This window comes from Schistocerca nitens, chromosome 4 (genome assembly GCF_023898315.1).
Source record: "Schistocerca nitens isolate TAMUIC-IGC-003100 chromosome 4, iqSchNite1.1, whole genome shotgun sequence".
Taxonomy (NCBI): domain Eukaryota; kingdom Metazoa; phylum Arthropoda; class Insecta; order Orthoptera; family Acrididae; genus Schistocerca; species Schistocerca nitens.
Genome location: NC_064617.1, coordinates 489,974,962 through 490,047,050, shown reverse-complemented (window position 1 = coordinate 490,047,050; position 72,089 = coordinate 489,974,962). Strand labels below are relative to the sequence as shown.

At 42.9% G+C, this 72,089-nt stretch overlaps 1 protein-coding gene across 2 annotated transcripts; it reads right to left on the bottom strand.

Moving 5' to 3' along the window:
* Window positions 1-35,852: 35,852 nt before the first annotated feature.
* LOC126251735 (uncharacterized) lies at window positions 35,853-54,497 on the bottom strand. Of its 2 annotated transcripts, XM_049952341.1 has the most exons (4): window positions 54,056-54,497; window positions 51,565-52,969; window positions 51,051-51,125; window positions 35,853-38,610 (listed from the first exon to the last, which is right to left on the bottom strand). In XM_049952341.1, exons 1-4 carry the CDS (start codon window positions 54,119-54,121, stop codon window positions 37,907-37,909), a joined length of 2,250 nt encoding a protein of 749 aa, XP_049808298.1. In that variant the 5' UTR covers window positions 54,122-54,497; the 3' UTR covers window positions 35,853-37,906. The 2 variants fall into 2 exon arrangements, with proteins under 2 accessions (XP_049808298.1, XP_049808299.1); XM_049952342.1 differs by lacking the exon at window positions 51,051-51,125 and having other exon boundaries at window positions 35,855-38,610.
* Between the last annotated feature and the right edge of the window lie 17,592 nt (window positions 54,498-72,089).

The following is a 72,089-nucleotide window of genomic DNA, read 5'->3' as shown; positions in this document are numbered from 1 at the left end:
ATTCCTACCGGAGTGATCAACCATACGGAAACAGTAATCGGTATCATCAAGACAGAAATTATTCATACAATAATAGAAATTCTTACTACAGAAATAACCAGGGTAGTAGATACAACAATAATTTCAGAAGTGACAGTCGAAATTACACAAGAAGTAGTCAAGCAGACAGACACGAAAACAGAAATTTTAATAACAGACACAACCAAGAATTTGCATCTAACAGACAGGAAGGACCTAATTGGCATCCTCCGCGTGACAGAAATTCAGAGAGACAGGTGGAAATAGTAGAAATTGATCCGCAAAATGACGCGAATAATCAAAGACGTGACGCAAACAATCGACAATGACTTGCAGCTTCGGCTTCTGGCAGCAATATAGACGGTTCAGAAAGTAATGACACTACGACTTTACACTACGTACGGCTGGAAGACATGAGAGACATTTTGCTAGACGAGAAGGAAAATAATGTAGACGCATTTTTACATCCTGTTATTGAAGTGTGTGTGGGTAAGAATAAGTTCACTGCAGTTTTAGATTCTGGGAGCCCATTGAACGTCATTAGTGAATCAGTTTTTCGTATATGTGAAAGAACTATTGCCTGTCCTGTGTTACCTATTTCTAAAACTACAATTCGAGGAGCGATTTCTGGAAAAAGTGTGGAAGTTAAACAACAGACCAACCTAAATTTCATTTGTCAAAGATACGAAATTTCTGCTAATTTTATTATTGTTCCATTACTCAGTACACAGATTATATTAGATATGGAGTTTCTTAACACACACAAGGCAATTTTGAACTTTAAAGAAGGAAGTGTGAATTTGACTGTTGCCGGAATGCCGAAATGTTTGAAATTTTTCGAGTGTTTAGCAAGATCTGAATCAGATACAAAATGTTTAAGGTTTCTTACTTCTGATGTTTTCGTTGAGCATTATGACGACAGTGTGTTTATTCATGACAATGACAATAGATACAGAGACGCGATGGAGGATATAATTAATAGCGAAGAATTAATTAATGAAAAGGTTAAGAAAGCTGAAGTGCCAGATGACGTTGCAAGAGAAGAGCTGCACCACATTTTGACTTCACATGCTACAGTGTTTAGTCATCACACAGGAACTATACAAGGCTTACAATATTTATTTAAAGTAAAAGAACACACACCATTTCGAGGAAAAACGTACGCTATTCCTTTGGCTTACAGAGACAAGGTTAAGAATGAACTTCAATACATGTTAGATTAGGGCATTATTGAGCCAGCAGTCAGTCCTTATACCAGCCCATTACATGTCGTTCTTAAAAAGGATGGATCAATTCGTTTGGTTCTGGATTCCAGACAGATAAATAATATTATTATTCCTGAAACTGACCGTCCACAAAATTTAGATGAACTTCTTCAACATTTCCATGGAATTAAAGTTTTATCCACGATTGATATGCGCGCAAGTTTTTGGCAAATAGAACTCCACCCTGATTGTAGAAAATACACTGCCTTTTTAGCCTTTGGTAACTGTTACCAGTTTCGGAAATTACCGTTTGGACTTACTGTATCTTCTGCAGCATTCATTCGTAGTTTAAATGAAATTTTACCTGTTTATCTTTGTGACAATATTACTTCATATGTTGACGATATTCTTATTGCTAAACGTTCTTGGAGTGACCACAACAAAATTTTGGATTCATTATTACGTATTTTTGCAAGAGTTAGCATTACGGTGAACTTGGAAAAATCTGAATTTGGTCGTTCTCAGGTGAAATTTCTCGGTCACATTATTCCTACAGAAGGTATTCTTCCTGATCCAGAAAAACTAGACGCTATTCGTAATTATGCTGTTCCTACCACAAAACGTGATGTTCGTAGTTTCCTTGGTGTCTGTAATTTTCTTAGACGCTTTGTTAGATTGGACAATTTGGCGCCCGCATCTCGTGGTCGTGCGGTAGCGTTCTCGCTTCCCACGCCCGGGTTCCCGGGTTCGATTCCCGGCGGGGTCAGGGATTTTCTCTGCCTCGTGATGGCTGGGTGTTGTGTGCTGTCCTTAGGTTAGTTAGGTTTAAGTAGTTCTAAGTTCTAGGGGACTTATGACCACAGCAGTTGAGTCCCATAGTGCTCAGAGCCATTTGAACCATTTTTTTTGACAATTTGGCCACACCTCGTTTATGTGAACTATCTGGAAAGAAATCTAATTGGTGTTGGGATGAGGAAGCTCAGTCAGAATTTGAACAACTCCGTGATGCTTTAGTTGCTGCTCCACTTCTTTCACATCCGGATTTATCTAAAGATTTTTGTTTGGCGACGGACTCATCATACAAAGGCCTAGGGGCACATTTATTTCAAGAGATAGAAGAAAACGGCGTTGTATTACAGAAGACTATTGCATTTGGAAGTCGTGTTCTCTCTAAATCCGAAAAGAATTATTCGATTACGGAACTTGAAGCTTTGGCTGTTGTTTGGGCTTTCACAAAATTTCGGACATTTTTGTTTGGCAGACATACTAAGGTTTACACCGATCATCGAGCTCTGGAATTTCTTATGTCAACAAAATTAACTCATGGAAGATTGTCACGATGGGCGCTGTACCTACAGGAATTTGATTTTAGTATTGTTTACATACAGGGATCTTCAAATATTGTTGCTGATGCTTTATCACGTGCACCTATGGGTTTGAAACAAAGTGCTGAAGAGGACTGCAAAGAAAACCATTATTGTTTGATGTACATTCAAGGTGTTGCGTTTGAGAACTTTATTTCGTCTTCGCTCCAGGACATCGCTAAGGAGCAAAATAAGGATCCAATCTGGAAGGACATTAAGGAGAAGTGGAGGAGAAAGGAAAGCGTAGCGATTAGACAGTATTATCTAGTTCGCAATGATATTCTTTCTAAACGAAAATCGGTCGACAACTCTGTTTGGTTAGTTTGTATTCCTGATGAGTGGCTCAATAAATTGATTTGGTACACACATTTTAGTTATGCGCACTTTGGTCCCAGAAAATGCTTTCATAAATTGCGAGAAAATTGCTACTTCAGTAATATGGAAAAACGAATTCGATCTGTTCTTGCCAAATGCAAATTATGTCAAAAGGCTAAGCCGCCTACTGTTTCTCACAGAGCACCGTTGTTTCCTATCATTCCAGCGAAATTAAAGGACATGGCTGCAGTCGATTTGTTCGGTCCAGTGGTTCGTTCTACTAATGGTTTTGCGTACATTTTAGTAGCAGTGGAATTGACATCAAAATATGTGTGTTTTACGTAAAGCAACAGCTCGTTCAGTATCTAACGCTTTCATCAAACATTTTCTTAAAGAAGTTGGTCATGTTGATAAGGTTATATCAGATAATGGATCACAGTTTCGCTCTAAAATTTGGCTTCGTACTCTACGGCGTCGTAAGATTAAACCAATTTTCATTTCACTTTTTCACCCTCAATCTAATGCTTCAGAGAGATGGATGAAGGAAATCAATAAATTGTGTCGTCTTTATTGTCATCAGAATCACAGAACTTGGGATCAGTATCTTCATATTTTTCAAAACATTCTGAATGAACTTCCTAATGACTCAACTTCTTTACCGCCTCTATTGATATTAAAAAACAAAGTACCGTCAAATCGCATTTCTGAAATTGTTCCTTTTCCGCCTACACGGAAACTGCGGCATTCTGAAGTTGTCAACCTGGCTCTACGAAATATTGCATCTGCGGCTGCTAGAAGAGAGAAATCAGCTAAACATCCTGGTCGTTTAAAAACTTTGTCAGTTGGTCAAAAGGTATTAATTAAGTCTCACCGTTTGTCTCACAAAGGAAAGGGCTTGTGTCGCAAATTTTTTCTGCTTTATAACGGTCCATATAGGATTCGCAAAATTATACATGATAACACTGTTGAAGTAGAAACTCTTAAATCTCGGCGCTCTAAAGGAATACATCACATATCTAACGTTAAAATTTTTGTGGAATGACATACCTTTGAGAAACCAACAGTTATACGTAAACATGCGGAGAGTACAAGGATACCGCGCCGTGTTCCGGCGGCGGCACAGACTCAAAGCAACAGTCAAGTCTGCGCGGCGCACAAGGCTGTCGTTGACCGCAAACAATCACCTCCTACGTCACGCGCCTACAGCTGATCGAGCGCTCAGTGCGAATGCACTGACAGACGTAAACAAATACACAGTCTAATTTCTCCTCATAAATTCAGTATAAAGCTATAGTGACTTGATGAATTATGTTATTAACGTTCAGTACTTTTCAGGATACGGTTGTATAAAGTATTTGAGAACTTCAGGTAAATTCTGTGCGTGTCCGACGTTAAGACGACTTGCTATCGAGAAAATTTCAGGAAGAATGTAATTTCGAAGAAAAAAAGTAATAAACTAAAAAGGGTAACTATTAATTGAGTTTCTTTTTCAGGTAACATATTTCCACTTAGGTACGTACTTTAGACGTAATTTGCTGCTCGCGATTACGTGATTCATACTTTGTGCTAAATTTCATGTTCTATGAATTTATTTGTGGAGCGACGTGCTTGTGTACATTTGCTGATTTTGACAATTATTGATTAATGAACAGGGTTGTTACTTATGTATATTATGCATCGCTTGGCTGCACTGATTTTTCACTGATGTCATATTTTTTATTATGTGCCTGCTGTGCTTATTTATTTAAATTGTAATTGTCAACTGATTAATTGTGCTGACTGTGGTTATGTATGTAAGTTATACTTTGTGATTTATCTGCTTGCGCCTTCATGTTTACTTATTAAGATGACACACGAACATTTATTTGCTTATGCTGATATGATGATAATGACCTGTTTATTATGTGAGATATATATTTGCTGCTTTGCGTATGGATTGCATATTTACACATTTCTGTTTTGTTGTCATAACTACTCTTTAATTTCGTATATAGAATTGCTGATATACGGTGTACGAACATGGAGTTTGGGTCACACCATGGTATTAATTGCAGATTGTTTGCTTGGCAGAGCCTAGTTGTAGGGATTGTGCTGCATCCACTTGTTGACATTCTGTTCTCTACTTGTATATTTACTCGCTATTGCATGTTTTGCTTACGCTCAGTGCCTTATATTTTTAAGATAAGAAAATGAACTGCTATAATTCGACGAACGACATTAGTACAAGAAACTTCATTGAAGTCACATGAGCTGGAGGTTTTATGGAATCTGTATAAATTTATGCTAATAGGAAGGAAGCTAACGACATGACATACCAACACTAGGTTTAGACCATTGACAGTTATTACACTGCATTCTTCGTGAGCAATTGAAATAGGAAGTGACACTTGACACAAGAAATACTCCACATGTTTGCTTCTGTTTTGCTATGATTCTTGAAGTGGTGTACACACTGTGAAATATTACGATCATTAACATTCCGTACTCGTACTTACTTACTGAAAGTTATTCGAACTAAAGGCTGTTAGAAGTCATGTATGCATTTCTTTTATTTAATGATGGACAAGGTAACCAAAATGTATTTTATGAGGCATAATGAGTAGAAGATTTAGGTCAGATGGATTACACAGAGGTTGTGTGTGGACACTGTGTCTTCGGATTGTATGGGATGCTGAATTGAAGTTTGCACTAGGATTTTATCTGTACTTGTTCGAGGAGACTGACTAGAGGAAAGAGTTGTTATGGAAGTGAAATGATATTGGTGCTGAGGTTTATATGTATCGACGTATTGAAGAGGTATTATAGAGGTATTGAGATTATGTGAAGTTGATGATTATTGGAGTTTTCGTGGACAAGAGGTAAGGTAAATGATATTGATGATAAGGTTTATATGTATCGACGTATTGAAGAGGTATTACTGATGATATTGATGATAAGGTTTATATGTATCGACGTAAGAGGTATTATTGAAGTATTGAGATTATGTGATGCTGATGATTATTGGAGTTTTGGTGGATAAGAGGTAAAGTAAGTGAGGAGCATATTTTCTTTGTTGGTTTATATGGAACAAGGAGGATGAAGATGGCAGACTAGAACACTCAAGTAGAAGGAAGATTGTCTACACACACTTTGTTAAATCACTAAGCAGTATAAACTTCTTTTTGGAGAGAGGAAGTAATTGCATATCTTGGCACACTGTTGTTCAGCAACCGTACATTTTGATCTGGCTTCGCAAACATTGGTCTTGACATGATGACTATGACGTTGACTAACTATTATTGACTGTTATACATTGCTGCCACTACTACTTGATACACATGATGAACATAAAATTTTGACAGAATTGCATTTACACAGTTAACACTATTCAATTACACAGTAGCACTTAATGTGGATAAAAGATGAGTGAGTGTTTTTTGTGTGTTTTCCTTTCCCTATCCCAAATTGGTACCAACCTATCTCCTAAATATTATTTTTCTTGTTTGTTGTGGCTTGCACTGACACCCATAAACATTATAGGTTTACTGTTATTTGTGTACTGTAATAGTTAATATGACAATTACCTGATATCATTTGTGTGTTTATTATGATTTGTATGTTTAGTGTAAGAGCATTGATAATAATTTTGTTAAAGCAATTGTGTGTGCATTCGAACTATTGTTCATGACTGAACTGTCTCAGTAGTGATGGTGAATATTATGGACTGTTACCTGCACTTGTTCAACATAATGGGTGCCACTTGGAAATGTTTAATTTGTGCTAATGAACTTTGATTAACTGACTGATTAGTGATAGTGAATATTATGGACTGTTACCTGCACTTTTTCTACATGATTGATGCCACTAGGACATGTTTAATTACTGCTGATGAACTGTGTGATTAGTGATAGTGAATATTATGGACTGTTACTTGCACTTTTTCTACATGATTGGTGCCACTAGGACATGTTTAATTTCTGCTGATGAACAGTGTGATTAGTGATAGTGAATATTATGGACTGCGGTCAGCACCTGCTTAACAATGCTGGGTGCAATTGATGGAACTGCTTCTATTGAAATGATGTCACTTGTTGCTGTCTGCACCTGCTGGGTGCCACTGATGGAACTGATTCTACTGAGATGATGTCACTTGTTGCTGTCTGCACCTGCTCAACATTGCTGGGTGCCACTGATGGACTGCTTCTACTGAAATGATGTCACTTATTGTTGTCTGCACCTGCTCAACATTGCTCGGTGCCACTGATGGACTGCTTCTACTGAAATGATGTCACTTGTTGCTGTCTGCACCTGCTCAACATTGCTGAGAGCCACTGATGGAATTGTTTCTACTGAAAAGATGTCACCTGTTGATGTCTGCACTTGCTCAACATTACTGGGTGCCACTGATGGACTGCTTCTGTTGAAAAGATGTCACTTGTTGATGTCTGCACTTGTTCAACAATGCTGGGTGCCACTGGTGGACTGCTTCTACTGAAATGATGTCACTTGTTGCTGTCTGCACCTGCTGGGTGCCACTGATGGAACTGATTCTACTGAGATGATGTCACTTGTTGCTGTCTGCACCTGCTCAACATTGCTCGGTGCCACTGATGGACTGCTTCTACTGAAATGATGTCACTTATTGGTGTCTGCACCTGTTCAACATTACTGGGTGCCACTGATGGACTGCTTCTACTGAGATGATAGTCACTTGTTGCTGTCTGCACCTGCTCAACATTGCTGGGTGCCACTGGTGGACTGCTTCTACTGAAATGATGTCACTTGTTGCTGTCTGCACCTGCTGGGTGCCACTGATGGAACTGATTCTACTGAGATGATGTCACTTGTTGCTGTCTGCACCTGCTCAACATTGCTGGGTGCCACTGATGGACTGCATCTACTGAAATGATGTCACTTATTGGTGTCTGCACCTGTTCAACATTACTGGGTGCCACTGATGGACTGCTTCTACTGAGATGATAGTCACTTGTTGCTGTCTGCACCTGCTTAACATTGCTAGGTGCCACTGATGGACTGCTTCTACTGAAAAGATGTCACTTGTTGCTGTCTGCACCTGCTCAACATTGCTGGGTGCCACTAATGGAACTGCTTCTATTGAAATAATGTCACTTGTTGGTGTCTGCACCTGTTCAACATTACTGGGTGCCACTGATGGGACTGCTTCTACTGAGATGATGTCACTTGTTGGTGTTTGCACCTGTTGACCATTGCTGGGTGCTACTGATGGAACTATCAACTACTTGTTTTTTTTTTAATCATAGAAAGAATTTTATGTGAACATTTGCATAAACTGATTTTTTGTGTATTGTGTTAACTATTATGTAAAGTCACATGTATGAAAGAATTTGTATTGCTTACTGTATTCTATATATTAACTTATTGAAAGGTCAGTGCAAAGCCAAAATTTTATCTAGTTATGTGATATTTACGCATTAATATTATCTTTTATTTTTGTCTGTATTTCTTTTTGGACGAATTTGGTGGTATTTTCACCACCAATGCTGGCAAAAATACCATCAAATTCTGGCCCGTGGAGGAAGGGCATATGAAAGGTGGCTACACTGAGCCACAGCGCCAGAGATCGCGCTAGAGAGTGTTGTTCCGCCGCCTCCACTGGCAGTGTTTATTGAGAACTGGTAGTAGTCAGTGCTTGTTGAGAACTCGTAGTACTCAGTGGTTATTGAGGGGTAGCGGAGGAGAGTGCTCGCTGAGATGTCGTAGTGAAAAGTGTTTGTTCCATGTTTTATGCAGTTGTTTGATGGATAGACAGCAGATGTTATTCGAATGGAGATATTGTAATGATCAGAGTGCTTTTCGTCAATATATATGAAGGTAAAATATTCCATGCTTTCTTTTTATTATTTCAGTGTCTTAAATAATGCGTCATTACAGGTTCAGTCAACAAAGCATCTGGCTCGTGTTCTTGTATTAGAGTGTAATTCTGGTTTTCTTGCAATTACAGTATTTCTATTTTTTTTATTACTTCAGTATAAATGATATTTAAAATTTCTTGTCTTACTGAAGAAGAGCCGTGCCAGATGTGTACGTTGAATCACACTTCCACACACAGAACAGATATACTTGTGCTTTGTTGGGTTCGTAGGTTTTATAGTTGCTGGAGACTTAATTATTTGATTGTATTAACGGAAATTTTCATTTAATTCTTTGTTGTTGTTCTAAGCAGTCAGATTGCGTAATAATACTAGTCAGGGCCAACCGTTTACGACACTTCGTAATCGGACAAACAGCTACGAAAAAAGTAAATTTATTTGCATTTTAAATAATTAAGCCCCCATGCAAACTACAATAAAACCCGACAAACGCCCCTTGAAAAATCACATTTAGAGCTCGCCGTTTTGGAATAATCAAATGGCTCTGAGCACTATGGGACTTAACAGCTATGGTCATCAGTCCCCTAGAACTTAGAACTACTTAAACCTAACTAACCTAAGGACATCACACAACACCCAGTCATCACGAGGCAGAGAAAATCCCTGACCCCGCCGGGAATCGAACCCGGGACCCCGTACTCGGGAAGCGAGAACGCTACCGCGAGACCACGAGCTGCGGACTTTTTGGAATATACTGGCACGGTGCACTGTTGAGCACGGTCCGATTTCGTGTGCTGTATTACTCAGATCCCTGTAAAGTTTTCGTTGCTGTGTTGATAAATAAAACTGAAAAGTGTCCTAGCAGTGTTAGCCAAATCGGATATTTACCTCGTTGCGGGCTGTCATCAAGTTTACACGTGTTTTGGTAGTATCGACGAAAATCTGTTTTGTGTAGAAATGCATCAGAGAATTTGTGTCTGCAGGTCGTGACGTAGTGGTTTGCGTCCCTAACTCTCGATCAGTTGGAAGATTTCCTTCACTCGAGGACGGGGTATGTGTCTGTGTGTGTGTGCGTTTAGTCTTAATCATTTCGTCTCATCTTCGTCGACACACAAGCCACAAGCCGCGCCACGGATTGCGCGGACCCTCCCGTCGGAGGTTCGAGACCTCCCTCGGGCATGGGTGTGAGTGTTGTTATTAGCATAAGTTAGTTTAAGTAATGTGTACTTCTAGCGACCGATGACCTCAGCAGTTTGCTCCCTTAGGAACTCAAACACATTTGAACATTGTTTGAACACGAGTCGCAGAAGTGCATCAAGCTAGAGATTTGTACCAAGCTGCCGATGGAACGCAAACGGAGTCTGCCGGCCAGTAGTGCCATACGATCACTTCAGAGAATTTGTATGAAATTTTGATATCAGAATGGAATAAAGAGCAGCAAAGTTGTAGAAATGTTAAATATTGTCCCTGATGAGTCTGCTACGACTAAGACAAAGCATTACGGGTGGTGTAAACGTTGCGAAGATGTTGAATATGGCGGGCGTCCTCGATGCTCTAGCACACTATCTACCGATAAAAACGTCGGATAAGCGAAAATCACGATTATGAAGAATCGCCGAATCACAATCAGAGATGTCTTTGATGGTGTTGGGAAATTAACTGGCTCGTACCATCAATTTTTTCCGACGTTTTGGGTATAAAACGTGTGGCAGTATAATTTATCCCAAAACAGTCGAATTTCGGACAAAAACATCGGCGAATGCAGGTTGCTCAGAAGTCAGATGAAATCAAAAATGACGCAAAACAATTGAAACGTATGTTAACTGGCCATGAAACATAAATTTACAGATGTGAGATCGAAACTAACCCTGAGTGAAAGCATTCTGGACCGCCAAGATAGAAAAAAGCTCGACAGCTGTTGCCAGACGTGAAGGTTTGCTCACTGCAATCTTTGATTTTAACGGCGTATTGCGCCACGAGCTCTTACCGCAAGGTCGGACGATCAAGAAAGACTTCTATTTGAAATTCTCCCCGGATCTGCTGCCGGATCCTAAAATCAACTTGATTCAATATTTTGGCTATCCGGTTGTCCGCCATCTTCAGGAGACCGCTGCTGCTGAAAACTGATGCCAAGACGAGACTTTCAAGACTTATTATGCCGTGAAAGCCTACGATGTCACAAGAATGTTACTAACAAGTGCAACTACCTTTGGAAAAAAAAAAAAAAACGCCGGATTTGTGGTGAAACACTTGATGGCTTTTGCCACACGTTAACACACCTGCCCACACTTAGTGGCCTGGTCGTGAATTTTTGGCCAAAACCAGTACTGTAATGATGCCCTAGCCTCCATATTCGGCAGACATCTCTCCCAAAACCAAAGATAAATTAAAAACGCATCGCCGAGACAGCTATAAGCAGTTAGACAGCTAAAAGCAGTTGCAAAGATCGAATTCCGGAAGTGCTTCGGGAATTGGAAAAACTGCAGGCATAAGTGTGTAACGTGTCATGGAGGCTACTTCGAAGGGGATAACATTGATGTAACGATCAAAAAAAACTTTCAAAAAAATTTCCGCTATTCTCTAAACACAGTTTGCATTTTGCGGGTATGAACACAATCGTTAAGCAGCAGTATGAAATGGGACGAGCGCAAAAATCAGATTAAGGGAAGAGAGTGGATGTTTGGGTTTTTGACCCGCCAGGGTAGCCGAGAGCGCTAACGCGCTGCTTCCTGGACTCAGGTAGGCGCGTCGGCCCCGGATCGAATCCGCCCAGCGGATTAACGACGAGGGCCGATGTGCCAGCCAGCCTGGATGTGGTTTTTAGTCGGTTTTCCACATCCCGCTAGGTGAATGCCAGGCTGGTCTTCTGTTCCGCCTCAGTTACACGGCTCCCAGACATCAGAACACTTTCGCACTATTCCATGGATTACACTCGACGGCATCCGGCCACCCCTTACACATTAACACGCCAAATCCGATTAACGATGGCTGACCCTGAGTAACTGCGGGACAAGGCTCAAGCGACAGAATAGATAGAGAGTGGATGATTTGGTTTTGATGGGATGGTACTGCATAGGATATCGCATACAACACACTAGAGCGACCCGTCCTCGAACATTGTTCCACTGTTTGAGTGGACATACATGACAGACATCTAATGAATCGTTACAGGTCGGCAACAGAAATGGTCCCTAAACTTACATGGGAATCAGTGGAGGAAAGAGTTCTCGAGAAACCGTGTTCTGTAAATTTAGAATACTTGTATTTGAAGAATTGTGTGCTACCATTATCCTACCACATCCTAGGCGAGTGTTCATCAGAGACGACAGTATAGTCAGGAGTGTGATAGGACCGCTCTCATAATCCATATACGAGGGGCGTTCAGTAAGTAATGCAAAACATTTTTTCCTCGGCCAATTTAGGTTTAAAAGATGTGTAATTTGTTGTGGGACCTAGCGGAATACTCGTGCTTCAGCCTGTATGGTTTCCACAAGTCCCGACAGGAGGAGCGCAATACGCACCCATCAAAATGGCGTCTGCAACGTAGGTGGGTTCGAAGCAGAGAGCTGTCGGTGAGTTTCTTTTGGCGGAAAGCCAGAGTATCGCAGATATTCATAGGCGCATGGAGACTGTCTACGGAGAGCTAGCAGTGAACAAATGCACGGTGAGATGTTGGGACAGGTGTCTGTCATCATCGCAACAAGGTCGCGCCAATCTGTCTAACCTCCCGAGTGCCAGCCGGTCGCACACAGCTGTGGCTCCTGCAGTGTTAGACTTCAGTGTGTTCGTCGCCACAAAATTGCAAAACGAACTTCTTCTCCATGGCAACGCAAGGTCCCACACAAGTCTGCGCACCCGGGGGAGCCCACAAAACTTCATTGGACTCTTCTTCCTCATATACTCTGAAGCCCGGATCTCGCATCTTCCGACTTCACTTTGTGTGACCTAACGAGGAATGTAGTCCGCGGGAAGCAGTACGTGAATGATGCGGAGATCATTCGTGCAGTCACACGCCGGCCAGTAGACTGACGCCATACAGTCATTCAGGCCCTCCCACTAACGTGTCGTAACACCTGACAGCTGGGAATTTCGAGGATGGCATGGTGTTGAACACACATTCCTACGTTACGTAAAACAGCAATTCTCCTGCGGTGGCCGGGAATCGAACGCGGATCAACCGCTTGGGAAGCAATCATGCTGACCGTTACACCATCGTCGCATTCAACAGAGATTATGTTGAAACGTAGGGTTTTGTAGTCCAAAGAGTTGAGAATTATGTGGCGTATTGGGATGCTGGATAAAAACAGCCTGCTTTCAGAAAAAAATGTGTTGCATTATTTACTGGAAGCCCCTCGTACATAAATGATCTGACGGGCAGGGTGAGCACGAATCAGCAGCTGTTTGCTGATGACGTCGTGCTGAGCGGGTAGTTGTCGTCTTTGATCACTGTAGGAGCATAAAAGATGACTTCGAAAAAATTTGCCGGCCGCACTGGCCGAGCGGTTCTAGGCGCTACAATCTGGAACCGCGCGACCGCTACGGTAGCAGGTTCGAATCCTGCCTCGGGCATGGATGTGTGTGAGGTCCTTAGGTTAGTTAAGTGTAAGTAGTTCTAAGTTCTAGGGGACTGATGACTTCAAACACATGTTAAGTCCATAGTGCTAAGAGCCTTTTTTTTTAAAAAAAAAAAAAATTTCTTGTTGGCCTGATGATGGTAGAAAGAGTAAGTGAAAACAGATGAGTAGGAGAAACAATTCCGTAATGTTCCAACACTGCATTAATAGTGTGGTGCTTGATACAGTCATATCGACTAAATATCTACGCGTACCGTTGCAAAGAAGTGACAAAGCGAAAAAATGAAAATGCCGAGCCCTTTACGAACAGTACGGAAGAAAACTTGGGAAGGGTGAGAGCGAGTTTGGAAATACATAGAATAATGGGTCACCAGCGGAGATGCAATAGCGCAAACGCTAGAGAAAGAAGCTGGAAAAGTGAAAAAACGAGGACTAAAAAGGAATGAATCACACAGAATGTATTAGATAAAATAGATGAGCGGAGACAATGGAAAAATCACTCTTCAGAAGAAAGACAACGACAATATAGAATAATGAACAACGAAATGAGGAGGACTACTGGCAGAGCAAGATCAGATAGGATGAAAAAGCAATGTGAGAAAACAGAACAGTTAGAAAAGTAAGAAAACTAGATGAAATTTACAGTGTTTCAAAGTGTATAACAACGAAAAACCCGTGATAAATTAGCAACAAAGAACGCTAAGCAAACGGGAAAAGGTAACAATGAATACTGGAGGAAAGAAGATCTATGAGTATATCAGTGTTTCCCAACCTGGGTTTAATTACCGCCTGAGGGGTAAAATGAAATTTTCTGAGGGGTAAAAACAAAAATGGAACGATGTGTCGTTTTACAACTATCAAAAAATAACACTAAATTTCTATATAAAACAAATACGTGATCTATGCTAACAATGTAGTACGTTCTAAGACGATTTATGGACGTCACTCCATCTAGAGCAGTGGTTCCCAGCCTTTCTTAAACCCTTACCCTGGAGTGCAATCGGATATTTTATAGTACCCGTACCCTCCAACCACCCTCCTTACCATCACCAACTTCAGCGTCTGTAGAATGAACAATTTTATTTTTAACGTTGTGAAATATGAATGATATTTAGTTTTGTGAGTGTTTTATCAAGCTACGAACTATGTGAATAACCTGTAATCTCCAGCGCTTAGTGTCACGCATTAATGTTAGTAATTGAGAAAAGTAATTATTGAGAAAATGTAATTATCGATAACTCATGTAACCAATATTATCATTTAAAAATAATTACTTTTCCTCAATAATTACTTTTCTCAATTACCAACATTGATGCGTGACACTAAGCGCTGGCGATTACAGGTTATTCACATTGTCCATTCACTACATATATGATTTAAGCTTTCTACCATATGTCGACGACGGGAAAAGTCAGACATACACGTAACAAACAGTAAATATTTGATCAAAATGTGTTCTCCAGATTCTAGATAGTTCCTGCAAAAGACCAGAAATTGCGTCATTACTCGCTTCGAAACAGATAAATGAACATTTTACAGCATGGAACAACAGTAACTACTTGAGGTTACTGTAGCACTCTACAAATTATTGTTATTATCATATTGGTCAGACAAAAAACGTTAACGGTCTGAAGTCATCCAGTTTCTGTCAGTGCAGAAATAAGAAGTCCAGCCAAGTCATTTACAAACTGTAAGTATAGGCCATACACATTAAATTAGTCAATTTTAAATTAGGATGCGCAGTGCTGGTAAAGCAGTTCCGCTAGGGAGAGGACCAGTGCAGGGGAATAAATGTTTATAACAAGAATCCACGCTGACTTTGGATAATCAGCTTTCTGACCTGAGAAGGAGTTGAAGGTAGCACTCGTAGCACTCGCGGTACGGCTGGAATTGTTTCAACATTCATTCCAAAACATACACACACACAAATAAGAGCGCGCACACCCTCACAAGCTGCCAGAGCACAGCACATGGAAAAGAAATGTGTCATTCAAGATTTATACACGCGAAAGTAGATTTTTTACTATGATAGCAATGAAAATAAAAATAAGAAAGTGAATGTATTTGGCGCGTGATTTATGAGGTACAGTGATTGAGAACAACTCACATACAAAAAAGATTGTTTAACATAAGCAGTGCCAATTGTGTCATTGAATCACTATTTCGTAGCTTGATAAAACACTCACAGAAACTGAATATCATTCATCTTTCACAACTTTAAAAATAAAATTGTTCATTCTAAAGACGCTAAAATTGGTGATGGTAAGGAGGGTGGTTGGAGGGGCAGGTAATAAAAAATATCTGATTGCACTCGAGGGTAAGGGGTTTGTGAAAGGTTGGGAGCCACTGATCTAGATGGAGTGACGTCCATAAATCATCTTAGAACGTACTACGTTGTTAACATAGATCACGTATTTGCTTTCTATAGAAATTTAGTGTTATTTTTTGCTAGTTGTAAAACGACAGATCGTTCCATTGATGCTTTATGTTTACAAGTAAATTATATCTTAGGTAGTCAGAGATATTGTGTGTTATGTAGATGCGCGATCTTAATGTTGTTTATTTCTTTTGTTTAGTACTGAGATAATAGGAAAAGAAAAGGGCTCAAAACAACACGATAAAAAAACTAGACGTCATTAAGATCGCTCATATACAAAATGCACAATATTCCTGACAAAAGACTTCCCTGACTACCTAAGTTACAATTTACTTGTAAACATAAAGGATCACTGGAATGATCTGTCATTTTAAAACTGTCAAAAAATAAAACGAAATTTCAGTAGAAAGTAAATACAGGACCTATGTTAACAACATAGAACTTAAATGAACTTACGTTCTACGACGATTTATGGACGTCACTCCATCTAGATGTAAGTATAATATAAGATAAAATCTCGTAATACTATTACCTTGACATAGGAAGTATCTGTAATACAACTCTCAAAAGAAATGTACGAATTTGCAATCTTATTTTTCTATAGAAAGTAAATACGTGACCTATGTTAACAACACATTACACAAAAAAATTACGTTCAAAGGTGTTTTATGGTCGTCACTCCATCTAGACGTAAGTGTAAGGCAAAACAACATAGTACTATTACATAAACGTAATAAAATGTAATGTCGATAGCAACACTTGATAATAGCACATACACCGAAAAAAGCTTGTCGTGAACCTATGTAATCAACAAGAAATAAACGATTTGGAGCTAATTGTGTGAAAGTATAAAGAAGATTTGCTGACTTGTTTCTGTATGCACTCGGAAAACTATCGCTACCGCTTATTAAGGTGGTAGGTATTCTGTTTCACCGATAGCGAACAGAATGTTGTCTAAATAGCTTCAATGCATCTACATTCTGATGAAAATCAACATTTAATGTTCTACGCACATCCTAAAGCAAATGTTACAGGGGGACGCGGCATAAAGACGCAGTTGGGCAGGCTTGTCAGTAGGTTCACATAATTCTGACAAACATGTACCACTCGATGCCCTTGCTAGCATTTATCCAGAGTCCAGCTGTACTCGTGTCAGGGAATTCATTTCCCTGCGTTTGACAAGCAACCAGCAAGGACGCTTGCGCATTACCTCAAAGAACTGGCCCAGTATATACTCCATGAATACAGTATTTCAGTCGTTCAACTTCTGTTGTACTTCGTCCACATTTTCGTCCCATTTCTGTAACGGAAAATGCCTTTGTCGTTGAGCCTCTCGATTTTCTCCATTGTTTCACCCATTGCAGTGACGAATAAAATTTGCAAAATGGCAGTGCATCGCTGTACGCTCTGCTCATCTCAACTCACTCTGAAATAGATTCATCTACCTGAAGACAACTCTGGCTGTGTTCATATAGCATTTAGACTTTATTAACTACTGATACTTATGTGCTTTCAAGGCGTTCCTAGAGATTATGTCTATGTTCACCATCATCTACAAAAAATTAAGATGATATTTCCTCCTTTTTGCAGTGATTCTCCGTGATCACTTTTACAGAAAACATCAGATTTTTCTTCTAAAACTATACTAGCGTTGTTGGAGCTGCAAACAGAAAGCAGTGTTTTCAGTAAATACAAACTGACAGAAGAATTCACGTATTAATGAGAACACAGCTATCAAGCAGTTAATATGCAAAACAGCTGCATTTCCACATTTATAAGAGTTCAGCTGCTCATCTAAAAATATTCCCGTCTCTGACAAAATTACAGTGTCACCGGTAAATGCCGGCCACGGTGGACGAGTCGTTCTAGGCGCTTCAGTCTGGAACCGCGCTGCTGCTGCGGTCGCAGGTTCGAATCCTGCCTCGGGCATGGATGTGTGTGATGTCCTTAGGTTAGTTAGGTTTTAGTAGTTCTCAGTCTAGGGGACTGATGACCTCAGATATTAAGTCCCATAGTGCTTAGAGCCAGTTGAACCATTCATCGGTAAATTTTGAAGTTCGCGGATGACATTCTGCCCTAATTCTGCTAGAGATGGCAGACTTGGAACTGCAGTTGAACGGAATGGATAGTGTATAGGAAAGATGTTTTAAGATGAACACCAACAAAAGTAAAAAGAAAGTAACTGAATGTAGTGGAACCAAAACGGCTATGGTCAGGAAATGACGCTTGGAAACGAGAAACTAAAAGCTGTAGATGAGTATAGCTACTTAGGCAGAAAGACAACTGACGATGGCTAAAGCAGAAAGGATATGCTCGTAAAATACAGACTGGCAATAGCAAGCAAAGCATTTCTACAAAGAGAAATTTGTTAACTACGAATAGGTATTCAAATGTTTTCTGAAGTTATTTCTCTAGAGCAGCGTTTCTTAACCTGTGGGTCTCTACCCCTGGAGGATCGCAAAGCCTTGCTCAGGGCGTCGCGGTCGCAGGAGAAAGCAGTTGCAGCATGGTTGGTAACGTACGTTTCATGACGAGCATCTACTATCGTATAAATATCACACGGAAGTGACAAGGTTTGGTGAAAGCACCTTGCAAATTCGCTCAAGTTCAGATCTGGTACTTATTTATAATAATGAACACGAATTTAATTTAAACCTGTTGAAGAGTTCAAATAAGCAAACACTTGCAGCAGTGAGAAGCAACATGATGTCTATCGCTCTCTTCCCACTATGCCCCCACTGGCCCCTTCTCACCCCATCGCCTTTAGCGCGGCAAGAAATGTAATTATATCTCTGGCCGCGGAGAACTGTGACGTATTTTCACATAGCATTTGATTTCTCGATCAGTATAGTACCAATAGAAAGAAAATGAAATACGTTGCCTTTGAAATCTCTGACATACTTTTATTATGGTTCTGGGAGTCGCTAGAATATTTTTAGTTGGAAAGGGGTAGCGTATTCAAAAAGGTTGAGAAACACTGCTCTAGAGTGTAGCATTATATGCAACTGAAACGAGGACGCTAAACAGCTCGGAGAAGAAGAGAATAGAAACTTTTGAAAAGTGGTGCTAAAGGAGAATTCTGAAGACTAAATGCGTAGATCGGATAATTAATGAAGAAGTACTGACTAACTGCTGAAAAAATAATGGAACCACTTAATTAAAAGTGTATCCGTTGACAGGACGCATCTTGAGACGTCAATGAATCGCCATTCTGTAATGGAGGGCAATTTGGGTTCTAAGAATTGTAAAGGGGCACAGTACGTACGTTCAAATGGAGGTACAGGTTGATTATAAATAAACTTTCGCTACTAGAGAAGGCCCACAAATGGTTCAAATGGCTCTGAGCACTATGCGACTTAACTTCTGAGGTCATCAGTCGCCTAGAACTTAGAACTAATTAAACCTAAATACCTAAGGACATCACACACATCCATGCCCGAGGCAGGATTCGAACCTGCGACCGTAGCGGTCGCTCGGTTCCAGACTGTAGCGCCCAGAACCGCACGGCCACACCGACCGGCTTTTGTGTGGGCCTTCTGCCGGCCGGAGTGGCTGTGCGGTTCTAGGCGCTTCAGTCTGGAACCGCGTGACCGCTACGGTCGCAGGTTCGAATCCTGCCTCGGGCATGGATGTGTGTGATGTCCTTACGTTAGTTAGGTTTAAGTAGTTCTAAGTTCGGGGGGACTGATGACCATAGATGTTAAGCCCCATAGTGCTAAGATCCATTTTTGAACCCACACAAAAACAGAGAAACTTAGTGGAAGCGTTTGTTGTAAGGTCACGCGGAAGTGAAAGAACGAATATACTAGCGAAAGAAACACATATTAATGTTCTCATAAGACGGTGAAATTTGCTAATTGCAGCAATTCCCAAACCACCAGTTAATTTGGGCTTCCAAATCGTGTTTTTCAACTTCAGTGTGGAAAGAGGACCTCTCTGTATGCCTTTAATGCGTCGATACTGGGGAAGAGTAGCAGCGCTATTGCTGTTATTTTCGATAAAGCAGCTTTTGAGCAAAGTCCTGCTCACCTTATCCAGACTCGTGTTCCAACCCTATGTCTCCCTACCAGTACCGGCGTCTAACGGCAAATTGTGACACTAACGCTATTAACAACTCAAATCCTGCAGCGCACAGTCCATCAGCATTCCTATACACTTCGATACCCATATGGTAAATAGTTTTCCGTCTAAACTGGGCCAAGCAGCGAAAGTTTAACTGTAACCACTATGTAGATTGCAGTAGTTATGCAAATGTTATGGTTCCACGGGATAGATTAGGGTAGCGAGCTGCATCAAATCAGTTTTCGCACCGAATAACACAACAACGAAAACAACAAGAGTTGCATGATACAAATGCTTACTACCGAAACAGTGTACACCATGGACTGGTGAACTAAAACGTGGTGCCCTGAGAAATTATTTGTAGCAGAAAATACCGGATGGTTATAATTAAAGTGCAGCTCCTCACAGGGGGTCCAGTGCGGGTTGTAATTATCTTTGACAGCGAAACTAGGTGGATATGCTAATGTGCGTATGCGGAACCTATTTACGCTGAAAAAAAATAGTCCCAATTTTTATCACCAGGCGCAAAGCTGGCGCTGTACAGCGTCTCGTCGACGTCTCCGGCACTCATACTGAACAAACTATATAAGCGGCAGTTCATAATGTCAACATTGTGCCTTTCTCACTTGTTTGACCTTTTCTGCCCACGTGCCATTGCTAACCCATTGCACACGGAAACATTTCTGTAAACCTTTCTTGCATTCGCGATTTTTTTTCCAGCTTAAGGGGGGTAGGACGTCAAACAGGCCGACTTGGAGCAGGAGAGGCACCACAGGAGATTTTAATTTCCAGTGCCTATACTTTTACAAATAAATTCATAAAACTTTTTCAGCATGACCAGGAAGGATTCAGGATTCACACTCAAAAACATAACAAAATAATTTTTTTTTACATGTGAAATTTCATCATTTTTTCACTTACAATCGGCTGCATTTGTTGCTATAGGTACATTTTTCTTCACAAGTACGACAGATTTTTTGATGAATTTTCCACAGCATACAAACCATGCTTACAGGTGTATGAAACTGTAGAATTTTCCAAATCTATTAAAAACTGTGGTAAAAATTGAGATAATGAAAAACAAAATTTTATTTTTTTCTAAACAAAAAGCTTAAAACATAAGAGCTCATTCATTTTTTCATAAATTAAATAGATTCTTGAGTTTCAGACACCTATAAGTATGGTTTGTACGCTGTGCAAAATTCATCGAACGGTCTCTCTTACTTATGAAGAAAAGTGTACCTATAGCAACAAATGCAGCCAATAGTAAGTGAAAAAATGATGAAATTTCACACGTAAAAAAATTTATTTTGTTATGTTTTTGAACTTCCGCTGTTGTGAGTGTGAATCCTGAATCCTCCCTAGTCATGCTGACAAAGTGTTATGAATTTACTTGTAAAAGTATAGACAGTGGAAATTAAAATGTCCTGTGGTGCCTCTCATGCTCCAAGTCGGCCCGTTTGACGTCCTGCCCCCTTAAATCGCATATATATCAAGTTTCGTCGCCATACGATCATTACGGCCCACGATGGACCTCTGTGAGAAGCTGGACGTTAATTATAACCACACGATGCACCAATTTACGTAACAAAGAGCACACTGACGCTTCTTCGGAGTGATGCAGGGATGGATTGTAAAGAAACTATTAATATTTCACCTAATTTTAACTACAAATGTCGACGAAACTGTGTGTTCACTCTGGTATCTACTATTAGAACATCATGTGTACGTTCGTTCACGCTTCGGGTTATGAGTTACTATGTACATCACAGTTGGACGGCTCGATACAGCCCAGCTTAAAAGCCTCCTAGCGTGCCTCGCTGCACTTGAGACAGCACAATGCTGCACTCCCAATGTTGCGCCCAGCTTTTGCATAGAAACGGCTTCCGTTCTGCGTATTAGCGTCGCTACCACGGCAGAATATCGCTTCTTTATATGCACTTCGTTTTCTTGCAGCACCGATAATGCTGCGGTGGTAATATGTTATACGTGTTTTTGGCAGAAACCGGAGTTGGATCGCGATTCAAGCGCGTAAATGCATTTTTTCAAGAGTTCCGCAAATCACGAAAGGTAAAAGGCAGCGTCGTTTCACAAGTAAGTGTAGAGTTCCCTCCGTAAAGCACTGCGACGCTTGGTGAGGCGCTCCTCGTTCCAGCAGACCACTGTTTGCTGGCAATCGAACTGCGAGGCCTTCCGACAGGGCGATGTAAACGCCCGGAAACACTAGGTAAGCGAGTCCTTTCGGTGCGATCGTCCAGAGTAATGGCAGGCTGCTTCCGTAAAGGCACCGAATCGAAGATTTATACCATACACAGGTAAAGCGGGAAAACTCCATCTGCTAAGTCACAACGGTGACGAAAGTGTGTATTCGTGGTCGTGACGGAAGGTCACTGAACAGAATTGTGACGAAAACTAATAGGACGACACCTGCAAAGGTCATTGCAGAACTAAATGTCGCACCCGCGAATCCTGTCAGCAGCAAAACAAGACGAAAGGAGCTCCAGAAGCAGGGAACTGCAGCACGAGCTGGAATTCCCAAAAGAATTCATCAGTGATGCGAATGCCCATAACAGGAAAACGTGGGGCCAAAGCCGCAGAACATGGACTATGGAGCAATGAAAGAATGCCATTTCGTAGGATAAATTCTTGTTTCACACTGTTCCATCTTCTGGCCGAGTTTACGTCCTAAGACTGTGAAACCTGAGGCCGGTGCTTCTGTGATGATTTGGGCAGCTGTTTTGTGGTATTCCATGGGCCTCGTGGGTACTCTGCAAAGTCGCATTAACACCAATTTTTGCTGATGAGTTCCATCCCACGAGACAATGTTTGTTCCCCAATGGTACTGCTCTGTTCCAAGAAAACATGGCCCCTGTTCACACAGCTCTCATCGTCCGGAACAGGTTTTGCGAACACGAGGATGAACTGTCGCATCTCCCCTGCCAACCACGGCCACCAGACCTGAATACTGAAGAGGAGGGCGCATGATCGCTGTCGACATCTACCGTCGTTACCTGAACTTGCCGCTTTTTTCCAGCAAGCATGGTACGAGGTTACCCTGAAAGCCACACAGGACTTGTATTCATCCATTCCGAGAGGGCTGGAAGCTGTTTTGAATGCGAACGGTTTCCATGCACCGTATTAGTAATGGTAATATTTTGTGCTTCTGGTGTTTTCATATTTTTCTTCACTGATGTTATGAAAAAAAAGGTGTACCATTCGCTACTTCACCTTCTTAGGGACTGTTTTTTATGCAGCCTCTGTTCTTCGTCAACGATGCCACCTCCACACCAAATGCCATCAAAATCGGTTCAGCGGCATAATCGTGGAAAGGTATCAGACAAACACAACTTCACATTAATAATATTCGTAATCTCCATTTGGTCAAAACGTAAACGCGATACAAATACACTTCCTAGTGCGATCTCCAGCAACAACTGACAAGAGTAATTGCGGTCCGAGCTGCAAATTGATGTATCAAGTTTCGTTCCACTTAGGTGGACTTGACTGTCAGCAATAATGTGCACTTTATATGTATTGGATACGCCTTTCCTTCCCTTCCTTCCGAATGTAAAACTACACTACTGGCCATTAAAATTGCTACACCAAGAAGAAATGCAGATGATATACGGGTATTCATTGGACAAGATTGTTATACTAGAATTGACATGTGATTACATTTTCGCGCAATTTCGGTGCATAGATCCTGAGAAATCAGTAACCAAAACAACCACCTCTGGCCGTAATAACGGCCTTGATACGCCTGGGCATTAAGTCAGAGCATGGATGGCGTGTACAGGTACAGCTGCACATGCAGCTTCAAAACGATACCACAGTTCATCAAGAGTAGTGACTGGCGTATTGTGACGAGACAGTTGCTCGGCCACCACTGACCAGACGTTTTCAATTGGTGAGAGATCTGGAGAATGTGCTGGCCAGGGCAGCAGTCGAACATTTTAATGTATCCAGAAAGGCCCGTACAGGACATGCAACATACGGTCGTGCATATCCTGCTGAAATGTAGGGTTTCGCAGGGATCGAATGAAGGGTGGAGCCACGGGTCGTAACACATCTGAAATGTAACGTCCACTGTTCAAAGTGCCGTCAATGCGAACAAGAGGTGACCGAGACGTGTAACCAATAGCACCCATACCATCACGCCGGGTGATACGCCAGTATGGCGATGACGAATACACGCTTCCAATGTGCGTTCGCCGCGACGTCGCCAAACGCGGATGCGACCATCATGATGCTGTAAACAGAATCTGGATTCATCCGAAAAAATGACGTTTTGCCATTCGTGCACCTAGGTTCGACGTTGAGTACATCCTTGGCAGGCGCTCCTGTTTGTGATGCAGCGGCAAGGGTAACTGCAGCCATGGTCTCCCAGCTGATAGTCCATGCTGCTGCAAACGTCCTCGAACTGTTCGTGCAGATGGTTGTTGTCTTGCAAACGTCCCCATCTGTTGACTAAGGGATCGAGACGTGGCTGCACGATCCGTTACAGCCATGCGGATAAGATGCCTGTCGTCTCGACTGCTAGTGATACGAGGCCGTTGGGATCCAGCACGGCGTTCCGTATTACCCTTCTGAATCCATCTATTCCGTATTCTGCTAACAGTCATTGGATCTCGACCAACGCGAGCAGCAATGGCGCTATACGATAAACCGCAATCGCGATAGGCTACAATCCGACCTTTATCAAAGTCGGAAACGTGATGCTACGCATTTCTCCTCCTTACACGAGGCATCACAATAACGTTTCACGAGGCAACGCCAGTCAACTGCTGTTTGTGTATGAGAAATCGGTTGGAAACTTTCCTCATGTCAGCCACCGGCGCCAAGCTTGTGTGAATGCTCTGAAAAGCTAATCATTTGCATATCACAGCATCTTCTTCCTGTCGGTTAAATTTCGCGTCTGTATCATGTCATCTTCGTCGTGTAGCAATTTTAATGGCTAGTAGTGTAATCACAGCGGAGCAATGAAGTCCCCAACATACTCGTAACAAACAAATCGTATGATAGTCTTCCCAAAAATGTTCGAAGGAAACAAGAAAAAAGTCTACAGTCGTGTCGACGTTACGGTCGCTGAAGACTGAACACAACTGCGGACTGCAAATAGGTAACTGGAAATAGGTAAGGTAGGAATTTGGGAGTCACTTTTGCATAATATTATCGGCATTCGCATTAAGTGATTTAAGGAAATAAAAGCAACGGCAAATCTGCGTAGTCGTATGGAGATTTGAAGCCGCATACGGAATCAAGGAAGATTGCGTTTTTACGTCCCGTCTATGAGGACATCAAAGGACGGATGACATGCTGGTACTGAGGAAGAATGTACGAGAAAACCGTCGAGTCTCTTTTCCACCGCCTTAGCCGAATTAGAGAAACTGCAGCAAATCTAGATCCAAATGGCATGATAGAAATTTGGATCGCCGTTCTCCAATATTCGAAAAGATGTTATTAAACCAAGCGCCACCTTTCTGGGTAAATAATAATCTCCATGGCGATATGAAACCAAGACTGGCATGCCAAGTGACGCTGTATTCAATTGAAGCATTGGACAGACCCTGTCCTAGGCGACGAAGCTTAAGTGGTTGACAATAGCACTTAGTGACACCACTGTAACTATATTTACTTGTTGATTTATTTATCCTACAACGATTACCAGACCACTAGGACTTCTCTCAAATGTAAGCAGACATTCTTCATACGCAGGGGGGAGGGGGCGGGGGGGGGGGGGTGCAAAAACCATGAAGTGGTTATAGACCTAACTGTGATTAACTGTTTTATTGTTAATTAGTTTCCATTGATATCACACAGACTTTAAGACCAATGATGTAGGATTGTCAACACTTGTGCGTAATGCCTGAAACAAAACAGAGGAGATAAAAATAAATAAAAAGGCTAATCATTTACAGCCCCTTCATTGCTTTTGGCCCACACTGTATTTCATTAGGGGACAACACATTTTGAGGTCTCATATTTAAAATGGAATGCAATAATCGTAAATAGTTGTCATGTAAATAGCAGAGAATGTAACAGATGCAGTAGAAAAAATAGTTTATAAAACTTTGAGCAAGCTGGATAATAAAGAAAAATTATCATACACTGACAGCATTGGACATGACAGAGGAATGGACGGAGAGAAAGAACGTGACAGAAACAAGGGTAAGGAAGGGAGGGAGGGATAAAGAGACGGGAATGACTGAGAAACGAAACGAGAGAGACCCATAAATGAGGAAAGATGTGGAAATTTGCTTCTCCGTTGGACAGACACGTAACCATGGTTAGTATTTGTTAAAGAAATGTCTGATAAGCCAACAACAGTTAAAACGCTCTGTAGTATTTGCTTGTACTCAAAATGCTGAAAAACGGAGCGGCAGTCATGCGCTGACACACAACACCAGTGCTGCATTTTAAGAAACGAATGATGTTAAATTCAATTAACAGCAGTCCGTCCACTTAGTTTAGTTACTCACATGTTTCATGGATTAATTATGTAACTGCTCACTTTGATGTAGAGTATGTCAGTAGGTGCACAAATATTATACATTTTTTCAACACTAATAGACCTACATATTAACCATTCACGTAACTGGACTTTTACTTTAATGTTAATTCGCAATAAAATTTAATAAATAAGGCCCAACCACACATGGTCATTACTTTCCTATTCAGAAATTCGTCTGTAGGGTATATAATGTCAAGCAAAACAATTTTCTTTTTTAACCTGTTTTGAATTATCTAACAACACCTTTAATTCACAAGAGAGGTTGTCAAATATTTTCATGCTTTTGTACTCTGATTCTTCCTGAACGAGAGCGGGGTTAATATGTGGATAGTGGTGGTCCTTTTTGATCCTACAGCTATATTATGAACACTTCTATCATTTTCAAATTCTTAACTATTCTTTACAACAAATTTCGTAGGGTAGTTAAATTACTAAAGTGCGTTGGTAGCCTACCTAGTTTTTAAATCTTCTGCACTGATATTCCAGTACAGAAACCGTTTTATCTTTTCTGTGAAATGAGTAAGGGTGGAATAACCCCTGAAAAATATTCACTGCGACGACAATGGAACTATGCACAGCAAATTTTCTCATGTTTCCAATTCCAGCACAATAGCACGCAGAGCAAATGTATAACGTAAAGTTTTGTTGTAAACTCTCGCCTCTCGACAGTAAGGAACTAATAATCCTGGCCTCAAACATTGAAGAAATATTGTGGAGACATATGGAATGCAACATTATTTACTTTCATGTAATTCTAATGGATGACCGAGCGAGGTGGCGCAGTGGTTAGACACTGGACTCGCATTCGGGAGGACGATGGTTCAATCCCGCGTCCGGTCATCCTGATTTAGGTTTTCCGTGATTTCCCTAAATCACTCCAGGTAAATGCCGGGATGGTTCCTCTGAAAGGGCACGGCCGACTTCCTTCCCTATCCTTCCTTAATCCGATACGACCGATGACATCGCTGTCTGGTCTCCTTCCCCAAAACAACCCAACCCAACTCTAATGTATGATGCTTTTTTAGTTTGTTAGAGCACCACGTTTCTGTTCCTGAAGTTACAGTTTTCAGTTCAGGCGACAAAAGTTAACTCCTGGAAATTTAACATCGTCAGTGAACTGTCTGCAAGGTTTCAATGGTAGTCACAATCACACCTCTGTTCTACGTTACCTTCTCCTGATGACACGACTTCTGATTATTTTGTTGGGACGTATGAAGATTAAGAAGTGGAGCTGAAGATATACAAATCAGTGCACTATTTCATAATAGGATTAAAAAAAACGGATGAATTAATGAGCAAACGATGTGACGAAATTATGTAGCAACAAGAATGTCTAGGACGCAGTGAGTTCATTGTTCGAAATTTTGAATAAACAAATTGTGTGTATGTTACAATGGTCTCCGGCCGCTGTAAAGATGTTGTATACTATGTAGTCTAAATACCCGTCAGTGTGGTGGTAACACGAACTCTTCACAGCACAGATAAAATCAGTAGCTTTTATATATTTACTCTTCGACGCTGCCGGGCCATGCATGCAATTAGATCCAATCTGGAGTATCACTAGCATCTAGTGGATTATCCTTCCTTGATCACATTTTGTGCAGCAATGGCACGAAAAATTATGTAAGTGATGTTTTTCTTATGAAGACACGTTCGACTTCCACGTCACTCTGCGAATGGTTAGGGCTTTATTTTTATGCAACAAAATAAAGTATAAACAGTAAAGGATTCTGTAATTACCATTTTTAGTGATATCTGAGTACCAACAGCTTTCAGACAACGTAGTCCTTGCGTAAGGGTTCATGGAGCTGATCCAAGGAACTTTCAGTAGCATAATATTCAGCAAGGAAACAGAGTAGACGTAAAGTAAACAAAACGGACGACCTATCTTGGTGGCCTGTCACAATATATTGGGTGATTCAGGAGGAATGTCACAAGATATAGTGAGGTGATTCTACAAGTGAAAATAAACCGGAAACGTCCTATGAACATGTGTCCGATTTTCGATCGTTACATAACTGGAGCGGGCTGCAGACTATACACATGTCTGGACGGATACGAAGGCAGTGTAAATATTACTTACCGAAATGATACGTAGGCGCTGTGGTGGACAGAGTAATGGTGGGACAGATGACTGGTCCTATAAGAGGTGCGACGGTTCTCCAACAGTTGGCGGCACTGTGACATCGCACTGAGACAACAGCTGCAAGAGTGCCCAGTGCGCAATCGTAGTTTGGATCAGTGAGAAGTTATGAGGCCTTGTGTGCGTCGTTCTTGAGTATTAATTGAGCAAGTCCATTATGTCATGGAATACCAACATGCCACATACATTCACCCACGCTTAATGTGCAGACATGTTGTTTTCGTACGGGTACGCCGGCCTTTGTGGCCGAGCGGTTCTAGGCGCTTCAGTCCGGAACCGCGCTACAGCTACGGTCGCAGGTCCGAATCCTGCCTCGGGCATGGATGTGTGTGATGTCACTAGGTTAGTTAGGTTTAAGTAGTACTAAGTTCTAAGGGACTGATGACCTCAGATGCTAAGTCCCATAGTGCTCAGAGCCATTTGAACCATTCATTACTCTCTTTACCCCATGCGCGCTCTTGACGCTTGCTGTTCACTTGAAAATTGTACACTAACAGTCCGACATGTAGCATGCCATTCATGTCTACAAGCTGAGTATTTGACGATAATAATCGTTATTCCACATTGAGCTATAATGGGAGCAAACCATTCCAGTGTGTGTAACCGTCATCATATTACAGTCATAATAATTGTAGAGTATGACGTTCGGATACTGCCTCGAGCATGGATGTGTGTCCTGTCCGTAGGTTAGTTAGGTTTAAGTCTGGGAGACTGATGACCTCAGATGTTAAGTCCCATACTGCTCAGAGCCATTTTTTACGGGTACTGTAATGGCAGTGCCCGTGCGGCTGTAACAGAATACCAGAGACGTTGACCTGATCGACGAACCCCCTGTTTTTCAAACCTTACGTGAATCCAGAACACGTAACGTCAGAACGTGAGGCCGTCCAGCCGGTTGAAGAAAGGGACGACATTATTGCAATGGTACAACGGAGTCCCACATGGCACATTAGCTGTCAATTCGACATTCCCCAAATGCGGGAGTGGCGTACGTTACATTCCGACGGCTTGTACCCAATCCATGTGCAGGCCTTGCAACATCTGCAACCAGGTGACTCAGTACGAAGACAACAATTTTGTGAATGATTGGCTGTACACAGAGACGTCGTGCAATAAATTTTATTTACAGATGAGACTACATTTACAAGCAAAGGTTTCATGAACACCCACAATTCTCGTACATGGCCGTTAGAGAACCCACATGGCAGTAGGCAAACAATACTCCAAGTTAAGTTCTCGTGAACATCTTGTGTGGTATGATTGTTGACCTGGTGATAGGGCGTGTGCCAAATCGCATGGCAGCCACAGCATACGAACGCTTCCTGATAGAGCACCTGCCTGCTCTTTTGGAAGACGTAACATTAGAGCAACAACCGCAAATGTTACCTGCAACATGGTGGATCACCGATTCACTGTGCCAGACAGGTAGCCCAGTAACTGGACAACACATTTTCACAACAGTGGATTGACCATGGCGGACCCATCAACTGACCTGCCAGATCATCCGACTTAACCCCATTTATGGGGCTGGTTAAAGGGCGATGCCTACACTACCTAGGTGGTTACACGTGAAGAACTTGACGTTCACATCAGCGACGCTGCTACCCACTTGGAAGCCCACCGAGGTACTGTTCGATCTGCAACACACTAGAAACGCGTTAACAAGTGCACCTGTGACGGGTGGGGGCTTTTTGATCACCTCTTATAGGATCGATCAGTTATCTGTCCCACTGTTATTCTGTCCACCACAGCATTTCTGTAAGCAATAGTCACACTTGCCTTCAGAACAATTCATGGATGTGTGTAGTCTTCAACGTGATCAAGTTCCATAACGATCAAAAATCGGACGTATCTGCATAACACTTTTTCGGTTTTTAACTGTATGAACTTAAAGTGTGGTGGCAGACAAGAATGAGGCACCGCGTAGATTCAGACAACAGTCAGGTTCATTTTTCCAATTTCATCGTGACTCTGAGAGACAATTTCGTGAGCCACCACCAGCAAATGTGCTGAACGGTTCAAAGCTCGCCAGACGTCCGATGTTGTACGAACCATAATAACCACTCGGCTGTCTATTTTAACAGTAATATAAAAAGTGAGTTTCCTTTACCGACAGTTGAGATACTGTTCGATGAACGTGTTTTTTCCATCATGAACTCTGGTCAGATGAAAAAAAATAATACCAAGAATGAAAGTTGAAACAATGAAGACCTTGCTCATTGTCAACGCATACTTTAACAGTATAGCAGTAATGCAGAGTGTTTAAAGAAAAGAAAATCCACTTCTTTGTGAAATACATAAAAACGAAAAGTGATGTTGAGACTGCAGTAGAATAACTATAAACAGTCATTTCTGATCATCTGAGTGCATGGTGCATAGGTAAACTATATCCATTAAATTTTATCATAACAATTTGTGCTTCATATTTTTCCTTGATTTGCTCAGGTTTTCTTCTAAACTTTTTAAACGCCACGTTTTTTTAATAGCCTACAAATGAAATGAACACACTATGTAAGTAACAAGAACTAGAAAATGGTCTGACACCACTTATTACTACACAGGCGTATCTCTGAAGCCAACAAGTGGCGTGGGTCCTAGAGCAACAGTTCAGAGTGCCGAGTTACTAAACTGGGTAAAATGGCTAATCACATTGGAAATTACACGCTGTACGTCCAAGTGCTTATGACAATCAGGTATGCTACCACATGATGACATTGATTACTTGTGTGCTGTGAGCTGTTGCGTGCGAAAAATTCGTATTTGGTTCATATAGGGAAAAAAAACTAATATAGTGTGGCCTGAGTGTTACAAGCTAAAAATACAGATTTGACTCAGCTCCTCAGTCAGAAACTTAGAAAATACTACGGATATGAACAGGGTATCGCAAAAAGTTGTGAAACAGACAGGAATCATACAAGATCCAGTCAGGTAAACTCATACTGCACAAAATGTTTCGCAATTGAAACTGCACATACTAAAAAGCGTGTTTGCAGTTAAAATGATTCAACAATGGATTTACGCAGGGTGCAGAAAAACCATTTTGCTGAAAGTGTAGAGCAAAAAGACAGCATAAATCGAAGGAATTTGAATATGGGAACTAGGGATCGCAGTTCAATATTAACGGTAGGGTAGACCGGGGGGGAGGACAAAAGTAACATTTTGCATACTGCATTTTTTTATTACCTCCCTATAAACTTTTGAAACAAAAGCAACTAATGTGTGTTCTCTGAAGTTTTCCTAACAAAAATGAATTTAGTTTCCACAAAATTACATATATTTGGTATTTGTAAAACTAATTTTAAGGCACCAGTGTACTTGTAACTTTGCTCCCCGGTAAAGGTAGGTTAGAAAGTGACATAATAAGTTAAGCTACATTTTATTACCACTTCCCTTTAGGACGACTGTGGCGGAAAGGCTTGACACATACAAGGCAGTAGCTATCATTGTCTTCCCATGATGATTCTTCAGGTTTTTTCAGCTTTCGCACTCTTGGCCGGCTGCTTTCTGAATTTAGCTCCTTTTCCGCTTTTTTCGCCTGGGGATGGGCCTATAGCTCTTCTTCTATAGCCAGTTTCTCTGGGGTGTAGGTCAAAATTGCTACTGGATCAGGATTAGATGTGCTCCCAACTTCAGATGGGTCACTAGAAATAGCTAATGATTCTGCTAAGGACATAGTTTGCTTTCCATAATTGGAAGCTTGTGCTGGGCGATCAGTGACAGGAGATAGTGCAAAATCGATTTAACTGAACGCATTCCTATTCAATGGTACTACGCCCGTGCAGTGAAACTCTGCTGCAATGTTTTTGGGAGTTACAGAAAGTGGAAGTGCTTCCCTTACAATTGAAGGGATGTCATAAATTGAAACAATCTTTCCCGGATATTCTTGATCCAGTTGTCAGCAAAAGCAGTCACCATCTTTTTAAATGGACCATAAACTGAACGGTCTAGAGGCTACATCCTGTGTGCACAGTGCGGTGCGAATGACAGCATAACAATCCCCTTGCTTTTGCAAGAATTCAGGCTTCTGACGGATATATAAGATTCGTGATTGTCGAGAAGCAGTAAACGCTTGTGCTCAGAGTTGGTTTAGCGCATTTTACGAAATGGTGGAAGAATAACAATAATTCTTCCTCTCGCTTCCAGCCACTCATTTCCTGCTTCAATGCAACCAATAGGACCGTCTCGAATAAAATGGTCATGATACCTCAAGCGAGGGAATACAAAGAGAGGTGGTGTACTGTTTCCCTGAGCGTTGATGGCAACAGCAACAGTGACAAGAGAGCCTCTTTCAGCCGACGTGATAGCCCCTTCCTGCTTTATTCCATTTTAGCAACAATCCTGTTTGGTTTCTGAACAGTGGTGACACCTGTCTCGTCCATATTCCAGAAGTCCATAGGCTCCAACTTATATTTCTCCATAACGCTAGCCAGGTTGTTGAAAAAGGCATTCACATTTGTTGGATTAAAGCTCGTTGCTCGAGCAAGACTTGTGGGCTGAGACGACCGAATAGACAACTGGGGGTTCCTCTTCATGAATGCTGAAAACCAGTCTGGACCAGCAGTTTGATTGACCACCAAAGTTGATGGAATTGGTATATTGTTTGTCATTGCCAGTTCGTGAGCTAATTTACGGATATCCTTAGGGCAAAGTCCGTAAAATATCTCCGACCCTTTAATCACGTATTCAGTTATAATTTTTGCTTGTTCACCAGAGAATACTCGTTTTATACTTCTACATCCAAGACGAGGTTTTGGTGAGCTATCATTCATACTCTTTTTTTTTTAATACACCGATGCAATGTCACATGACATACATTGTGTTTCTTTGCTGCTGCTCTAGTACTTACAATTTGCAACATCATCTGCCGCAGTTTGATATACAGTAGTAGGAGTTAGTGCTCTTGTAGTCTTCCTAAACAGTGTTCGTGGCATAATTCCCTGTAACGAAATAACTAAGTAAATAACGAGTTTGTTCAGCAAGACACTGCTACTCCTAACAGTATCATACCTAATTTACTGTTCGCCAACGAAAAAAAAGAAGAAAAAAACGGGGGACCTGCAGATAATAATACTTTTTCAGTAACGGGGACGAAATAAACATTTACTTTCGTCCCCGACCACGCTTTTCTGTTTAATTCGTATTTTAGACACACTATACAAGTTGATAATGATGGCATAAAACTGAAAGTTTCACATAGTTAAATTATTACAGTAGACTTACGCTTACAGCGTAATGCCACCTTTACCACAAAACAGAAAATTGAGAAAACTTACGTGAGACACTGAAAAGACGGTTTACTGCGCCACACTCAACAAATTCTCCAATACTGGCCAACAATTGATAGGTAGTTGGTAAACGTGAAGGGAATACATTGTTTGAATCACGTGATTTTCAGAGCTACATGCGAAGTTAGGAGAAGGATGTTACTTTCACACTCTGCTACTTTTGTCCCCAGTCTCCCCTGCTATGCAAGCGTGAAGATAGTGGTCGGTTTGAAAATTTGCTACGACATACTTACGTTAATTAAGTGGTGACGAGTCTGTATATGTAAGTACACTCATTTTTCGTTTACTTTGACCTTTTTAGGACTTGATTGTTTTTCATTTTTAAAGAAATGCTGTGTGGATCAGCTAAGTACAATACACTTAACTTTTTCATGTTCGAATACTGACAGCTGACTATCCCAAATATTTTGTTTTACATATACTTTTTCTGTAAATTACATTTCATTTTGAGTGAAGATAGATTTCAATTACTTTCCTGTAGCGCCGAAAATATTCAAATGCGACCCCAGTTCCTATACTGAAACTCCTTTGTGTTTGTCCAATCTTTCAGTCATTTTTTACACCTTGTAAACAAACTTTGTCGCAATATACAAGTTATTGTGTTGCTGTAATTTGTTCAAGATATATGATTGTGAATTTATAGGAAGCTGTATCCATTAAATTAAGTTTTCCTTTATTAAAAAAACTGGCAACCTGCCAAAATGCTGAAAGAACAAGTGATTTGAGTGAACTATTGTGTCTATTAAGTTTCAGGCAATGTTGAGCCACAACCATCCATGAAGCATTGTCACATTGTTACTTGCACTACCTGCAGCTGCAGCATAACAAGACTGCACTGCAATAACCTTACCACTGTGATGTTCATATTCACCTGGTGATGAATTTAAGAAGGCAGGCATCATACAGGTTATATGGGCTGCTAATATTTTGTAATCTGATTACACTCAAATTGCTCGAACAATATACAGTAATACAGTCACCTAATTCCCTATCAACCTAATCCTTTGGCCATGGGATCACATTCCTTATTCAAGAATGGTGTTCTAGATGCACTGAAGAAAACTGCCACTTCCCTGAAGGTCAAGTGTGAGGATGTTATTTGAAACCTCCATTCACCATATCCACAGTTCTCTACCATACAAGATATTTATGACATTTTTGAACAAGCCTTCCTGGTAAATGTGTACTAGTCTTCATGATGTACAGCTGAATGTTAGATCAGAATTATACCTCTTCCCTTCTTTCTTTATGTCAGCTATAAACTGAATACTTTGCACAAAATTTGTGAGTGTGGAAGTCAGGATGTTTGTTGTAAAATGTGTGAAGCAATCCTGTTAAATTCTTGTAATTTGTGCAGTGAATCAAATAAATGTCAACCACATGTAAGCTTTTCCTTAATATTGAAATTCAGTCACGAGGCTCTTCATGAATTCAGCCAGCTACTCTTACAAGAATGACCCTCAATTGGTTTTGATATTTTTTTTTATTTGGTAACTTCCTCCTATAGATGTTTTTGATTAATGTATTCAACAAAATGTTCTAGCACATTGACTGATGCACAATTTAATTAAAGGGCCAATTAACCATCATTGCAAATGTGATGCCTGCAGCTACTACTTGTCCAATTTGCCTTGCAGATAGATACCAGGTGGTTTCAATTGTATTTAATATCTAACACATCTGTAATAATTTTGTCAGCCATATTCAAAGTGATGAAAACACAAGCTACTGTCTAATACACTAACCTCCTCCTACTCTGTTAAGTTCCATCAATAATTTTTAGTTGAATTCAATGTTTTGTACACAATAAGAGAAGATTAAATTGCCACAGCAACATTTGATGTTACTAGTTCAAATAAATGAATTATGCATTGCTCAGTGTCATCAATTCCAGCTACATGTCTTGTGATTGCATGGAATATCAGACTTCCTTCAAATATTTTGATTCTGTGAATAGCACTGATTTGATTAATTTTGTGAGTTTCTCTTTCCATGGATTTATCAGTGTTATGCAACAAAAGTTTATGAGCAGGTTCAAATTAATTAAATGTGTGTTACCGATTTGATAATTTGTGTGATTTAGAAAGGATACCACCAGTCAAATGTTTTTGTGATTAATATATTAAACACAAAGGAACTACAACCAAGCTTTAAGACAAATACTTTTAAGGAATCAATTCAATTCAACATTTCTAATAAAAAGTATTTAAGTACAAATGTAAGAACATTAAGTACTATTTGAAAGTATGATACATAATGCACCTCTAAATCATTTACAAAGTGACCACAATTACAAAAATTTATAATAAATCCAATTTTGTTAATTTCCATGTACTGACAACTAAGCAGAAACAGTTAGCTCAATCAGAAATCAATGTTAGATATAATTTAAGTCCTCATATAAGTTGATTTTTAGGAGAAAAATGAAAACTTCTCATGTCACAGGAGATACCAGCTTATTGCCACATCATAATCCGAAACTCATTAAATGTGCAGATACAAATTACACCTTTAAAAACACTCATTAACTCTGCCACTGGTACAAAATACAAATAAAATTAAGGCACGCACGGATAATCCTTAACTACAGCTCTAACGTCTTCCTGTAAACTACAATAAAAATACTGAACAACGTATGAATTTGTATCAAATATTACTCGACATCAGGATTAACTAATGGCATCTCAAGCTTTGATGCTTACTCTCTGAAGCATTGACAATAAATTTGGAAAATTCCTGCCTGGTGGATGTTGTAGCACCTATGCACTTCCTAACAAATATATAAAAGGATTTTCAATCTGCACTGTAAGATTCAAACTATAGGGGAAGAGTTGTGTTTCCAATTTGTGCATTCAAAAGAAAAAAAAATCAAAAAGTATCTACTTCACAAACATAACAAGTCTGTGTTTTATATTTACTTTAAAAATCTTCATTTTATAAACAAAATATAAAAATCTTATCAGACATCATAGCAAGACACTATTATCATATGCCAAATATGAAAAATTTTAATGGTAACACGTACGATAAGCAGTAAGTTTACCCAATCAGTAAAGTATACAACTAGCTGTCTAAACTGCTTACAAAATTCCACAAGTACTACAAAATTACGAAAAACTTTATCAACAAGAACAAAATAACAGGGATGAAAGCCCTAGCAACTGCACACATCACACAGTAACAATCTTTTAATATGAATATCAGGTACAACCCTACCTTGACATGTACTAGTTTATGTAACATATATCAATCTACAAAAAATTACAATATGTGTAGAATACAAAGCCTATCCTCTACAGAGCTAAAATTAATTGCATTGATAAACAGAAAAGAACTAAAGCTGAAGAGAAGCTTTTAGTCTTTCTTACAACCCAAACATTAAACAGTCTCAAAGGCACTCAATGAATGCTAGGTTTGTACAAAGGAAACTACAGCTATACACTACTCCTATGAGAAATGGAAACTGAGCAAAAAGGCTTTGGCATTTAGCATGTTACAGGCTAATTAGTGTACTCCAGTAGTACGAAGAAGGAAAAGGGCACTGATTTTATGTTAAACAGTCATCTGAACACGATCACTTCTGCTAAGCTCTGTGCACTTACAAAGTGTTTATGGCCATGAGGTAAGTTACACGAGTGAGGATCAACACTCTAAACTAGGAATGAAAAAAGGAAATTAAGAAGTTCTCATTCATCCTCACTACAGAACGCAGTTAATCAGCCCACAGAACCCGATACCTCTCTCTCGCAATTATATGTACACACATTGATAATAAATTTACATTGTATTTTACACCGAACTAACGTAAATGCCAAACGGTATCCGATCTTACACTACGCATTCCCATCTCACGTGGGAAACTACGAAGCAGCAAGAGAGTCCTTTCGGAGTAAGCATGCAGAACAAAGTCCGTGTGCTATTTCGGCACAAAGTTTTAATAGAAGCCAACCCTAATGTCGCATAAAAAAAATAACTGCTATCTGACAAGCCTTTTTTTAATATTCCGAGCGAATGCAGTTATTACCAAGTGGCCACAATCCACAAAAATCTAGCCGTCTCGGGACCTGCGCGTCGGTCCTAACCACAAGCGTGCAGCGTCAGTGACTCCGAAGCCCGTAGCACCGATTCGTGTCGAGTGCTACAAATCAGATACCCCACAGCTGCGAGTCTGTACTGAAGTTATTAAAATTACAGTGTCCCTCACAGGCCGACGCGGCGAGATTAAAACCCGCCGTACTCCCGGTAGTCTTCGTCCACTTCTACAGGCTCGGGTTTTATCTCCTCGACGGTGAAGTAGTCGTTGCCGAAGCAGCTGTCCTGCTCGTCCCGCATCCTGATGAGGGCCAGCTCGGTCCTCAGCGACGACAGCGTCCGCTGCAGGCCGGTCTGCTGGGAGCGCAGAGAGCGCAGCTCCACCTCCTGGCTGTCGATGGTAGCCGCCATCTCGCGGCAGAACTTGGCCGCCTCGCGCAGGATGACCACCTTGGCGGCGCGCTTGTTGTTCTCGGTGGCGGGCACGACGGTCCGCAGGCGCTCCACCAGGTTGCGCAGGTCTATGCGGCGCTGGCGCTCCATGCTGTTGTGCATGGAGCGCTTCTCGCACGGGTCGGGCTCCTCGTCCGCGTTGGCCCTCCGGCGGCCCCTGCCGGCGCCGAACGCCTTCCCCTTGCCCTTGCCGCGGCCCAGCACCAGCGGCGCCGTCGCGTTGCGCGCACGCTTCACAGAGCTGCTGCTCCTGCCGGTCGTCGGCGCCGCCTGCCGCTTCCTGGAGGCCGAGGACGAGTCCGCCGCGTCGGGGCGGCTCTGGCGGTGGATGGCCGTGGCCACCTTCATCTGGATCTGGCGCCGGTCGCGCGCGCTCGGGTTGTTGGGAAGTCGCGCGGTCCCCTTGTCGCCGCCCAGCGACACCACGTCGATCTCCTCCTCTGTAAAAGACAAGGCGTACGCCGCTATCAACTGAATCCAAGGTCGTCACACTGCCGACACATTTTCAAGTCAACCACTTATGTAGGTACACTCTTAAGTTTCTTAGACAACAAAATTGTGTGGAGGTAACAGCGATTAATTTACTTATAATAAATTGTTCAAAGTGAGTCACAGGCGCATTATTTTGCCGCCAACCGGTTTCAACCCGCGATGGGGTCATCTTTAGGGCAATCTACACCATTTGGTCGCTCCACAATATTCTAAAAAAAAATCTCAGAAATGTGCGAGGAGCAGAGGAATCGAAATCCACCTGCCGACCGATGCCATAGCGAGGGAAGGCAATGTCGTCTATCATGCTCCAGAATGCCAGTTGCAGAGGGGCGCCAAATGCTCTCAGAGGCCAATAAAATTTTTATTATTGTAAATTCATTATATTGTATTACCATGTGTGTTTCTGGAAATGGGGGGGGGGTGGAGCAGTAAAGGATAGTGCCTCGGGCTGTTAGGTACTCCACTGCCACACCGACTCCCGGTATATAGGCACTCGAGTTCGAAGAGGAAACTGAGGTTAAGTTCCTATGGCACCAAACTGCTGAGCTCATCGGTCCCTAGGCACACACATTACCTTAACGTAAACTTACGCTAAGGAAAACACACACACACACACACACACACACACACACACACACACACAAGCCCCCCCCCCCCCCACACACACACACAAGCTCGAGGGAGGACTCAAATCTCAGACAGGGGGAGCCGCGAGAACCGTGGCAAGGCGCCTGAGACCACGCGTCATTTGGTTGAGGCGGCACGAGTGTAAGGATCCTTAATTTTGTTACGCATGCTTTCAATTTCGGCACAGCACGACAATCACTTTGTTACGGCTACAATATGCATAGGTACTGTATTGTTAGACTGCCTATGTTGTCAGCGGTCAGACGGAAAGCGTTAGCGAACTCGAGGATGCTGACCCCGACAAATTTCTTGACGATTCAGAACTAGGAGCCATAGTTCAGCACTTTGTGAACAAAGAGAATCAGTAGTCCACACTACATTGTCTGAGAATGGGCCGAAGAATTCCAAATAAATATGAGAGTTACTCTCTGCAAACACATACCGTACGCACTGTCTAGTAATTTTAATTTGTCAGAAGACCGTGCATGATATCTAGGATGATTCCGTGATGATGCAAACTGTGAACGCTAATGCACTAGGGTAGATGTATCAATTTCAGGTGAGGAAGGCTGGTGCAGAAACGACCGAGTAGAAAGTTTTAAGCGATAATCTTTCTGAACCACTGGCACTGGACCTCTTCTACTGCAAGCTCTTTGCTTTCCCTAATGTGGGACGAGGTAGTATGGACGACAACCAGAAACAATTGGCCAGTGAAGTCGTGCTCTGACGCGCATACTTTGCGAGCTCTAAGGTTCGTTTGAGCAGTTACCAGAATGCGCCAGACAACAGGCTGTACTGCACGTGCGCAGCTACGATGACGTAGGCAGCCCGTGCTTGGTGCTTGCTCTGCTCATACGCTTTTCGTTGTATTTCTGGTGGGGCATCACGTGACCATGTGTAGCCGTGCCGCCCGTGCGGCATGTTGTTGAGAGGATATACTGAATTGTACTTACAGCAGTTGTTTTATCATATCCCACACAGATAAAGGATGCAAATAAGGAAGCAGTTCTTGGCTTTTGAGTCATTTCAAAATTAGACTCCACAGCTCGAAGTACCATAAAATTTGACAGATTTTTCTTTTAATTCGTGCTCTGCAATGTTATGTAGCATTTCCAACACGTTTACATCTACACATCACTGCACAAAGCTACTAGGATGGAATACAAATTACTTGCAACAAAAAAGAGTTTCTTGTGTAGCTTACACCGGAATGAAGGACAAATTTCATGACTATTTCAAAATGTGAAAAAATTAACATGGTTGTCTATGAGGCAAAGAAACTGTACAGCTGACAGTTTATATTCTACTCTAGGAATAAATATGAAGCCATGTGGGGAGTTAAAACGATAAAACATGGTATGCTGCCAGTCTAAAATTTAGCATAGAACGGCATTCTATAAATTTAAGACGTAAACACAAATTAAGAAATAACTTCAGGCCCAGAGGAAGTCCGAGACAAGTGCCTTGTGATCGAAAAACACTTTCACAGAAGGCAGATATATAAAATTCTGCTACAGCTGTCATTATATTTTAAACAAAATATTTAGTTCAAAACCACTGACCAAATTTGTCTACTTAGCTTCAAGTCAATGTTTACGTATGTTCGTACGTATATAGCATTAAGAGATCTTACAGTGTCATACAAGGAACAGGACATCAGAGACTACTCCAGCAGCAACGGAATTCCATAAACCATACTAAATGCTTCATTCCGCTCTAATTGCACATTTCTATGTCCAGATGCACGCGGAAGTTCCTGATATTCAGCTTTTCATGTGGTTCTCGTGATACAAATTTTCTTAGAGGTCCAGTACTGTATTCTCATATTTGGTTCTTTATTATGGTATAACGTCATTCGTCCCAGAAAATGAAAATTTGCACTTTAAATTGAACGAGGTTGAAAGTAGCCAATAGCGCGGAATGAAACACTTCGTTTCGTTTCAAATAAACTAACTGCCTCAGCGAAAAAAAAAAAATTAACTGAAGCAAATTTCTCTATAAAACAGACAGATATAGCTTCATTAAGACATTAATGGTTGATTACTAATAACCTGGAAATAATATAAAATCAGAAAATTGAAACTACTAACTTATTTTGGTTTTTCATGGTTCTGAGAATGTATATTAATTCACTTGATGGCTCCCGGCCACAGAAATCTGTTTTGTTTTCATGTGACGTGGGAGCTGTAAACGAAGACACGGCCACGGGTCACGTGAGGAAGGACCCCCCACTACAACTCAGCTTGCTCTGCGCATGCGCGAATCTGGCAGCTTGGGCGCGCCAGGAAAATTTTTCCGGGTAGCTTCTGGCTACTTGCTGCTACTGCTCGTACACCAAACACGCTCCAAGTAGCCAGAAGCGGGAGTAAGGCGCTGCTCATACGCGAATTCAGCTCTGCGCATGCGCACGAGCCCGCTGGCAACTGCTCATACGAACCTATGAGCACCTGAACAGTATAAGGTGCGTGTTTCACAGTGACAAAATTGCAGATAGCTTTTACGATACACACTAAGATCCCACTTTCATTCGGCGATTTTCCTCTTACTGTGGTTCACACTGCCACCTCTCAAAATGTGGAAAGCAAAGACCTTGCAGTAATAAGGTGTCCACTGTCAGAGGTAACGATTATCGCTTGTATCTTTCGACTCCGTCGTTTCCGGACCAGGGGACCCTTACCTGCAATGATACATTTACTCTTAAGGCATTTCTGGAAGTATGCACCACACAATTCTCTGCTAGCTAAAGCAGGCTGCAATTAGCACTGAAAATCGGTCAATGCCTTTGAATTTCAATGGATACCAGCCACCTCGTTGCTTGTCCGATTACAGTGCACATACAGTAATGGGGTGAAGTTGAGATCTTTTCCTGATTGGACATCCCAACATCTCCGCTCATTTGTTCCTGATTTATAACTTTCTTTTGAAATACGAATATAGTCTTCATCTATACTGGATACTTCAAGCCAGCCACCCTGTAAGTGGGGCGTAACAGGGCTAGATGCGTTTGTCCTGGTGAGTTATGCATGCTCTCGACCGCTGTAGACCCTGATGTAACAATTATTAGAGACGAAACACGCAGCCTCATCTCGTGCAGCCATAGTAGACTTGAAGGCCCGCGCTCTTCCGGAGAGGGAGGTAGGTGGGAGGGCGGGGGGTTAGAGAGAGAGAGAGAGAGAGAGAGAGAGAGAGAGAGAGAGAGAGAGAGAGCGGCAGCGGGGCGTGGCCGGCGGCGACTGCGGCAGTGTCGGCTGCTGCTCCAGACGGATCGATACGGCCACTGCCCGCCGTCTGGCACACATTCCGGCCGCTGCGACACCACACCGCCTCGCCACTGCTCCCTCTGCTTCAAGGGACAGCACCCTAAGTCCACTCGACACCCCGTATCGTCGCCTACACTAAATAGGCTGCGAGCAAAACAAATCCCGTCCTTTCCCATTCGGCAAGCCTTCCAATGTGTAATAGCTTTGTTTAGAGGCTACTGTACGAAACCTGGCGGTGAACAAGGTCGGACCTTTTAATTCTAGTCACTACCTACAGATCCGGACACCCCTCAGGCTTGAGTACGACTGCTGCGACAGGTAAACTACAAGCCGTGAAACTTTAATCGCTCGATATTTGATTACGCTATTCCAAATGTTTGGGCAAGCATTAACCCTGCGAACTCCCCAGTAGTTCCAAACAACTTCGAGGAAGTTGTGAGTGCAATATTTCCTTTCTTCTTACGTACATTCGCCAGTCATGATAGACATGGTAAGTTATGCGCTACAGAATCACACAACAGGCGGGGCTATTTTATGGCTTTTAAACGACGTGGAACGATACTGTCACGCAAAGATTTCAGTGTGACCTTGACAACGAAACGTACCTGCACACAAACGAAAACATTACGTAAATCTGCTTTTCTATTCTTGCGCCGTTTTCTACCCTGCTACGAGCCAAATACGATGAACCGGAAGACGAGTTAATTAACAACCCAGACGGTGAGACAAAAGTCAAAATCGGGACCAAGAACGGGCGTGGTGGTGTGGCGTGCGCGCGGCTTTAAAGACGCCGTCAAATTTCTGCGAACTGGCCGCAGCGCGCGCCATTGCTACGCAGCCGGCGGAGGGGCCGGATTAAAGGGGATGTTCCTCCCGGCGGAGTGCGGGGGCGGCGCCGGCCGCAGCCTCAGACAGGGCCACCCCTGCCACGCCCAGCTGCCGCCACGCCCCGAGAGCCGATACACTCGCAGCCCACGCCGGCGATTAGCACGGAGCTATAGTGGAATAACCACTTACGTAGGTTTAAGAATAACTCACCCGTCGTGCACCTAATTATTACAAATACAGCTTAATTGACAGAATGCGAAGGCGAAAAAGCGGATGGTACAAGAATTCTGAGCAGGGTAGTGGGAGTATTTTGTAAGCGACCAACTACTGCGATAATTATGTGAAGGTCAAGTATTGTGGGCGGTGCTTAATCCTCAACCATGACAAGCAGATTAGCGAACAAACCTAGGATTGGTGTGGTACACTTACAGCCAGCAGGCCTTCAAACTAAAAGACACTGGGCACTTAACAGAATCTCTGAACGTACATTGTTGTTGTTGTTGTTGTTGTTGTTGTTTTCAGTCCTGAGACTGGTTTGATGCAGCTCTCCATTATCTTGTGGATTATTTAGCAACTTTTGTTATACAGGGTGCGTCTCCTGAGCGTCGCCGGCCGCATTTTTTCCTGTTTTTTCAGGAGACATTTGCAATTTCGGTTGTGCATCGTGAAGCAGGAGTCAGACCAAACAAACAATGCTGATGTCTTTCATAAGCGGCGTCCAAAGTCAACTGAACGCTGTTTAGATTCCCGTGACAGGTAAAATGGATTTAAAATCTGAATTTCAAACCCATTTGATAGAGCGGTACGAAATTGGTCTACTGCGAATTTGTTTTGTCGTCGTGTATTTAGATGGACAGTAAAACGCTTAACACGCCAGTACGCCTGCAGTGGCAGCACTGCCCTGCGCCGACTTCTACCACGAAGCTGCTCGACTGACGTGTTTTACGGTCCCGTTTTCTACGTACGATGACACAAATATAGTATTAGACTAATTTGGGAGCGCTCTACAGAATGGGCATGTGAAATTCTGATTAAAAAAACTGCTTGTAATGGGAAACAAATCGATGCTTTCTGTTGGCACTGGGCGTCGCATGAAAGATGTGACGGGCAGTAATTGTTTGGACTGACTGCAGCTACAGGATCCTGAAACGAAACTACAAATATCTCCCGAAACACCGCAGAAGAGACTAAACGACTCTTAGAGACACCCGCTACATATAACAGTGGCAACACCAGCTGGAGCGCTGGTTGAGCCTTAAGGTTCGGTTCTGTCTCGTTTGACACCGATTTCTGTCGTCCAGCCTTCTATCTTGGGATTTTTCGTTGTGGGTATTAGGCCGTGCTCTAAGCCATATTTCAGTTTTGAACATCACTGTCTCTAAATGACTCACACATTCTTCATAATTGATGCCTCTAGTACTTAAAAAAATGGTTCAAATGGCTCTCAGCACTATGGGGCTTAGCATCTGAGGTCATCAGTCCCCTAGAACTTAGAACTACTTAAACCTAACTAACCTCAGGACATCACACACATCCATGCCCGAGGCAGGATTCGAGCCTGCGACCGTAGCAGTCGCGCGGTTCCGGACTGGAGCGCCTAGAACCGCTCGGCCACCGAGACCGGCCTCTACCACTAGGAGAAGGATCTTCTCAGACGCTTTAGGCTACATCCATAACGAAAAATCACGAAGTTGAAAGGCTGGACCGCAGAAACCGAGGAGGCCAAGAACCTGCGACCACACCCAGCGCTCCAGCCGCTGACTGGACTAATCTCCGCGGCACGCAGGCGGGGCTGCCAACGGAGCTCGCTTGTCACGCGCTTTCGTTCCGTAAGCATGTTGCTCAAGCCGTCAGAAGTTTTCCGCTGACCCGAACAACTTTTTCGGGGGACCAGCACTACCAGTAGCGGAGAAACAGGGCCGGCGTGTGTCCGCGTGCGCGTGTGCGGTCAAGGAAGCCCCAATACCGTGTCAAGGAAGACGAAGCTAGCTGAAAATCTGACGAGAGCAGCCGTTCACCTGATATGCTAATCCTTTTCCGACCAAGACGTGGTAGCTACATTTACGTAAGCAGAAGAATGTCTTACGTGGTAATAGATTTTCGATAAAGGTGCAACCACTGACAATCAGTGAACGGATTTGACAGTTACGCCCACATAAGAACTGCAGGGTGCATTATCTACTATATTAAGCCGGAATGTACACAGACCAGGACTGTATAGAACATGTTATGAAACACGTCGAATGAAGTAATTTCATCTGTTAATGCAGTATCTGTCCGACGAGCAGCATGAAGGCAAATTGCTAGAAGATGCCCACGACGCCACAATTCGTGGCACAGATGACTATTTGGCAGCAACATGTTGTCATACACTAGGTGAGTCAGGGGATAGTGATATGCACATTTATTCAGATGGTGGCAGTATCGCTCGGACAAGGGATGAAGGGCCAGTGCATTGACGCAGTTATCTGTACTCAGGTGATTCATGTGGAAAGGTTTGAGGCATGACGAGAATTAATACACTTACAACGCGGAATCTTAAGAGCTAGGCGCATAGTACATTCATTTCGGAAATGAGTATGGAATCGAATGTTCCGAGATTCACAGTGTGAAGAGTGTGCCGAGAATACAAAATCACACGGGCAAAGCAGTGGCCGACGGCCTTCACTTAACGACTGAGAGCAGCGACGTTTGCGTCAAGTTGTCAGCACTAATCGACAAGAAACACTGCATGAAATAAACGCAGAAATCAGTGTAGGAAGAACGCCGAACGTATCCATTAGGACAGTGTGGCGAAATTTGGCGTTAATGGGCTCTCGGAGAGAACGACCGACGCGCCTTCCTTTGCTAACAGCATGACATCGCCTGCAGCGCCTCTCCACGGCTCACGACACGGGCTGGTCCCTTCAATGGGAAACCGTGGCCTCGTCAGATGAATCCCGATTTCACTTGGTCAGTGCTGATAGACTCCGGAATAGGCGCAAACCCCAGAAAGTCATGGACCCAGTTTCACATCAAGGCACTGTGCAAGCTGGTGGTGGATCCATGACGGTGTGAGCTGTTTACATGGAATTGACTGGGTCCTCTGGATGTCTGGCCCCTTGGAGACCATTTGCAGCCATAAATTGACGCCATGTTCCCACACAATGGTGAAATTTTTATAGTTTACATTGCGCCAAGTCTTTGGGCCACAATTGTTCGCGATTGGATTGAACATTCTGGACAATTCGAGTGAATTATTTGGCTACCTATATGGCCCGACACGAATCTATCATTTATGACACAGTCGAGGGGTTAGTTCCTGCACACAATCCTCCACCGGCAACACGCAAATACGGACGGCTACAGAGGCTGCATGGCTCAGAGGACTTCCACCGACTTCAGTCCATGAGACGTCGAGTTGCTGCAGAAAAGGAGGTCCGAAAAGACAGCAGTAGGCATCCAATGACTTGTCACAGTGTAAAACGGACTGAACAAATTGCTTTTAGCTCATAGTGCGGGCCTTACTTTTACCTATACAGTTACCAACATGAAGGAAAAACCGTGGAAGATGGCCTCGATCCTCAAATTAGTGTCTTAGCTGACTACTTTGCTGTCACTTTATGTTAACATAGCGTCACAGAAGGCGAACAAAATTATCCCAGACCCACTTTCTTCCGTGAAGCAATAGCATGAAGCACGATTCCAAACAATTGAACTAGGTTTAGCGGTCAAGTTATACAAAGAATTACGATGAAAGCAGATGTGCGAGTCATATAATCAGCACACATCGTGGCACCCAAGTTGACCTTGACCCGAATAGTAACTACCAATGTCTGTGGTCGCTACGGAAACTAAAGAACCAGAGAGAGAGAGAGAGAGAAACTATGTGACTGGAATGCACCACGCACCTTCACTGCGTATTCTTCATGTTAGTTATCAACCCACTGCGCGATCCTGAGGGAACGTAGTTGGGAGCCGGGATGGTCACAGAGTTTACTGTGAGGCGGGCTGACGGAAGAGGCAGGTGCGCCTCGCGACTCTGCAGGGGTCGGCGACCCCGTGCTCGCCGGCGCAAGGTCGCGGCCACTACGCCAGTAGCCGCGACGACGCCGCCGCTAAAATCGATGCCCGCCGGCGAGACACCCCCTTCCCCTCCCACCACCGAAATCCACTGTGCGACTACGTCTGCGCACGCTTCAGCCACACACCACGGAATCCCGTGCCGGCCCGCCGCCAACCAACTGACACGTGCACAGGCGAGCTATACGGAAATGCACCAAGCAATCTCCCCCCCCCCCCACACACACACAGTCAATCCCCGACGCCCGTGTAACATCAAAATTTAGTAGTGCATTGTTATACACAGCCGTATCGGTAGATTTTATTATGAAAGAAGATAGACTTCGGTCTAGGATTTGACCATCACCTGGGCGACAGAAACCTGTTACGTCCATTTAACATGATACACGTAGTGACAAACGCCTATGAGGTTGAATGGGCATACGAGGTCACGTATAAGCAGCTACTATCAAGTGAGAGAACAATGTACAACTGATAACTGTTACTCCACATGCACAGATGACATGGTTTTTGGGCACGATGATGGTCTAATCCTACACCAAAAATCAATCGTCTCCAATAAAACATACCGATACAGCTGTATATAGCGTAATACATTTCGTAACATCCATGAAAGCTATACATCACCACCAGCATATACTATTTGTCATAGAGTTATTTGACGGATGTTTCGAAAAAACTGCAACAGATTTGGTGAAAGTAACAGTGCAGATAGAATGGAGGCACTTGCTCCCCTCTCGATCTGGAGTATAGTTTTTACTCTTGTATTGAGTGGATATAGTAATATTTAGTTCACTTAAAATTGATATCCCGTGACATGTCTGACTTTAACAACTCGTTTGTATGGCTATTTCGGAGTCTCGGCAGCTTCCTTCTCGAAAAATTTGTGCGGACTCCCATGCTAGTACAACGTCAAGTTCTTTTCCAGTGTTATATAGGCCAATGGTAGCAGACTAAAAAACTATGACCAGCTGCACAGCCAATTCGTAAATTTAGATTCAACCTCTCCTGCAATGTCAATATTAAAGTATCTTTAAGTATTAACTGCCACATAATTTACTACACTGTAACAAACTGGCTGGTGCTATGAAGCTTACAAACAAAGCCAGAGCCAAACATCCTTTCACAATGACTTCTGTGCTATACCCTGTTCACTGCCAATACCCTGCCGTTATCATATTGACCACTGTCTGTTAGATATTCCAAGAGGCAACTATCAATATCATCCGCCTCTAGTCTAAAATGCGTGAAAGATGATGAAAACATTCGTTTGCAGGGTTCACAACGAACAGCAATGTGCCAAAGCCTAAGAGCTCCAAGCAGTCAAAGATGCGTTAAAAATAGTAAGGCATAACACATGTGTAGTACTGCGGAAAAGAGGAAGTCATGTAAGAGTTTTGTAGGATTTCCATCCTTCAAGATAGGATCTTTCACAGTGCGTAATACAGGACGAAATTCCATGGCTACAATACCTAAACCAAATTATTGGAAAGAAAAATCATGCACGAACTGTGTACGTAGCAGATGCCCAAAACATTGAAATTACTATTACGTTGGAGAAATACGTTGAAAGGAGACAAAATGAGAACTGAGAGCTCCAATCTAAACTACAACCACTGTGCGTTTTAAGAACAATTTGTAGACGTACCCAGTCAAAGAAGTAAAGCAATTAGTCGTATCTTTCTACGCCAAAACAATGTAACGTAAGTGACATACCCACCAACAACAGTAACGACGGGCATATCTGAAACTCACGTGTTACTGTAGCATAGTGTCTGACCAGATTCAAGCACTGACCGTCTTGCCTGGAATTCTTCTATGCCCACTAAGATCCGTATTACACTGTCATCGAATTTTTGCAGATCTTCTTGTAAGTTCCAGCTTTGAGAAAAAATGTAAAGCACTCTAGCAGAAATTCAGATCTCTTAGAGGTGGTATTGTACAGAAGATTTTGATAGATTTCAGAGTCGTGCGGGCCTAATACTAATAAATGCAGTAATTTCATCCGCCGACTGTTAACCGCCTTTCGGAATATGATACATCAATACAATCTCAAATGGCATTACATACTATTATTACTGTGTCTACATATCGACGCCAAAGTAACATTACCAAACGTAAAAATATAACCTAGTCGACTGAAAAAAAATCATGTATTTGGATCCTGGAGGGTTAATCTAAACATACAGAAAGATTTCCACAAATTACTGCAGCCAGTCGCCTATTGTAGTTCAATGTATTTATCTTTTTATTTACCATGACTGGTTTCCAACCGCCTGGCGACTGATCATCAGATCGAACATATTGCATGTATGGAGCGTTGCGGTGGTCGTGTAACTGTGGTAAGATGTGCTGCACTGCTTCGCTTTTCCATCTTGTCAAAGCCACACAAGCCCTCAGCCATGCTCCATACATGCAATAAATATGTATCATCTAATGATAAATCGCTAGCCGATAAGGAACTGGCAATGGTAAGTAAAAACTGAAAAGAAAATGAAGGATTACAAAAGGCGAATCGTTGCAATAATTTGTGAAAACCTTTATTCACTGCAATAGCAATGTTCTACATTCGTAACGGATGAAAGTTTCATACAAAAAGATTACTCTACTACGAAATGGCAAGGGTGAGGAGTAAACTAAAGCCGCTGACATGCTACGTAACTCTGGTGAGACCTGTCCGATAAGTGAGAAACAATTTTCGTGCATGCGTGTAGGCTAAGTGACCCATTGGCCTAGAGCCGTGACGTCAGCGCCAATCAGTGCGGCCAGCCGGGCGACATGACGCGGGCAGCCGCAAGCGTCAACACGAATGAATGAGGGGCCGGCCAGCGACCCACCCACATGGACACGTGCCCCGCCGTGGGGCGCCCCAAACATTCGCAACGTATCACGCCCAGTCACAACAGGCTGCACGTACTGCTTACTAACATAACGCACACCAACTACCCCTGTAACGTAACTAAGTACCGCACCTGCTACTAACTGGAACCACAAAGAACAATTGAATCGCTATCAGGGTAACAATGAGCAATGGCCAAGTTCTTTCAACAGCATCGTGCATGCCACAAGGGAAGCAAGCAGAGTTTAAGCTTTAAAGAGGCGGAACCGGTTTCTGAATTTAAACCCCCAAACCGGCGAGCCGTAGCGGCATCCGCGCAGCAGCGATGGAACGCGGGCAGACGCCCGCGAAGGGGAAGGGGAGCTGACTCGCGGGAGAAGGGGAGCCCGCCTTGGTGGGGAGGCCCCACCATGACGCGGCCCCGAAACCAGCATAAGCTATGACCGATCTCCCGCGCAATTTTCCCGCGCTTTTTCTCAGGGTCGTAAAACTTTCGGCCCTGAACTCGATGAGCCTGACGCTCGGCGGAACAATGAAAACTTACGCCCACCCCTCGTTAAATAACGATGGATGCCTTTAATTCACTGAATACGGTAAGATTTAATAATACCTGAGTAATTAGATCGTGCCACGAATTCAGTAATTCGGCAGTCAAACTTTAAAAGTGGGCGTAAACACAACAGAGTTCTGGAACGAGTAAAAGTAATCAACTCACCAGAGCTAACAAGCAACGACAGTTCTAGAACGAGTAAAAAAAAAAAATTCAACTCACCAGAATCCGAACTCGCGTAGCCTGAGGTTCGGTTATACAAATCGTTATCCCACTCTTCGGATTGTAATGGACGTCCTAATTCAATGAATGCAACAAGACACTAGTAAGTGAATGAATAAATTGAAGGCGGTAAAAAAAAAATCACGAATATGACAAACGCCGCTGTGGGCGTGAACATGAGAGGTCGAGGAATGTTCGGTATGAGTCGTAGGTTTTGACCAGTGACGCACAAACATGCGACGAACGACGGGAACAGTATCGCGGCTGACCATGATATTCGAGATTTTTTCAAAGTCTAAGCTATACATCTGTCACCACAACCGTATTTTTAGGATCACATTAACTGATTTCGCAAACTCACGACCAAACAAATTACGCACGAAGGAGTGACAACAGCAGACACTGACATTACGTCACTGGACAAAGACGACGACTCTTACCGAACACTTCTCTTGCCCCAACATCAGAGCTAATAAGCAATGACAGCTGAATTAGTAAAAGCAAGTCAACTCACCAGAATCCGAAGGAGTCTGCACGCCGAGGCCGTCTATCCGCACGTTGCTCTTGCTGAGATGGTAACTGTGATCACTAATGTAGGGCAAAACTGTCCGTGCAGGTCTCTCCTCCCTAATCACAGATTCCGGCGGAGATCTCAAGTTCTGATGTTCGTAATCCTCTTCCTCCTCTTCGTCCTCGTCATCATCATCGTCGTCTTCATCGCCGATTGTAGACTTCGGACTGCCACTGGAATCGCTCGGCGTCAGGTACACTGTCGACGAAGACGGGTCGCACATAGACGAGGTGAATATCGTGTCTATAGTATTGTGCCGGAAGACAGGTGCTTCGTCTTCAGATTCTGTTATAGACTGCGGGGTCTCCGGACGGCTCGATGTAACGGGCCCGTCCTCCGGACCCGTCAATCGACTTGCCTTGATCTCAACTGACGTCTCCGCAGGTGGAACCGGATCGCAGGTCGTCGTCGCCGGAGCCATCTGTTTGACAACAGCATGCGTTGCTGCGGCACCTGCCGCCGCCTGGACCTTCGTTCTCGCAGTGGGCAGCAACAGGCTTCGAGAGCTGGTCTTGACGACGTGTTGCTGTTGCTGTTTGGTGTTGAGGAGGCTGCGCATCGGCCGAGACTTCATGGCGGACGCGGCCGGCACAGTGGTGGATCGGTTGGCCAGCAGCAGGCTGTTGTCAGGGGTGACAGCCACGGCGGCGTCGGCGCCGCCGGGCCGCCTCGGAGTGTCCTCTTCCATCAGCTTCCGCCGCAGCTGCGCCGGGGTCAGCATCGGCAACGGACGGTAAGACAAGTCGTACTGCGGCAGACTCCACATAATATCGCGCTCTTCTTTGACGCCGTTCCGCTTCGACGACCTCTCTGCCGCGGGCTCGTAGTACGCCAGTTCAGCGTCCCAATCTATATGCGGGATGCGCTTCTGAAACTTCTTGGCGTATTCCTTCAAGTCCACCAGTGGATTCTCATCCCTCGCCACTTCCGTGGGGAACTCGAACTTCTTCCAAATGTTTTCGCCCGGGTGGCACGCCGCCTTGTCTGCGTACTTTATGGAACATAACGAGAACGGAGACAAGAAGGCCGGATACAATAGCGGATCGTCGTACTTGCAAGGCGTCGTGGGCTGAGATGACGCGCCGTCAGCCGTCTCGGCCGGCTGAGCTTCCGACTCTACATCCGCACACGGAGCCGCCGCTATCTCTTCGGCCACGAAATCCATCACGTCCTCCTCGATCAGGCCGCAGCCGCCATCCAGCAGTGTCACTCCCTCCTCCAACGCCTGCTCGAAAGATTCGCCTCCCAGTGCTGCGAGTAGGTCTTCGCTATCATCGTTCGCCCAGTCGGCGGAACAGTCGTCAATCAGAGCCATCAGATCCACCGGCAGGGTCTCCATTCCCGCATCCTGCAAGAGATGGGCAACCAAATAAAAACTTGTAAAATAGCGCGTCCGCATCAACTCACGCACACATACACACTTAGAAGAATGAATACGTGTGCAAGTTCGTGACTCAAGTAATGAGAAAAATTGAGTTGACAACAGTGTGTATCGACTGCTGCGTCAATACTGTTTACTAGCTACAATGTAGTGAACATACGCATTCCAAAATGAGGTGTTACTGCTTAACAGACGCACTATTGCATTGTGATATCGGAAGGTAATTGTGATTATGAATGCCGTCGACATTTAAGAGACACACACGCAACAGTATTACAACTCAAGCATATTTAAAACAGACGCCGGTGGTAAGCCTATTACGAAATTATGGTTAAGAATTGCTGATTTGACTGCCCAAATGAAAAGAGCAACTGCCCACATGAAAAGAGCAAGATTAAGTCCGGAGACTGACACGAGTATATATCGAACCCATTAGTAATGTTTAACATGTTTGCCGGGCCCACGATTATATGGGGATCATGCAGAGAACACTACTATATACACAACACTGACGTATCCGTGATGTGACATGTCCTTCCCGAGAAGAAAAGCTAATGGCAGAGTACTGAGAATGACCGCTTCGGTCGTGAAACTGATCAACAATAACATCCACATGTTACAGGTAGCAGCATCGTTACTATACAGAGCATTCCCTATGACTCTTCTACAGGTGTTCTGAAGTCAGATCCAGCACGAACTACATCCTAAACGTACGAACACCTGAGCAAGAGGAGTGAAACTCCCGAATCATCTCGCATAATTATCTACCTGCAAACTCGGAAAGACAAATCAGCGAGACAGGTAACATCCCAAATGTCGGACACAGCACGAATCTGATCACGTTCCGTGAATGGTAACGCATAATCTCCACAGTACAGCCGCGGGCAAGGCATATATTTGTGAGAAGACGGCAGAGGGAAGGCGACAGCATTCAGCCGCAGCCGGCCTGCGCGGGTTTGCCACGTCAAACGCGGCCCAGCCGCCAGCGACGCCGGCCGGCAAGCAGAGCGCGTTCGGCTTCCACACAACAGGTAGCAGCGCAGGCGCGCATACCTTGCCGACAGCGTCCTGCTCGTCCAGCGCGGGCACGTAGCTCATGGGCATATCCAAGGTGTTCATCTCGGCAGCGTCGTCGTAGCACACTATCGACAGTCACCAACGAGTCACTCGCCGCGAACAGTCACTGAAGAAACAGTCTCCGGTGACCACAGAACACTCGCTTTCAGTCTCAAGTCTCAGCAGTGTAACACTCGTACACACGAACTTTTCCGACGGCTGGTCGATACGCGAAGCATAACACAGCAAAATCTGAAACTAGCCAATTCGTCGCCAGCGACCGATGTAGTAAAATGCATCTCACGACGAACAGCGGCCGTACGACAGTTCTCTTGCGCCGGTAAATCCCCGCACTACGGTGGCTGTCCACAGACGCTCACACGGAACCCGAAATAGAACTGCGTCCAGCGTACAATGGAAACACTATCTCCGTCCAAGCGCCGGCACGACTGAGCCGTAGTAGTGTCTGCGCCGGAGAGAAGTTCACGGCCCCCACCACCACGCGCGCTCTCCCGCCAAATCCCCACCACCCGGCGCGCGCTGCCATTGGCTGGCGCGCCGTATCCTTCCGCGGCGCCGGGCACGGCGCTCGCTACCGTACTAGGACTGAAAATTTTCTTCAAAGAAGCATTGCGATGGCGAAAAAAGGCTTCTACATACGCACTACGCGCCGGTAAATAATTTCATTACTCGCAATGACTTTGTCGAACATTACTTCCACTCGTGGAGGCGTACTTTACCGGCGTACTATATTTCGCCTTACGCGCTCTGTTACAGACCGCTTGCTGTCTGTGGAGGGGAGCGGCGAGGGGGAGGTAGAAGAGGAGAAGGGCTGGCCAATTTACTCTACACGTGGGGCCACGCTTGACGCTTGGTCCATAACGCTGCAGACGGTCAATTACAGGAGCCTTTTAAATACGGAATTAAATGTAAGTTCTATATTGAGCACCGAAACATCTTTGAGCCTGCTATTAATCGCAAAAACTCACGAAGCAGAAAATCATCTTGACTCAAACGCTTCGCGTTGGGGGGAGACGGGGTGGTTTGGAACCGAAAAACCGATTCTGGAAAATCGGCCTTCTCTCCACCGTCTATGATTGCGTGGCGCCTGTAACGGCCAGCCACGCAGAATGGAGCAGACAACCTGTTAACTTGTGTCAGTTGCAGCGGTTTCTGCCCCCCGTCTGGCAGGTTCTGCCATTGTTGCTCGGGAGTTGGGGAGACCGCGGAGGGGGCTGTACTGCCACGGAACTACCTGTTCCCGGCCGGTGGCGAATAAGTAATAGCGTCTGCTTGAATGTGCCGCGGACTTTTTTTTTAATAGCGATATGAAGATATTCTACAGGTTGGCAATATTTAATAATTATTCGCACTCTATACAGAACTGTAATATTGGAAATCCATTTTTGTTCACGTATTTCCAACCAGTAACCATACCAGTATGATCACTCCATTTCTAAGAGCTTGTTATGCTTGCAATTACTACTGTGTTGAATGATATGGGTCATGGTTTATTACGGACCGCAGACTGTGGTATAGCAGAGTCAATTACCTGCTATTTATTTTTTACGTGAGCCTAATGTAAAAAACCAGCCGACATTGGTAGTGCAACGCCTTTGGTTCGTAAATATGAAGTGCCATTGTCTCTCAACTTACATATCGCAGTTTCGTTGTAAGATATGAGGAACAGCGTATGTGAAGACCTGTGTATACACACCGCTCCTTAAATTCTCTGCTTTACAGACAGACTTAACAGTTAAATAGATATCCGACCATGCATTAGCTTTGAACTGTTTATTTGAAGGATTACTATGACCAGTTTTGCGTTTGAAAAATCCGACCACAGAACGGCGATGAGAAGCTCATTAGTCGTGACTCCGTGTGTTCGTTCTGTAATTCGTCACCCTGGGCAAATCAATTTATTCAGAAAAAAAAGCAGCCACAAGCATCAAACTCGCTAAGTCACTTCACGAATTAAATACTACAGACGCAGCTTACACCCACGTAGTTGTAAAGCGTTTCTCGAGCGCTATAAACGCAGTTGTATAGCAATTTTAACAAAAGTTAAAAGCCAAAATTTTCAACTATGTATCACCACCCATTTATAAACCATCACATGCTGCTAGTTAAAGAATATGACAATAACACGAAGTGAAATAAAAACACAAAATTTTCGTACCATAATAATAAAGCGAAGAACCAAATACACGTAAATATTTTGTGCGCAACTTTAAATACTGCGTAAACATGCGATCTTAATTTACGTCATCATCGTTCACGAAAATATTAAAATTAAGCTATTCATAACCTGGCATATTTACAAGGGCTGGCAGTGCCCGTTTCGTTATATTTATTCAGTTCCACGAAGATTATATTTCACCTCATTCATTATCATCGAAGCGACGTTTCGACAGCACAGTAACTTCACTCACGAGTTCTAAAATAGAATGCGGATTTTTTTCTTATTATTTACGAAACTTTTACACGCCAGTTGTGAGGTAATTTAAGTTTCTACAACTTCGCTGTCATAGTTTCTGATTTTACAAAATAATACATAAATTCTCTAATTTCATATTGGTCGAAAACAACGCTGTCTCTGGAGTGGGAGGTGGGGGGGGGGGAAGGGAGAGGGTGGAAGGGAGGGGGAGAGGGGGAAAGAGAGAGGGGGGGAGAGAGAGAGAGAGACGGGGGGAAGGAGGGGGCCAAATAGTTGAAAACACATTTTTAGTAGATTCACTGTTTCGGTGGGATGATTACAATTTGTAGCGGTCTATGGAGATATGATTAAAAGTTTTAATTGATTCCGTGTCGAACTTAGTTTGACTGAAATCTTGCATAGCAGCGCTACGAAATCATGCAAAATGAAGCGGTGTGTGTCCTTCACCTTATTAGTGAAGGGAAAGAACACACTAGTAACCCAAACGTAGATGACCAGTTGAAAACTCCCTCCTCCCCCATCTGAAGTCGCCTCGCTCGACGTGAAGTTAATTTTATTTCTAAAATTAAAGACAGCTGTATATAGGGAATATAGACAGTTGTATACAGGGAGTATCATAATTAATGTAGATTTTCCGAGTAAGTTTCACACAAACTAAACTCTCCTTCGGACTGAAACTTATTCTCCTCGTACAATCCCACAAATTTACAGTGAATGAAGTATATTCAATTTTCATCACAGCGTGCGAGTCTGTTAACGAATGAAATGTGCCTTTACTTATTAATACAACAGTGTTTCATACGTCCAGTGAAATAAAAACTTCCCGAAAAAAAAAAATAAATGAAATCTGTAATCCGTATGTTTGTGTTAAGAAAGCCACAAACAATGCTGCCGAGCAAACCCTTTTGTCTGAACCCCGGCATTGTCATGCACGTGACAAGCCAGTGATCTCTCATGCGAGACAGACAATGGTACAGTTTATCTCAACAATGACTAACTCTCACTGACTATTACAAAGCAAATACTATTAATTTTCAGTGTCTTTCCTAAGACCACGTCATTTTCATTCCTGCAACATTACACGATCCCAAGAGAGAAATAGAAACTTGCGGAAATGTTTCTGTCACAGTCCTATCGATTTTATTATCTCGTCGCAGCCATCCTTCCGTTTCGGAACCCTACACTCCCGACTGTAAATAGAACGAGTCCTTTCTTTAGCTGATTCAACGGCGACCTTAAAAGATATAGTTTTGAAATTGATCAATTGAAACTATCGGTATTTACGTTAGCGGAATCAATGAAGTCAAATAAACAATTAGTAGTTTACGGTGTTATGAGCATTGCGTTTTGCCAAAAACAGGGCAATTTTAAGAATTTTGTCAGCTCACCTGCCAAATAAATAAGTAAAATTTCCGCTGCAAGTTTTGCGCGTACCTCTCGCAACGACTTTACGTACACTTCTAAAATATTAAGCGCATAAAATAATCATACTATCTCTGGAGTCGTGCGCTTATTTACTTGTTGGTGTAAGTGCTCCGCTAATCACGAAGGCTACAAATTAAGGAAAGAATATCACATGCACATTTTATGTTATCCAGAGAGCAGTCTGCAACTTTCCAAACTGTAAATAAACTTAAATTTGCTGTGCTCGAAATGAAGCCTTAAGATGTACCAATTCTGGAGGGTAACATCAGTTTTAAGCAGAACACTAAGACAATGCGTTCGAAGTGTCGGAGCCCGCTTCGTACGATCAGTCGGAATTAAAAAGTTAACCTTACAGTACGAACTCAGACATGACTTCTAACGTCTACAAGAGACACTAAACGCGCTACTCACTTTCTCTGAAGTAACTTCTCGAACTGGAAATGTTTTTATGTTGTCATTTCGTCCAAATATAAATATGTTTTAGAGTTCATTCAACCTAATAATTATCATGTAGAAGATAACAGAAAGGCCGAGCGGTTCTAGGCGCTTCAGTCTGGAACGGTCGCAGGTTCGAATCCAGCCTCGGGCATGGATGTGTGTGATGTCCTTAGGTTAGTTAGGTTTAAGTAGTTCTAAGTTCTAGGGAACTGATGACCTCAGATGTTAAGTCCCATAGTGCTCAGAGCCATTTGAACCATAGAAGGCGTATTACTTTGGCTATTTACGCTTTTACAGTCGGAAAATTACCACAGTTTTCGGGCAAGCCCTAGAATAGTATAACGGATCTTCTCGTGAGGATATCAGCACTGCGAAATGTGTATTTGGTATGGATGGGTGTCATCTGGTACATACGCTCAGGAAGTTTGTCTTGTGTGCAATGATTCATATGGGCAAATATGTTGGTCAGATCTGCTCAACATTCTCTTGTCGAACTTATATTCCGATGACGCCAACTCAAATACACTTCAAGTTCAAAAACTGGTACGCAGCAACGCATTTCTCCCACATGTATCTTCCCCGAAACGTCACGAGCCGTTCACTACTACTTACTGGATGTTAAGACTCCGATGATTCACCGGTTAACGGTTCCGTTCAATTCTTCTGACTGCTCGGTGTAGCACGGGATCCGTAGGACTCATGTGCAAATATAGCGGTATTCCAGAGTGGATAGTAACCCCCGATATCGTGTTGTGTGCATCACTCCATTACGCTAGTACTAACTTCTGCTGAGAGCGCTGATAACATGGCCACTGAGCGTCGTCGTAAATTCACAAGCAGACTTAAGTGGTCATTTTCACTTTTGAATAATGTGACAAATACACCGGTGTTCAGAACTGAAGGACGAAGGAAACTTTCGCATTGTGTTTCACTGGCAAGTAACACAGTTCGAAACTTGGACGATACAAATTCTTAAAAAAAAAAAAATTTGTAGTACAGAAGGTAACTAAAACAGGCAATTAGACGAACAGGAATATGACATATCTAAATACAAGAATTACCCTAACCTCCCCAGGATTCATTGATGATGGTTCTCTAGACATTACAAAAGGCGGTACATGGTTCTTAATGGGATGTGTGGTCACCAGTGACGGCAATGTATGTTTTGTAACGCGCTGCAATGCTGCGGTAAGTTCTTGTGTCCGTTCCTCCACTTCAGCTGTTGACACATGCTAGGTGGTCGCTGGTGGGGGTGAAAGGGTTTCAATGTGTCTCCACAGCGCACCCCAGAAGTACTGCATGGTAATTAAGCCGGAGGAACGGGCAGACGAGTCTATTCGCCGGATATCCACTCGTTCCAATAGCTGCTCTACTACGCTGTTCTATGCAGACGGTTGAAGTGGCTCTGAGCACAATGGGACTTAACATCTGAGGTCATCAGTTCCCTAGACTTACAACTACTTAATCCTAACTAACCTAAGGACATCACACACATCCATGCCGAGGCAGGATTCGAACCTGCGACCGTAGCAGCAGCGCGGTTCCAGACTGAAGCGCCTAGAACCGTTCGGCCTCAGCAGCCGGAGTTCTATGCAGTCGCACATGAAGTTAGGGACGAACGAACCCGTACGTATGGGGAAGAAGTACAGTGTCAGAATAATGTTTAACGGTCAGTGTACCGTGTTCAAAGATGTCATGTCAGTACGCCCATGGAATAATACGCCTTCCCACATCGAACCACCTGCACCACGATCATGTTAGGCAATGCTGGACGTTCCGTGATATGGCGAGAGGTGGCAACATGTAATGACCCTAGCGACATTATCGAACTTCATGGTTTTTGGCGAGGCATAATTTTGTGTGGACGTATTGGTCTTCAGATCTTGGAACACAGGACACTCAGTGTTCAAGATGATTGTGACACTGTGTTCCTTACACTGTGTTCCTTACCCAGGTGCTTCTTTTCAGGGGCGAATCACACATTGCAGGTGGGGTAGCTCTTCGAACGAGTGGATATCAGGCGAACTGAGTGACCCGTCCATTCGCCCGACTTAAATCTCATCGAGCACCTTTGGGATGAGTTGTGGGGACCTACTGCAGCTGGTCTCCATGCACGAACGAAGATCCAGAAGCTGTTAATCGCGCTGGTGAAGGAATCAAACGACCTACCACAACAACTCCTTACCAGCCTTGTGGCCAACATGGGAGCACGTTACAGAGCTCCCATTGCTGTCCGTGGTAATCACACAACCTATTAAGAACCATGTCCCACCTTTTGTGATGACCAGGGGATCATCATCAATCGTGGAAACGTCAATGTAATTATTGCCTTTGAATAGCTGGTTCATTTCGGTTCGTGTCATTGCGTAGTTCGTTGTGTGTATAGCCCAAGTGTCGGGATACGTTACATGATAGTGAAACGCGTTGCGGAAGTTACTTTCGTCCTTCCGTTACGCACACCAGTATATAACAGTAGGGTGCACAAACCTGTGGTTGCAGGAGTACGTAGTGTTTTCAGGTAAATCTTAATTCTATTTAATACATTCTGGGAAATTTACACAGTTAAATGATTCTAGACGACTACGTTGCATCTCGGGAGAGACTCACAAAATCGTCCATGAAATGAGAATTTCCGTAATTATTTTTTTTCACAGAGTTTTCATAACACGCTACAAGACTTATCACCTACGTGATGCATCAGGTGGTTTAAAAATATTGTACAACGAGTTTTTAAGAACGTAACAGCTAATAATGGAGAGCACAAGCTGGCAACAAAGGTAAGGTCCTTTAGATTATTGTGGTCGTGATATGGAGGGTTGGAGGACCACTAGCAAAGGAAGGTGAAGATTTGACAATGCCAATCACTCGTGCTGGTGGAACGGCACCCAGTATTTGCTGCGCTTCTTGCTATCCGTTGGGTCTCTCTCTCTCTCTCTCTCTCTCTCTCTCTCTCTCTCTCTCTCTCTGTGTGTGTGTGTGTGTGTGTCACACACATTAGCTACTGTGTCATATTACACTTACTTGGCCGAGCGGTTCTAGGCGCTACAGTCTGGAGCCGCGCGACCGCTACGGTCGCAGGTTCGAATCCTGCCTCGGGCATGGATGTGTGTGATGTCCTTAGATTAGTTAGGTTTAAGTAGTTCTAAGTTCTAGAAGACTGATGACCTGAGAAGCTAAGTCCTATAGTGCTCAGAACCATTTAAACACTTACTTGCGCCACAATTTGAGGGCGAATCCTGCATTAATTACAACTATTTTCTGCACGAATTATTGACAGTAAATGCAAAATCCTCAGAAAAAATTTGGGGGGCAATACGCAAACGTGGTATAGGAATGAAAAGAGATACAAAGAATTATACGAAAACACAGACAGACTCACATACACGAACAGAAAACGCCGACTAACGTTCTACGGCCATATACTCGGGCTTAGAATGAGTAATAGACATTCAGAGAGAATGTATGACGTAGTAAACAGCTCAATCAGAAAAACCAGTTGGTTTCAAGAAAAACAAGACCTGAAACTAAGCAAGAATCGGTAGTGAAATGATAAATGAAAGAAATTTAGAAACAAATTATAAACATGAAATTCGAGGTTGAAGAAAACAGGGAAAATACTGTCACGGCAAATATGACAAGTACACAGTCAAAGCCACGCGGCATTGCCGCTCGGTCTCGGGCGTCTTGTCATGGTCCGCGCGGCTGCCCCCGTCGGAGGTTCGAGTCCTCCCTCGGGGATGGGTGTGTGTTGTCCTTACTGTAAGTTAGGTTAAGTTAGATTAATTAGTGTCTAAGCCTAGGGACCTATGACCTCCGCAGTTTGGTCCCTTAGTCCTTACCACAAATTTCCAAACGCAGTCAAAGCATGCAGAGATTTTTGGAGGAGAACAAGAAAAATGAAACTAGAAGAAATTCAATAATAAAGCAGCATTCAAGAAACACTGTCTTAAGAGGAAGAATATGGTGTTAAAATAATAATAATAATAATAATAATTAATAATAATAATAACAACTGTTTGATTCATTTCTTTTTAGCTGTAATTACACAAATTAGTTTCATAAGTCAGAGAAAACGAGGGAATATTGGAAAAATAGGAAACAACAACTTAGGAAGAAGAGGAACTGAAGTTGTTAACGTGATCCTAGTTCGTCAATATGAATGGGAAAAAAACACGCATCATTGCAAATAGCTTCAAAGAGACTTCATTTCTTGAAAGTACCGGGTATTATTCCTTAACTTAATAATGAAGTATTTAAAACGCATTTTTCTTGTGGTGAAAGTAAGTACTACCTTTAATAAGATGGATGCTTGTGTTTCTCAGAACAGAGTTAAATCAACGTGTGGTTTGATACTCGAAAGAGCTGCTCTTCGCACATAGCAGCAATATAGTATATTGCAGGGCGCTGAAAATCGCGAGCGCATTCCTCAACGCACTGCTACAAATTTATGTTTGTTCTGCAGAAAATTCTTTCTCAAATACAACAATACGTTTAACCTAAATTTAATTAAATTATTGCGAAGTTAACTCTTTCTCAGTCGCGTACCCAGAGCTTGAAGATTAGGTAGTAAAAAGTTTCTTCAGTGGGCACCGAATCTGAATTAAATAGCATGTTTCCGATATTTTTTTTTAATAGCTGCGGAATTCAACGGATGACCGGCGTCCAAAGCTGAATAAAAGAACTAGCACATTTGAGGACGCAGATCATGAACGTTCTCCTCCTCTTATTTTTACCACTCAGTTGCAGATTTTGCTTCAATATATTGTTTCACGCATAACGACGGTTCCACACGATTATGGACAAGTATACGTTCGATTTTTCACATTACCTATGACGCTAATTTGAATACGTGCACTGGGCACACACAGAAGTGGGGCCTGTGCAGCAGGATTAGCAAAATTTCATGTGTGTTTCATCTGTGTGTATCTAACTTTCTGATCAAATGACTGTCCGTCTAACTCACTTTCTTGGACGTGTTACCACATGATTTCCAAGACCATGAGAATCTGATTCTAGGAGGTGTTTATCAGGCTGTTGATTGCCCTTGGGCCTGGGTACAAGTTAAGCAATGCGGAATACTCTTCCCGCATATATTTTCCACAGTCCCCACTCAGTACTCGAAAGAAGTCTTCTTAAGAATGACATCACATACTTTCACAGCATCGCCATTTAAATATGGATAAATATTAAAAAGAGCGCGTATACGAACGGGGTGGGGTTCGGAAACGTTGCAGATCACCATACCGTACATATCCACCTACATGGGAAAGAGTGTATCAGTACGAAGTGGGGCGTGTAATATCAGTTGCAGTAGCAGAAGACTAGAAGAATTCTGCTTGTTGGCAGAGTTCGAAACGAAAGTGCATCCCCAAACACAAACCCCCAACAAGAATTCTTGCAACTAGCCCTTGAATACACCCTTGTGCTTTTTGATTCCCACGTCACCGATCTGAGGAAACACAATGGACAAATTTAGTGGCAAACAGATAATGTTACCGTGTGGCTCAACATTAATGCATTTGGAATACGTTCGCTAAACTGTAATAGGAATTTGAAAATCAGAAAAAATACCTACGGACGATAGAACGCTGTGTAAAAGTAGAGCGGTAGCATTAGAAATTTCACTGGCTGCAACAAATCTAATGAACGACTACTAATGCATCGATAGGGTTGAAATCAATGACGACATGACGAATTGATATCAGTGCAAACCGGTTAGATACTCCGGAGGACGACGGTTCAATCACGCGTCCGACCATCCTGATTTAGGTTTTCCGTGATTTCCCTAAATCGCTCGAGGCAAAAGCCGGGATGGTTCCTTTGAAAGGGCACGGCCGACCTCCTTTCCCGTCCTTTCTTAATCCGATGAGACCGATGACCTCGCTGTCTGGTCTCCTTCCCCAAACAACCCCAGCCGGTTAAATGGCTCTGAGCACTATGGGACTCAACTGCTGAGGTCATTAGTCCCCTAGAACTTAGAACTAGTTAAACCTAACTAACCTAAGGACATCACAAACATCCATGCCCGAGGCAGGATTCGAACCTGCGACCGTAGCGGTCTTGCGGTTCCAGACTGCAGCGCCTTTAACCGCACGGCCACTTCGGCCGGCCCAGCCGGTTAGATACGCTCAACCTGCAGAGTAACGAATATTTAGCAACAATGCAAAATTTGTGCCAGACTGGAAATCAACTGTTTCCTGCCAATCGCAACCATTTGCAATAGCCATTAGGCTTTCTGAACACGCCACCTATTTTCAGCCATGATTTCCGAACGCATGTACCAGCCGTTCTTCCAACTGAAGTTCGATTATGACCTGGAAGCTTGCCCAGATAACGCAAGCGTTAGGCCGACGGCTGATGATGAGCAGAAAACATGTGTCCGAGTAACGGCCTGACACTCAGTTTTAATCATCACTGCAGATCTACAAATGTGAAAACTGCAGTGACAACGTAAGGGAGATAAGGACGCTACCGTTCTGTTTATCCACGTTGTCATATCGAAGAGTTGACAAATAATCGCTAGAAACACCCACCCACCATGTACGGCAGTTAGGGGAAAAATTAGACAAATGTAGTAGGAGATGGAACTTGCACGTAACTAGACTGCGACAGGAAACTTCGCTATATTTTTTTTTTTCCACTCGGTGGCCACACTAGGCCCGAAACGGAAGATAACAGACAATGCCGAAATACTGAATTCGGACTTCCGAAACCGTTTCACGGCGAAATATCGTAACACGGTCCCTCCTCTCAATCGTAGTACGAACGTCGAAATGGCAGATATTGAGATAACCGATCGCGGAGCATAAAAATTACTACAATCGTTCAGTCGTGGAAAGAGTCAGGACCAAGTGAGATATCTGTAAGGTTCTACATGGATTATGCGACAGAACTTGCTCCCCTTCAAGCAGTAATTTATCGCAGATCGCACGGTTCATTCCCGTTTTTATGAAGTGCCGTACGACAATCGCATACGATTATAGGCCTCTATCACTGACGTCAATCTATTTTAGAATTATGGAACATCTTTTATACTAAAAAATTATGACTTTTTGGAGAATGAAAATCCCTATAAAAGTGATACTCAAGCTCGCCCGTTCCTCCATAAGATCCACAGCACCGTAGACAACGGCGCTCAGGTTGATGCAGTGTGCAGTGTTCCTTGACTTCAGGAAAACATTCGACACCGTTCCGCACATCCGTTTACGAGAGAGAGAGAGAGAGAGAGAGAGAGAGAGAGAGAGAGAGAGAGAGAGAGAGGGGGGGGGGGGGAGGCGAATCGAGCTTATCAAGTATTGGAGCAGTTTTGCGACTGGATTCAAGACGTCCTTGCAGATACAACTCGACACGTCATTCTTAATGGAACAAAATCGATGGATATAAAGGTAATTTCCGGACTACTTGGTGTTTATAAAATATATATAAATGATCTACTAGAAACGTCGAATGCACTTTAAGGCAGTTCGCAAATGATGCAGTTATCCATAGCAAAGAAGCAACGCCAGAAGAATGACCTACAGAGAATTAATGAATGTGACTCATCACAAACCGCTGGAAGCAGTATCCATCGTAAAATATCTAGGAGTAACAATCCAGGGTAACCTAAAGTGGAATGACAAATAGTAGGGAAAAGCTGATGCCAGACTTTGATTCATAGGAAGATTCTTAAGGAAATGTAACTCATCCACGAAGGAAGTGGCTTATAAGACGCTTGTTCACTTATCTAGGATCCTTACCAGGTAGGACTGATAGAGGAGATCCAACAAAGACTGGCGCGTTTCGTCACGGGATAGTTTAGCCGGCGCTAGAGTGTTACGGAGATGGTCAACAAACTTCACTGGCTAACATTACCGTGGAGAGATTTACTACTGAAATTTGGGAGAGCTCTTTCCTGGAAGAGTCGGACAACACACTATTTCCCCGCAAAAACGTCTTGCGTAATGACCAAGAAGAGAAAATTCCTGAAATTAGAGCCAATTCGAAGGCTTACCGACAATTATTTTTCCCACGCGCTTTTCGCGAGTTGGGCTGGATAGCTCAGTTACTGGTACAGAAAGGTTGCTTGCGGATCATGCTTTAGATGTATTGATCCTCGTCTCAGGAAAACTCAGCCTCTACGATCTAATTAATTAATTAATGCGGATGGGTGAGTGGAGAGGATGGGGAACAATGGCTCACTGGCAATAGTAACGTGACATTTTAGCTTGAGCGACATCGAAATAAAGAAACATTATTTAGATTCGGGGCTGTTGACGCCACACAGCGTCTTACAGCCCAATGTCGCGCGGAAAATTCTTCTCTGGGGAGACGCCACACGGCCTGGTAATTGGAACACGAAGAATCCATTGGAATTTGCAGGCTGACTCTGCACGAGTGCACCGTTGCCTGCAGAACGGGATTTGGGGAACTTGTCCTGTGATGAGTGAACGATGCGCGGGAATGCGGGTGCACCAGTTGATTGCAACAGCGGTGTACGGGACGGGAGCCTGCAGGAATTCCAGGCCTTTCTTCTACCCGCGGCTGGAGCATTTATAGCACTAACGGTACTCCCGACCATTACTGCCGGAGCCCTCCCCTCTGAAGATTCTGAGACAGCTCGCTCACTGCACATCTCAACATATGCTTCACACGTTCTTGTTAAACAAAACCGAAGCAGCTATTTAATAATCCTTTATTAGTACAACCAGATCCGGAACACCAAGTTGCATCATCAGGCACACCTGAACGGAAAAATCAGACTGGAGACATAACTTTATTTATTCATTTTTGACAAGCGGTCCACTTAAATTAATCTGTATCTTCAATTATGTTCAAATATTAAATATACGAACTGTTCAAAAACCCACAAGAGACTCGGATACGCAATAAGCAGGATACTAACATTCAAATCATACAGCGAAACATAGAGATCACTGCACACACTCCGTAACTCATGATGTATTAAAACGTGGTTAAACGAAGGGAACTTACAAAAAAAGTGACGGAATCAGGGTTGCCAAGATGGCGGAATTTCCGCTAAATTTAACGGATTTTACACACTGTCAGCGGGCGAAACTTTGGATTTAGCGGTCAGCGGATTTTTAACTGGTTTGTGGATTGATGCCTGCAACAATATTTTTCCGTTTAATTCAGTCTTTCCAATAAACAATTTGAAATTATATTTAGCGTGAAAAATTCTAAACTGGCTACAATATGGTTGCAGCTAACTCTTAATCATCAGATTTCGATAGAGTGCCTCCCCTGCCTCAACAGAACAGAACAATCTTTTCCAGTCTTAGTTCTTTGCTTTTAGCACTGCAGTTACAAGTTACCGTGGACCGACGTCGGTACAGTGTATAGTGTTGATTTCTTAATGTTATGGTGCAGTTAATCACATTGTAATCAGTGATTTTCTTTACTTTTTCATTAGTTGTCTAATCAAAATGTCGAAGCAAAAGGACAAAAAATACATCCAAAAGTTTAGAAAAAAGTGGCTTAGCAACAAACAATTGAAAGACGCGTCTTGAGATCCCCGCCGATGCTTCTAGTGCGCGATGTCGATTTTGCCAGTGCAATTTAAATTCGCGTGTCAGATTTATTGAATCATTCAAAAAGCATAAAGCATGTAAAAGCTGCGGCACCCTTTTCTTCACAGAGGCAGTTGAAAGTAGATGCACATGTAGGTAGGCAGTCCAATGAAGTTTCTGTTTATTTTTGGCTAACCATACCGCAATAAGATCTGTGTATAACCTCTGCAGCCTTTCAAAACGGTGTTTTATAGGTGCTGACATGTCTCTCAGATGCGTTTGCATAGAAGCAAGTGTAATGGTATAATTAAAAACATTCTTTACCCACATTTCAAGGCCAGTCTGAAAGAAGACATACGAGACGGATACTTCAGTGTACTTTTGGATGAATCTACAGACATTAGTGCCACTAAATTGCTAGCTGCGTGTGTGATATACTTTTCTCAGGGCCAAGGTCGCATTGTTTCTGTGGTGTCACCGCCATACACCACACTTGCTAGGTGGTAGCTTAAATCGGCCGCGGTCCATTAGTACATGTCGGACCCGCGTGTCGCCACTGTCAGGATCGCAGACCGAGCGCCACCACACGGCAGGTCTCGAGAGACTTAACTAGCACTCGCCCCAGTTGTACGACGACGTTGCTAGCGACTACACTGACGAAGCCTTTCTCTCATTTGCCGAGAGACAGATAGAATAGCCTTCAGCTAAGTCCATGGCTACGACCTAGCAAGGCGCCATTTGTAACATTGCATGTATCTAAAGAGCCTCACTAGTATCGCCACAATCTCCAGATGTCTCATCAAGAACGATGTATACAAGGATGTATTAAAAGTTAAGTATTCAAGGAGCTACGTACTTTTCTTTATAACATTCATTACGTATCCTGTTTCAGACCTCACTCCATCCTTCGCGAGTTAGCGCGTGCATCTTGGCCGCCTCTTTCAATTAGTGTACGTAGTGTTGGCAAGTCTGCCGACACTACAGTTTCCACATTCTTGGGAATGGTAGAGTTAGGGGAAGACAACGCAGTGGCAGGAACCAATGATTTGAAATCTCTGCTTAATGAGTATGGCTTGAACATTCATTTAATGCGCGGTTTGGGTACCGAAAATGCAGCAGTTATGGTAGGCATCAATAATTGTGTATATCAGAATTTGAAAAGAGTAGTTTCTCATCATCTCTTAATTCCTTGTGTCTGACATTCCGTGCAGCTGGCAGTATCTTCCGCCGCAGCTGAAACTTTGCCCCGGAATGTGGAATTTTTGTTGTCAGAGACGTATTCTTGGTTTTCCAAGTCTTCATCTCGTCAGATTGCTTATAGAAAGTTATTCAGTACAATAAATCACAGAGCTAATCCATTGAAAATAGTTCAGAAGTGCAGTGCAAGTTGGATGTCTATTTTAGAGGCTTTTTCTCGTGCTTTGTCTCAGTGGCTTGAACTAAAAACCCACTTTGAGAAAGCAGCGCTTCATGATTAGTGCTGTACTGCCCAAGTCCTCCAGAACATGTACAGCGATGAAGTAAACAAAATTTATCTTACTTTTCTGAAACCTTATTTGGAGGAATGTCAGCTCGTAAGTAAGGAATTTCAGTCAAATTCTGCAGACCAATCACGGCTTCTGAACGATGATGTTTTACTAATCAGAGGGTTCGTAAGGAGAATAATTGTACGAGGGTATAGTGGCGATCTTTTAACAGCAGATGTTCGCAAATATAAGACGCCAAAAATATACTGTCCTGAAGTCGAAGTCTTACTTCAGGATACGACTACTTCCAACAAAATTCCATCTGAGGTTGAGAATGCCATAAGGAAAAGATGTAAACATTTTCTTGTTTTCCTTGCTTCTGAGCTGCAACACCGCGTGCCCCAAAAGGTAAAAGTCTTGCAAAAAGTATCCTTAATTGCTCCAAGAGAATGCTTGAGGGTGATGAAAGAGCAAATAGTATAGCTGGCTGAGGAAATGGGCTTGTCAGACGCTATAGTAACAAAAATTGATTTTCAGTGGTCCAAGCTCACTACTTTCCAATGGAAATAAATCAACAATACTGCGGCGTTCTGCAATTAAATTAGATTATACAGAGATGCCAGCGGCTTAAATCCTTTCAGAACTCTCAGATCTGGCTATTATGCTTTTGGTTTTACCATTGTCCATTGCGGAAGTGGAAAGGGCCTGCAGCCAACTAAAAACTTCTCTCCGGAACAGGCTAACGCCATAATTACAATAAGAGCTGATCTTAATCTTGTTGTTAAGTGCTGTCACGATTACGAGCTCCCAGAGTAAGTTCTCCAAGAAATCGGCAACATGAGAGCATATACCCCAGGGATATCTTCACTCGGTTCCAGTGCTTCAGCAACGGACACGCAAGACAACCTACTGCAGGTTGAGAAGGTAAATTAAATACTGTGGCATGAACTACATTAATGTGGTGAGTAGTAGTAGTGGTAATGGTAGTATGCCATGACGATGACAAAAATATTTCTTTATAAGTTATCAGTGCAATGAAGTTTCGTTTTTACGTGGGTAAATAACAATAATAATAAGCATCCAGCGGAATTTTAGCTTCAGTTTCCCGGTATAAATTTTTATGTGTTGGCAACGCTGGACGGAAAGAAGGAGACGGCCACGGTAAATGCCTTTAGTTCTAAAAAGAAACATGGAAAATAATAAAAATATACGAACTATCTAAAAAACTCGATAAAACTTAGATGTCTGTTATATCAAGCTCACATGGATGAAAATAACCGTATTATCGTGAAGCGTCACGGAATGAACAGTACTATAGAAGCACTAAAATTGTATGAAGTGTGGTGCGATACACGAGCCAGTAATGGAAATAAGGCGGACGGAAGATAAAACCTGTGGCAGGGAAACCAAACTAAATAGAAGAACAAACACAGGGCGATGCCAGCTGTATACTGAGCCACAAACTAGTGTCAAGTTCACAGCGAAGCATGCCCGGAAATAAACGGCGCGGCAAGATGAAATACGGACAATAACTAATAGAGCCTGCGTGTGTTCGGACTCGCCCTTATATTCAGAGTTATATTAAGCACGTATCTTAAAAACAGTAAGTAAAAAATTATTTATTACGATACAGACTGCACAAATTTGCAAACACACTGCAGTGACGTAGTTCCGTTTGGCTGTCTAATGCATTTTCTGAGTGGCTATTACTGTCAATTTCCTTATGTATATTTAAGGTATGACCTGTATTTTGGCGATGCAAAACTGGTAATTGCGTGCCCGTGTTTACGGAGGTGTATCTTAGCGCTGATTTCGAATTTATCATTTTTAATAAGTGCTCACGACGCCCGACCTACCTGTTTCACCACTGTATTTCACGGAGCAATTATCGCACCTATATACTCCAGTAGTTGAATATTTGGGATTTGTGTCATTCTCCGACATTATTAAGAATGAAGAATTCTTTTCAATGTCGAATCAATCTGTTTCTGTTCATGAGTATCTTGGTTCAGCATCAGTAGAGAGTAATTATATGCCTTATTTGTGTGGCCATAGCGTCCCTCGTTGCCGTATACTTACGTAAGAAATCCTAACTCCATCTCTGCAACTACTAACCTGCGTAGTTGCGAATATGGACTTTAAATACCTCAGTTAAGAGTAATTTCTCCACCATGTGAAGAATGGTAAGATGGCAGCGTTTCACTGGGGGATTATCAGGTGGAAACTCTGCAGCCAGTCCGTGTTATAGGAAGCAAACGATGGTGGGATAATGCTCGATTAATTCAGTCTGCGTGCCATGGCCAGGCTGACAGGAGTCTGTCTCCACGAAACGCCCAATGTGAACCTACTCAGGGTCAACAGAATCTTGCAGCGAAAAAAGAATCCTGTCACAGTCTGTTAATAAAAAAACCGTGACTTATAACGTCGTTTTTATGAGCTGGAAAATAGTTCAGCTCTCTCATAACCAGACATAACTTTCCGCTTCTAATAAATGTACGCCGCTGACACGAACTTTTAAACTGCATAGAAGACGGGAGGGCCGTCAGCACGCATTCACCGTCTCCCTTCGTTTTCAGCAGCCATCAAAAGAAACAATCAGTGCAACCTCCTTTTTATGCTTTTCGTATCCAGATTTATATGAATCAGATCCCATGAATCGCACAGAGTGAAGGGAAGAAAAAAAATCTATCAAGTGCATTGCAACATAATCACTAAGTGTGATGTAATTACAGTTCATTTTGCGGATCAAAGATACTCTA

Bases quoted from the DNA above. Each gene is read 5' to 3' on its own strand.
- LOC126251735 (XM_049952341.1), bottom strand. From the start codon at position 54,121: ATGAACACCTTGGATATGCCCATGAGCTACGTGCCCGCGCTGGACGAG. The intron at 52,970-54,055 runs GTATGCGCGCCT...CATCTCTTGCAG, and splicing joins AGCAGGACGCTGTCGGCAAG to GATGCGGGAATGGAGACCCT. The intron at 51,126-51,564 runs GTGAGTTGACTT...TCATTGAATTAG, and splicing joins GCAGACTCCTTCGGATTCTG to GACGTCCATTACAATCCGAA.